Here is a 72,089-nt window from a genome sequence, read left to right as displayed (position 1 = left end):
TTCTGGAACTTGGTTCCTGGTCATGGAATCTGGCCCAATCCCCCATATGAAAAATTAAGAAGGAATGGGGAAAGACCACTCGGCTGATATGAGATCTACAAGTTTAACCTTAACACCCTGAAAGAGGCTATATTATGACTTAAACTTTATGTCTCCTGAACTTGGAAGTCTTTCAGGCTATATGTCTCTGAAAGGATAGGAATCTCTCTTGGGATGTTGGGACAAATATCATAACAACCTAAGGCTTACCTCTTAAAAAAAATAGACAAGTTTACCAAAGGGTGTCTCGTTTGCCTCTGGGCAGTAACCGCTACAATTCTTGTGGTTAACAAGACCTCCAAGCTGACTCTGGTCCAGCCCACAATGATGTACACATATGACCAGGTGCAAGCAGTCTCGGAGACTAAAGGGAATAGATGGATGGCAGGTGGAAGTATCACCCAATATCATGCCCTTCTTCTTGACACTCCAGAAATAAAATAAACAATCTGTCAGACATTTTTTTCCCTTTAGATATTTTCCCCTTAGGCCACCAGTGCATGAAAGTCATTGATGAGTTGCACTCTTGCTGTATCTAATGCACCCCCCTTTGACCCAGAGGAAGCATGGTTACATAGATAGCAGCGGTTTGTTGGGAAGGAAGAGAGGAAATTGAGACATGTTATAGTGCATCCATAAAAAAACAGCAAAGTCGGGGGTCTTTTCTCCTAGGGACTCAGCCCAAAAGGTTTAAGTTTTCACCGATAAGAGCTCTGGAATTAGGTGAGGGAAAGGTGGTTTGTATCTATTCAGTCTGTGAATATATTTTCCTCTTTCTGCATATTCATGCAGCAGTCTGGAAGGAAAAGATGACCAGCGCCCAAAGCTCTATTGTTAAACTCATAAATTTCATTCTTAGGTTCCTGGAGGTGATCAAAGATCCTGTTAAAGTATCTGTCATCCATTGTAAGGGTCACCAAAAGAAGTAAAGAAGGCCCAGGATAATAGGAAATCTGATGAGGAGGGAAAACTAGCCACTAGGGCAGCTTTTCCTGCTGCTGCTATCTGCCCCCTTTTCCCTCATGGATTCCTTGACTCCAAATTATACTCTAAAGGTATGTTTCCAGTATGCTGAGTGCAGCTGGGAGATTGGGTCATGTGGATGGTTACAGGCTGAGCAGCTTCAAATAGTATACCATGACTCTCAAGTCTGGGAAATTATTAACTCCTTACACAGAAGTATCCATTTTGGAAGAGATGATCTGGACACCTTGCTTAAGCTCATTCTCTACCATTTGTTAGCTAAGATTATTCAGCAGATAACACAGAATTGTGATAATTGTCTAAGAAACAATCTAAAAACCATACTGTTGTCATTTCCCCTAGTCAAACCTATCCAAATTTGGGGTCCTTCTTTGGAGAGAAGAAGCAAATGAATTTTAGAGATACACTGAGTAGCAACGGATTTCTTTTAGGGAAATTAAGTGGAAGTAGTTCCTTTTTATTGAACACAGCCTTGTTCTGGCAAAGGGGCTTGCAAAGCTCAATGAAATAAGGAGCAATGACTTTCTTCCACTGGAAGAGGAAATGTAAATGATTACAGTATTCTTGCCATAATAACCTCAAAAACAGTATGGAAAGGCAAAAAGATATGACACCAGAAAATGAGCCCTGAGATCAGAATTTTCCCAATATGCTACTGGGGAAGACCACAGGACAATTAACAATAGAATGTGAAAGAATGAAGCAGCTAGGTCAAATTGGGAATGGTGCTCAGCTGTGGATGCATCTAGTGGTGAAAGTAAAATTTTATGCTCTAAATAGCAGTATGACACAGGGGCCTGGAATGTTAAGCCCAGACTGGAGGCAAACTGGACATGACGAGGAGATAGAGTAATTATCGACATCATAGGAATCAGTGAAGTAAAATGGAACGTAATGGGTGGATTTAATTCAGATAACCATTATATGTACTACTGCCACAAAAATCCCTCAGAAAAAACTTGAGTAACACTCACAGTTAGCAGAAGTCTCTAAAATGCAGTTCAATTCAGTTCAGTGGCTCAGTCGTGTCCGACTCTCCGTGACCCCATGAACCACAGCACGCCAGGCCTCCCTGTCCATGACCAACTCCCGGAGTTCACTCAAACTCATGTCCACAGAGTCAGTGATGCCATCCAGCCATCTCATTCTCGTTCGTCCCCTTCTCCTCCCGCCCCCAACCTTTCCCAGCATCAGAGTCTTTTCCAGTGAGTCAACTCGTCACATGAGGTGGCCAAAGTATTGCAGTTTCAGCTTTAGCATCAGTCCTTCCAATGAACACCCAGGATCGATCTCCGTTAGAATGGACTGGTTGGATCTCTGGCAGTACAAGGGACTCTCAAGAGTCTTCTCCAACACCACAGCTCAAAAGCATCAATTCTTCGGCGATCAGCTTTCTTCACAGTCCTTGGGTGCAAATTCAAAAACAACAGAATGATCTCAGTTTGTTACCAAGGCAAACCATTCAACATCACAGTAATCCAAATCTATGCCCCAACCACTGATGCTGAAGAAGCTGAACGGTTCTGTAGTGATCTACAACATGATCTAGAACTAACACCAGAAAAAGAGACGTCCTTTTAATTACAGGGGATTAAAATGCAAAAATGGGAAGTCAAGAGGTAACTGGAGTAACAGGCATATTTGGCCATGGAGTACAAAATGTTTCAGTGCGAAGGCAACAGATTTTTGTCAAGAGAACACTCTGGTCTGAGCAAAAACTCTCTTTCCTCAACACAAGAAATGACTGTACAAATGGACATCACCAGGTGGTTAATATAAAAATCAATCTGATTTTATTATTTATAGCTGAGGGTGGAGATATTCTATGCAGTCAGCAAAAATAAGACCTTTAGCTGATTGTAGCTCAGATCGTGAGCTTCTCATTACAAGATTCAGGGATAAATTGAAGAAAATAGGGGAAAATCATTGGTGCATGCAGGTGTGACATAAATCAAATTCTTTATGGTCATAAGGAATGAAAAAAAAAAAAAAAGGAAGTGACAAATAGATTCAGGCATTAGACCTAAAAGACAGAAGGCCAGAAGAACTATGGATGGAAGATCATAACGTTTTATTGGAGGCAGGGACCAAAATCATCCCAAAGAAAAAGACATGCAAGAAGACAAAGTGATTGCTTGAGGAGGCATAATATACAGCTTAAATTTAAACATTCAAAAACACTAAGATCATAGTGTCCAGTCACTTCACTTCATGCAAAGTGGGGTAGAGGGGAGTGGAAACAGTGACGTATTTTCTTTTAGGGGCTCCAAAATAACTGGGGACAGTAACTGTGGCCATGAAATTCAAAAGCTCTTGCTTCTTGGAAGGAAGACTGTGACAAACCTAGACACCGTACTAAAAAGCAGAAAGGGTTTGTATAATCAAGTCTATGGTTTTTTAACATATCATGTCCAAATGTGAGAGTTGGATCCATAACAGTTTGGACACAGAAGATTTGATGCTTTCAAGTTTTGGTGCTGGAAGAGATTCTTGAGAATCTCTTGAGCTGCAAAGTGATCAAACCAGTCAGTCCTAAAGGAAGTCAACTCTGAATATCCATTGAAGGTCTAATGTTAAAGCTGAAGATCCAATATTTTGGTTACTTGATATGAAGAGTTGACTCGTTGAAAAAGTCCCTGATTCTGGAAAAGATTGAGAGCAGGAGGAGAAGGGGGCAACAGAAGATGAGGTGGTTGAATAGCATAACTGATTCAATAGACATGAATTTGAGCAAACTCAGGGCTTTCCTTTTGGCTCAGATTGTAAAGAATCTTCCTGCAATGCAGGAGACCTGAGTTCAATCCCTGTGTCAGGATGATCACCAGAAGAAGGGAATAGCTACCCATTTCAGTATTCTTATCTGGAGAATTCTATGGACAGAAGACCCTGGCAGGCCACAGTTTATAGGGTGACAAACAGTGGGACAACAACTGAACAAGTAGTAACACTTTCACTTTCTGAGAGAGTGAGGGACAAGTAAGCCTTGCACATTGAGATCTATGAGGTCACAAAAAGTAAGACAAGACTTAGTGATTGAATGACAACAACAAATCTTGTTCAGTCTTCAGAGACAAGAAAAATAGAACAGGCCTCTGATCTTGTTTCTGACCTATCTGGATGCTGTCCCTGACTATGATCCTTTTATGAGCTCCTGTTGTGACTTCAAGCTAAGAAGCACAATAGGTAAGACAGGATGTGGCTATCGCAATTTATGAGCCCCTGGATGGGGTCTGGCCAACCACACGCATGGCCTAGCAATGTCTTGCATGACAGAATAAACATCATTTTATAAAAAGATTAACATAAAACGAGAGCCACAATTTGCTTGGAAACTGATGATGGTATCTATTCATGCCTGGGTTTATAAGCAGGAACCCCTGTTATTGCAGTTTTGAGGTCTCACTCACAAAGTGGAAATGTTGCCTTGGAACTTCTCCCAGCTGGGACTCCAGCTTGCTGTTACATGAAACTTGACAGAGCTGTTTGAATCTGGATGCTGGTCAACCCAGTTAGGTGATGTATGTATCGTTATTTTCCTTACTGTTTGTATTTTTCTTTTAGTTTCATGATTGTATGCTGAAAGTAAGTTGGATAATTCTTCATTAAATATTGAAATTGTTTATACTGTATAACGAGTGGTTTCTTTTGTTAACGAAAGCTTCATGTGTGAAATGGAAGTTGAAACTTTTGGCAAACAATTTTTGTGTTTGTTTTTCTAATCTTTGTTGACACATTCACAGGATGGATTGAAGCATTCTCTAATTGCACAGAGAGATACAGAAATTTTAAAGATGTGTTAAAGGAGATAGTACCTAATTTGGTCTAACTTGATCACTTCAGAGTGACAGTGGGCCCTCATTTAGTCATGATATCCCAGCACCTGGCCAAATGCTTAGGAATTAAGTACCACCTCCATTCATCCTGGTGACCTCAAGCCTCAGAGAAGACAGAGTAAGCAAACCAGACTCTTAAAAGTCCCAGATTAAACTATGTCAGGAAACACTTAACAAGTGGATCCAAAATGCTAGCCATGTCCCACAAGAGGGTATAAAAGTGAAGTGAAGTCGCTCAGTCGTGTCCGACTCTTTGCGACCCCATGGACTGTAGCCTAACAGGCTCCTCCATCCATGGGATTCTCCAGGCATGAATACTGGAGTGGGTTACCATTTCCTTCTACGGGGATCTTCCCTACCCAGGTATCGAACCCAGGTCTCCCGCATTGGGGGCAGACGCTTTAACCTCTGAGCCACCAGGGAAGCCCAAAAAGCAGTTCCCAAAAGGGTAATATATTCAAGTCTGTTTGAAGTGATGTACTTAGTATCACTTATTAAGTTGTTTATTTTGGCTTCTTCTGTTTGCAAGTCTCTTCAGGGTCTAATTTCCGCCCTGACACAAGGCTCACTTGGTCAGTTGTGCTGTGGGGAAGGAGGAACACTGCAAACAAATATCACTGGCATGTATGGGGAGTGCTCACATACATTGCTTGTCCTTAATATCATTTATTTATTTATTTTTGATGAGGACACCAAAGCATTGCTAAAAAAAAGGAGCTTGGGGATGTCCTAAGCTGGTGGAGGAATAGAATGGGAAAATCACCTTCTCCCATAGAAAGTCATCGAAAGATCATTTGAACTCTGAGCAAATTTCACAAAACAACTTCTGAATGCTGGCAGAGAAGACCACGTACCCAGAAAGGCAGTCCATTGTCTTTAAAAGGAGGTAGGACAAAATATAAAAGATACAAAAGAGAGACAAAAGAGTTAGGCACAGAGACCCATCCCAGGGACGGAGTTGTGAAAGAGGAGAAGTTCCCAACACCAGGAAACCCTCTAACCAGTGGGCCTGTGTGGGCGTTTTGGAATCTCAGAGGGCAACATAACCATGAGGAAAAGTAGATAAATAAAACCCATAGACTACATGCCTAACCACAATTCCCAGCAGAGAATTAGCCAACACTCGCATCTGCCACCAGCAAGTGGGGGCCGAACTGGCAGGCGCGGGCTGCATTGCTTACGGTAAGGACCAGGCCTGAAGTGAAGTTAATGTGAGATAGCAATTCAAACTGTAGGATAGCCAGAGAGAGAGAGAGAAAAGAGAGATAACTTTCCCATGAAAATCCCCAACATAAGGCACTGCCTGCCCTCTCACAAAACAAAAGACTGAGCAAATACCAGAGGAGAGCTAGTCAGCTGTGGACCGGCCCATCCCCGACCAGAGGCATGGAGGAGGTGAGCGACAGCCAGAGCCAGAAACGGGTATCCTCTGCCAAACAACGAGCAAGCTCCCAGTTTTTAAAAAAATCTTCCTGGGATCCTGACAGTGGACATCCACCAGGGCGGTCGCAGCCAGAGATCAGATCCCCAGAAGAGACACACAACACATCTGAGACAGTGCTCCCACTGCACACTAAGGAAACCGAGCGGCTGGGACCAGGGAGGTGATAAGATGGGCCGCACACCTGGGGAGAGTGCGCACACCAAGCACCTGGTCGCCTGAGCTGCTCGGACCTGGAAAGGGCGACAAATGCAGGCCCAACCTAGTCTGTGCCTTGTGGAGTACCTGAAAACCTAATCTGGGTGGCTTAGACCTGGCAAGTGCATGCAACCCAGGGCCCACTTTAGAAGTTCCCCTGCAGAGTGACCTGGAGCCCAGGCAGTGTAGACCCGGAAAGCACACAAGCAGTGAGCAGGGACAAACCCAATGTGACCGAGACACCGTGAGAACTCCCCATACATGACAGTGATATTTGTTTGCAGTGTTCCTCCTTCCCCACAGCACAACTGACCAAGTGGGCCTTATGTCAGGGAGGAGATTAGACCCTGAAGAGACTTGCAAACAGAAGAAGCCAAAATAGAGGGATCCCCTTTGGAAGTGACAGGTGCAACAGATTAAAACCGTGTAGTTAGCACCAACTACATTGGAAGGGGCCTATAGACCTTGAGAAGTCTAAGTTGGAACAAGGAAATATCTGAGACTGCCCTGACCCCACATTGCCTGAAACAGTCCCAGAGCAGAGAAATTCCTAGATGTATTTTACTATTATCATTTTTAAATTTTTAAAATTTTAAGTTCTTTCATACTTCTTTTGTTTTAATTTTTATAAACTACTATTGCCTTGCCAAAAACAAAATACCTTACTTTTAAGCCAAATTTCATATACATTTTTAAATAATTTTTGTGATTTTGTTTGGTTTTATAACATTGTATTTTTGAGAGTCTAACCACTACCCTAGGTTTTTAATCTTTGCTTTTTGGTATTTGCTATCAATTTTGTACCTTTAAAAATCCAATCTTCACAACCCATTTTTATTTAGAAGTGTTATTACTGGCTCGATTGCCCTCTCCCACTTTTGACTCTCCTTTTACACCCACAGGTCATCTCTCTCTCCTTCCTCCTGCTTCTCATATCTAGCCAACTCTGTAAATCTCTTTGGGTATCCCAGGCTGTGAAAAAAAACTTAGGGAACTGATTACTGGCTAGATCTGTCTCTCTCCTTTTGACTCCCCCTACTCTCCTCCTGGTCACCTCTATCTCCTTCCTTCCTCTTTTCTATGTACACCTCTCTATGAGCCTCTTTGGGTGTTCCAGGCCATGGAGAGCACATAGAGATTGTATTACTGCCTAGATTGCTAGCTCCCCTTTGATTCCCCGTCTTCTCCAGGTCATCTCTATCTCTCTCTTTCCTCTTCTCTTCTCCGTGGTAACTCTGCGAACCTCTCTGGGTGTCCCTCACTGTGGAGAATCTTTTCTCCATTAACCTAGCGTTATCATTATCATCAGTGCTGTACGGATAGAAAAGTCTTGAAGTTACTGTAAGAATAAGACTGAAAGCCAGAGGCAGAAGGCTTAAGTACAAAACCTGAGAACACCAGAAAACTCCTGACTCCAGGGGACATTAATCAATAAAGGCTCATCCAAAAGCCTCCATACCTACACTGACACCAAGCTCCACCCAAAAGCCAACCTGTTCCAAAGCAAGACATACCAAGCCAATTCTCCAAAAATGCAGGAACATAGCCCTGAACTTTAATATACAGGCTGCCCAAAGTCATACCAAACCCAGCTCAAAACTCACTACTGGATTCTTCCTTGCAGTCCAGAGAGGAGATATCCAGCTCCACCCACCAGAACACTGATGCAAGCTTCCCTAGCCAGGAAACCTTGAAAAGACACTTGTCAAATCTCACGCACAGAGAAGAACCTCTACAATAAAGAGGAACCAAAAATTTCCAGCATACAGAAAGGGCACCCCAAACAACAATCTAAACAAGAGGAAAAGGCAGAGGAATACTCAGCAGATACAGGAACATGATAAATGCCCCCCAAACCGAACAAAAGAGGATGAGATAGGGAGTCTACCTGAAAAACAATTCCGAATAATGATAGTGAAAATGATCCAAACTCTTGAAAACAAAATGGAGTTACAGATAAATAGTCTGGAGGCAAGGATTGAGAAGATGCAAGAAATGTTTAACGAGGACCTAGAAGAAATAAAAAGAGTCAATATATAATGAATAATGCAATAACTGATATCAAACGTACTCTGGAGGGAAACAGCAGTAAAATAACTGAGGCAGAAGATAGGAAAAGTGAAGTGGAAGATAGAATGGTGGAAATAAATGAAGTAGAGTAGGAAAAGAAAAAAATAATGAAAAGAAATGAGGACAACCTCAGAGACTTCTGGGACAATGTGAAATACCCCAACATTCGAATCATAGGAGTCCCAGGAGAATAAGACAAAGAGAAAGGCCCACGGAAAATACTTCAGGAGATAATAGTAGAAAATTTCCATAAAATTGGGAAGGAAATAGCCACACAAATCCAAGAAACCCAAAGAATCGCAAATAGGATAAAAGCAAAGCCAAACACCACAAGACAAATACTAATCAAATTAATAAAGATCAGACACAAAGAAAAAATATTAAAAGCAACAAGGGAAAAACATCAAATAACTCACAAGGAGATCCCCATAAGGATAACAGTGGATCTTTCAATAGAAACTCTTCATGCAAGAAGGGAATGGCAGGACATACTTAAAGTGATGAAAGAGAGAAACCTCCGGTCCAGATTATCATACCCAGCAGGGACCTCACTCAAATATGAAGGAGAAATCAAAAGCTTTACAGACAAGCAGAAGCTGAGAGAATGCAGCACCACAAAACCAGCTCTTCAACAAATGCTAAAGAATCGTCTCTAGACAGGAAACACACAAAAAGAAATGTGTATAAATTTGAACTCAAGACAACAAAGTAAATGGCATTGTGATCATACTTACCAATAATTACCTTAAATGTAAATGGGTTGAGTGACAAAGACTGGCTGAATGGATACAAAACCAAGACACCTATATATGCTGCCTCCAAGAGGCCCACTTCAAGACAAGGGACAAATGCAGACTGAAAGTGAAGGGCTGGGAAAATATTTCATGCAAATGGAAACCAAAAGAAAGCAGGAGTGGCAATACTCATCAGATAAAGTAGACTTTGAAATAGAGGCTGTGAAAAGAAACAAAGAAGGACAATACATAATGATCAAAGGATCAATCCAAGAAGAAGATATAAAAATTATAAATATATATACACCCAACATAGGAACACCACAATATGTAAGGCAAATGCTAACACGTATGAATGGGGGAGCTAACAGTAACACAGTAAGAGTGGGAAACTTTATACCCAACTCACACCTATGGATAGATCAACTAAACAAACAGAAAATTAGCAAGGAAACACAAACTTTAACTGATACAATGGAACAATTAGACCTAGTTGATATCTATAGGACATTTCACCCCCAAACAAATTTCATCTTTTTCTCAAGGGCACACAGAAACTTCTTCAGGATAGATGACATCCTGGGCCATAAATTTAACCTTGGAAAGTTTTTAAAATATCAAAATCATTTCAAGCATCTTTTCTGATCAAAATGTAGCAAAATTAGATGTCAGCTACAGGGTGAAAATTATCTGTTAAAAATGCCAACATACGGAGGCTAAACAACACGCTTCTGAATAACCAGTAAATCACAGAAGAAATCGAAATATGCATATAGATGAATGAAAATTAAAACACAACAATCCAAAACCTATGGGACATAGTAAATGCAGTGCTAATGGGAAGGGTCATTGCAATGCAAACTTACGTCAAGAAACAAGAGGAAAATCAAATAAATAAACTAACTCTACACCCATAGCAACTAGGAAAGAAAGAAATGAAGAACCCCAGGGTTAGTAGAAGGCAGAATATCATAAAACTTAGGCAGAAATAAATGCAAAAGAAACAAAGGAGACCACAGCAAAAATCAACAAAGCTAAAAGCTGGTCTTTTAGAAGGTAAATAAAATAGACAAACCATTAGCCAGACTCATCCAAAAAAAAAAAAAGTTGGGGGGTGGAGAATCAAATAAACAAAATTAGAAATGAAAATGGAGAAATCACAGCAGACAACACAGAAATACAAAGAATCATAAGAGACTACTATCAGCAACTATATGCCAATAAAAATGACAGTTTGGAAGAAAGGGACAAGTTCTTAGAAAAGTATAGCTTTCCAGAACTGAACCGGGAGAAATATATAATTTAACCTACCCATCAAAAGCACGGAAATTGAATCCATAATCAGAAATCCAGCAAACAAAAGCCTAGGACCAGATGGCTACACAGCTGAATTCTGCCAAAAATTTAGAAACTAGCTAACACGTATATTACTCAAACTCTTCCAGAAAAGTGCAGAGGAAGATAAGCTTCCAAACTCATTCTATGAGGCCACCATCACCCTAATACCAAAAAAAGGCAAAGATGCCCCCGCCCCCAACACACACACACACAAAACTACAGGCCAATATCACTGATGAACATAGATGCAAAAATCATTACAAAAAATTCTAGCAAACAGAATCCAACAACCTATTGAAAAGATCATACATCACGGCCAAGTGGGCTTTATCCCAGGAATACAAGGATTCTTTAATATACATAAATCAATCAATGTAATACACCACATTAATGAACTGAAAGGTAAAACCCATATGATTATCTCAATAGATGCAGAAAAAGTCTTTGACAAAAGTCAACATCCATTTATGATATAAAAAATAGCTCTCCAGAAAGTAGTAATAGAAGGAATATACCTCAACATAATAAAAGCTATATATGACAAACCCACAGCAAACATCATCCTCAATGGTGAACACTTGAACGCGTTTCCACTAAAGTCAGGAACAAGACAAGGGTGCCCACTCTTACCACTACTATTCAACATAGTTTTGGAAGTTTTGGCCACAGCAATCAGAGCAGAACAAGACATAAAAGGAATCCAGATTTGAAAAGAAGAAGGAAATCTCTCGTTGTTTGCAGATGACATGATCCTCTACATAGAAAACCCTAAAGACTTCTCAGAAAATTAGTAGAGCTAATCAAAGAATAGAGTAAAGTTGCAAGATACAAAATTAACACAGAGAAATCCTTTGCATTCCTATATACTAACAATGAGAAAACAGAAAGAGAAATTAAGGGAAAAATTCCATTCACCATTGCAACGAAAATAATAAAATAGTTAAGAATACATCTACCTAAATAAACAGAAGACCTATATATAGAAAACTATAAAACACTGATGATAGAAATCAGAGGACACAAATAGATGGAGAAATATACCTTGTTCATGGGTTGGAAGAATCAATATAGTGAAAATGAGTATACTTCTCAAAGCCATCTATAGATTCCATGCAATACCTATCAAACTACCGACAGTATTTTTCCAAGAACTAGAACAAATAATTTCACAATTTGTATGGAAATACGAAAAACCTCGAATAGCCAAAGAAATCTTGAGAAAGAAGAATGGAACAGGAGCACACAACCTGCCTGACGTCAGGCTCTACTACAAAGCTACAGTCATCAAGACAGTATAGTACTAGCACAAAGACAGAAATATAGATCAATGCAACAAAATATAAAGTCCAGAGATAAATCCACGCACCTCTGTGTTCTGTTCTTCTTGACAAACCAGAACCTGGGGACAGGATCTGATGAGAAGACGGCAAAGAAAAGAAGACGGAGGTGACTCAAGTGTCTAGTTGAACAACGGTGTTTTAATCATGGACGAGTGTGCTTATGTATGGTTATACAAGGTATAACCTCTTCAGTTCAGTTCAGTTCAGTCACTCAGTTCAGCTCAGTTCAGTCGCTCAGTCGTGTCCGACTCTCCGCGACCCCATGAATCACAGCACGCCAGGCCTCCCTGCCCATCACCAACTCCCGGGGTTCACTCAAACTCACGTCCACAGAGTCGGTGATGCCATCCAGCCTTCTCATTCTCGGTCGTCCCCTTCTCCTCCCGCCCCCAATCCTTCCCAGCATCAGAGTCTTTTCCAGTGAGTCAACTCGTCGCATGAGGTGGCCAAAGTATTGCAGTTTCAGCTTTAGTCTTTCCAACGAACACCCAGGATTGATCTCCTTTAGAATGGACCGGTTGGATCTCCTTGCAGTCCAAGGGACTCACAAGAGTCTTCTCCAGCACCACAGTTGAAAAGCATCAATTCTTCAGCGATCAGCTTTCTTCACAGTCCAACTCTCACATCAATACATGACCACGGGAAAAACCATAGACTTGACTAGACGGACCTTGGTTGGCAAAGCGATGTCTCTGCTTTTTAATATGCTATCAAGGGTGGTCATAAGTTTCCTTCCAATTTCTTTTAATTTTAAAATAAATAATTAATTCAAAGTTCCATTGTCCATGAAATCACTCCCTTGTTGTTGCTGTTGTTTTTCGGTGCCAGTTGATTCCTTTCACCCCCTTGCTGATCACGTCAAGGCCCTCTTCCACCTTTACGTGTTATCCTGGAAGGTTCCAAAGTCTTGGGGTTCTCTTGTGTGTGGGACCGACCTGCAAAGAGGCACGCAGGTCTGGAAGTGCTTGCCACAGACAGCAGAGTGCTCTGCACTTTGTGTTCTGTATGCTCCCATTGCCTTGGAGAGGTGCACAGCTCCAGTCATTTTGGCATCACTCCACTCCCTGAGTTTTCCTTCCAGGAACCACACCCAGAGGCGGGGGCCTTGGGCTCAGCTGACTTGGAGCTTGTGCTTCGCAACCTGCACCTCTCAGGATCATTCCTGGTCAATCTCCTGCCCTCATCACGGGTCCAGCACTGCCCTGGGACCCAAACCCTCCAGAGCCAGGTGCCCCTGCTCTTCCTAACTGGATACTTCTCACTTTGCAGCCGCTTGCCTTTTCACCCAAGGGTTATGTCCCTGTAGAAGGAAAACACCAAATAGACTGGAAATGGACTATGATTTGTTCTGTTTAGTTCCTTCGTCTTCATTCTAACTTATGTTCTTTTCTCTTTGCAGACCTCTTGACACTGAGCTAGTGACCCACGTTTGCTCTCCTAAGCCACCAAATTAGCTCTCAGTTTGCAAACCTGCCAGGGAACTTGCAGAGGCGGGAACGCTTGGAACTCAGAGCAGGATTCGCAAATCATACCTTACTGGCATTTGCCAGCCTGGCAAAGGGTCAATGAGGGGAAATGATTGAAAACCACAATAGTTCACTCACCTCCTTTCTCTCTGAAAGTAGAAATAAATGCATGTGATGTTACCTTCCCTGTGACACGAGGCTAGAAAGAATCCTTGTCCAAAGAATGAGGGAGTGGACGGGTAAGAGGGCAACAAAAACAAAACGCTCACGGTTCTTTATTTCTGTAATTTTCCAAGCAAAGATTCTTTGTTGGGGTAAATCTATAAATAAACATTTGTCCAAAGTCATATGCCCTCAGCCTGCTTCAGGCACTTCAGGGATCCTATTTCTGACTAAGTTGGCTGGGGGTGTCTGGGAGAGATTTTCCTCCGTGATTAGAGAGAAGTTCCTGAGACCTGTTCCCTTTTCATTTGAATGGTGGCATGTTAGTATGTGAGGTATGGCGCTGTGGCAGCTGTTATGAAATCATGAGGCAATATAGCAGAAACAAAAAGGCCCAGGATGTGTAGAAAGTTAAGAGCAAAGTGATGCAAAGTGATACTTGGTGAATTTTAGGACGAACTCAAACAATCTAAGGTACCTCTACTTCTAATCTTGTTAGGTGAGCAGGTGTTGAAGTCTTCATTACAGCTAAAAGATACTGAGCCTTTTCACTGGCCTCAAGTATTAACTGAGTGGACAGAGGGTGCTTGATGAACATATATGAACGCCCCCAGTTCTGTGGTATATCTGCTGCCCTGAGAGGTTCTAATCCTAGAGCCGAGAAACTATACAAGTGTCCTTTTGGTTGCAGGAGCACAGAAACCCTTTCCTGCCGCTGGGGCCCCTACACTTTTGATAGCTGGGTCAGGGCAGGCCTCACTGGAGGGGTGACACTTCAGGAAGCCCCAGAGAATGGGAAGGCAGGGGCCATGCAAATGTCGGGGGAGGTAGTCAAGGCTGAAGACACAGCAAGTGCAGACGCCCTGAGGAGGGTTTGAGCTTGGGAAGTCATGTTCTCCGCTGCCTATGTGCCTCTCGGTCCTCAGTGGGCACTTAATATTTGTGGAATGAATGAAAAAAGGAAGGGAGGGAGAAAAAGAGGGGTGGTGACTTTCTCAAAGTCCTCGATGGACAGTTCCTTTCCTCTTTTGCCCAAATGAAGCAGAAAATGATCCATCATGGGCAACAGATGCCATCTCTTTCATGCCTTTCAGCTCCCCACTCTCCTCCCCTCAGCCTGGCTGAGCCTTTCATTCTGTGCACCGATGGATGTTGGTGGCAACATGGTCAAACCAGTCCCTGTTTAAACAATGTAATTAATGTTTCTGGGAGGAAATGAGCACAGGGCAAGAGACAGTTTCAGCAGCGTCCCTCCCAGGACTGGTGGCTGCAGAGTCCAGGTGGATTTATCACTGGTGGAGAGGCGGAGACAAATGACCTGCTCAAATGGAGATGCTGAGAACCCGGTCAGTGCGAACAGCCAAAGCCCCCCGGCCTGTCTCCATATTTCACAGTGCTCAGGTGTCCATGGCCGGGGCTAACGAGGCCCATCCATCAGGCCAGGAGAGCAGCTAGAGCACAGAGTTTCTCATGAACGGGCTGAGGCTGCTGCTTCAGACACTGGTGGGAATTTTCAGGGGAGCTTGTCGTAGCGGGGCAGTGTATGCTAGTTTTCTTTGGTGGACTCCACTCTCTTTGTACCGGCTCAGGCATGTGGAGCGACAGTGTTTGAAAGTGCTAAGTCCACCTCCTTCCTACCAGGTGTTTGCAGCAAAACACATAGCAGTTTACATGTACTAGCTGTGTGTCTTTCCGTTCCGTTCCGTTGCTCAGTCGTGTCCGACTCTTTGCGACCCCGTGGACTGTACCCTACCAAGTTTCTCCGTCCATGGGGTTCGCCAGGCAAGAATACTGGAGTGGGTTACCATTTCCTTCTCCAGGGGATCTTCCCGACCCGGGGATCGAACCCGGGTCTCCCGCATTGGAGGCAGACGCTTTAACCTCTGAGCCACCAGGGAAGCCCCTGTGTGTCTTTAAGTAAATTAAATAACCTCTCTGAGTCTCTCTCTAAACTGAAGGGGTATGGTACCCATTTGTTGGGGGGGGGGGCAGTGGTTGGAGGATTAAATAAAATGATGACGATCAGTAATAAAGAGTAGTGCGTAAGTCCTCGGATTAGGTAGGGTGCCAGTTACAGCCCCACCAACTGCCAGCTGTGATGCAGACAGCTGACTGTCTCCCTGCATTCGTTCTCCCATTCTCTCTCAGAACATCTCCCGTATTTGTTTCTCTCCTTGCTAGGCAGGAATGGCTGAAAATAAAGGGTACATCTTCCAGTTCCCTTGGTGGCAAGGTGTGATTTTTCTGACTCGGTGACGTGGCTGAAGGGATCTGAGCGGCAGTGATGTCGACATGTGTCAGCTGTGCTCTTAAAGGGAATAGGAGTCGATCCCTCTTCCCTCCCCCTTTACTTTCCTGATGCAGGGGGATTGCAGTCTTGAGGGGCTGAGAAGCCAGCTTGGCCTGTGTAGTTAGAGCAGTACTTGGATTGGCGGAGCAACAAGACAAAGGGGGCCTGGGTCCCTGGTGCTCTGGTAGCTCTATGGGCATCTAATGGGAGACAGAGACCGCTCTCGACTGTTGAAGCCGCTGGTCGGCATCACTGGCAACACAAACTCTGTCGCACAGAACCTGGCCCCGCTGGGGACCACCTCATCCCCTCCCTCAGCCTGGATTCAGTGATACACTGCTCCTGTGGTCTTTGCCCAAACAAGACTTTGAGGTGAGTTTCCTTACGTGCACAGATTTTTGTTTTGTCCTCCTCTCTTAAGGTATTTTATTAGCTACTTGCAAATTAGGTCAAATGAATACTTTTTCTACTTCTGACATTTTAGTATTATTTTCATCTTAAAATTCATTTGCTTGATATTTGAAATTTGGCTTTATTTTTGATATCACTTTACTTTGTATCTTCTTTTTGTCAGACTTCTCCTGTTTCTTTTATCAATTCTCTGCCCTATTAAAAAGATAAATAAAAGCTATTTATCTTTGGTTATGTTTGTCTTCATTGCCATGAGAGCTTTTCTCTTGTTGAAGGTGCCAGGGGCTACTCTTTAGTTGTGGTATTCAGGCTTCTCGTTGCAGTGGCTTCTTCTTCTTTTTAGTATAAGTATATTTATTTCAATTGAAGGCTAATTACTTAACAATACTGTATTGGTTTTGCCATACATTGACATGAATCCACCATGGGTGTACATGTGTTCCCTATCCTGAACCCCCTCCCACCTCCCTCCCCATCCCACGGAACCTGTGTCTCTTATGTCTCCTGCATCTGCACGTTGATTCTTTACCACTACCGCCACCTGTGGGATGTTGCATACAAATGATTTGTCTTATCTCTTAAAAAATCTTTTAATGTGGACCATCTATTTTTCTTACTGTTGTTATTTTATTGTCTTACTCTTATTTTTCCAACGTAGTTTTGTTTTTTTTAAAAAAAGTATTCATTTTAATTGGAGGCTAACTATAGAATATTGTAGTGGTGTAGCCATACATTGGCATGAAACCGCCACGGGTGTCTTGTGTCCCCCTTCCTGAACCCTTCTCCCACCTCCCTCCCCATCCCATCCCTCTGGGTCATCCCAGTGCACCAGCCCCGAGCCCCTTGTCTCATGCATCCAACCTGGACTGGAGTTCAGTTTTACATATGATACTGTACATGTTTCAGTGCTATTCTCTCAAGTTATCCCACCCTCCGCTGTTCCCACAAATTCCAAAAGACTGTCCTATACATCTGTGTGTCTTTTGCTGTCTCGCATACGGGGTTATCGTGCAGTGGCTCCTATTGCTGTCCAGCACGGACTCAGGTCAAGTGGACTCAGTAGTTAAGGCTCCTGTGTTCTAGAACACAGGCGCAGTAGGGGTGTTTCATGGGCTCAGCTGCTCCGTGGTCTGTGTCAGGGGTCGAACCAGTGTCTCCTGCATCGGCAGGTGGATTCCTTACGACTGAGGCACCAGGGAAATCCCCTCTTCTTTGCTTTATTGTTAATTAGAATGTCTGCTCATTCAGTCTTTCCCCTTTGTTCTGTGCAAATTCAGACTTCTGCTCCTGTCTTCCTTCTCCGCTTGCTCCCCTGGGGAGAGAGCATCCTCTGAGTTTCTGAAGATGGATTTAGCTTTCGCCCCTCTCCCCTATCCCCCCACCCCACAGGCACAGGGAGTATTAACCACACCCGCTTTGGGTTACTGAGGGCTAACTCTGCCCAGTTCCTCAGATGGGCCCCCTTGGCATCTGTTCTCTGCAGGTGTGACAGATAAAAAGGCAGCTCTGAGAGGGCTTCTGCTGGCTGAAGGCCACACAGCCAACAAAGGCAGAGCAGGGATATAGGGCAACATGCGCTCTCCTGGTCACCTGTTTCTGAGAGAGCCAGGTGGCTGTAGGGTGAGGTGAGGGAGGCACCTGGGACACAGAATTGAAAGAGGCACCTCCAGGACTTCCCTGACGGTCCAGTGGTTAAGACTCTGTGCCTCCCCTGCAGGGGGCGTGGGTTCAGTCTCTGGTTGGAGAACTAAGACCTCAAAAACGAAAAGAAAAAAGAACTCTATTATTCGTCTTTCCTCATAACTCACTTGGTAAAGAATCCACCTGCAATGCAGGAGACCCCAGTTCCCGGGTTGGGAAGATTCCTGGGTTGGGAAGTTCACCAGGAGAAGGGAAAGGCTACCCACACCAGGATTCTTGGGCTTCTCTGGTGGCTCCGCTAGTAAAAAATCTGCCTGAAATGCGGGAGACCTTGGTTTGATCCCTGGGTCGGGAAGATCCCGTGGAGAAGGGAAAGGCCACCCCCTCCAGTATTCTGGCCTGGAGAATTCCACAGCCTGTATAGTCCATGGGGCCACAAAGAGTCGGTCACAAATGAGCGACCCCATTTCACTTTAGTTTATGAAGAGGCATCTCTGTCAACTCTGCCTCCTCCTGGTTCACTAAGGGAGGGCGACCCTAGACTAGGCGACCCTAGTTCTTGAAGAAGGAGTGACTGTGACAAATTCTGGTGGTATGATTTTTGACTGTTGTCACGATATGGGCGGCACGACACATGGTGGCTGGTGCCTGCTTCATCGCATACCTTGGGCTTGAATGGTTTTCAAATGTTCTGCCAGATAGTTAAGTAAGTACAAGCCCATTCATAATAACCTGAGTGGAGACCGTTACCTGCTCTTTGTCACTTAAATTTGATAAAAAGATTTCCAGGGCTGCAACTATTGTGTAAACTGGAGAAGTCTATATTTTGTTTTATTCAGAGCCAGTTTGTGGCAATCACATGATGGCCACAATACCTCCACGGCTTTGTGAATGGCCAAGGTTGCACACTTGTGTCATCTTGCATTTGCCAGGCAGAATCTCAGTGTTGGCACATTTGGGTGCAAGGCTGTGTGCTCAAACATTTACCTACTGGAGCACGTGCTATTGTGAGTATAAATACTTGTGTGTGCTCAGTCGTGTCGAACTCTTTGTGACCCTATAGACCCCGGGCCCCTCTGTCCGTGGGATTCTCCATGCAAGAATACCAGAGCAGGTTGCCATGGCCTCCTTCAGGGGAGCTTCCTGACCCTGGGATCGAACCTGTGTCTATTATGTCTCCTCATTAGCAGGTGGATTCTTTACCACCACCGCCACCTGACGAACCCTTGTGTATAAATGACTTTGTCTTATTTCTTAAAAGAATTTTTTTTTTAATGTGGACCATTTTTTTCTTTTGTTATTTGTATTGTCTTACTCTTATTTTTGCAACATAGTTTTATTTGTTTAATAAGCATTTATTTTAATTGGAGATAACTACTTTACAATATTGTAGTGGTTTGGCCATACATTGACATGAATCCACCACGGGTGTAGATGTGTTCCCCATCCTGAACCCCCCTTCTCCCCTCCCCCATCCCTCCCTATACAAACCCTCTGGGTCACCCCAGTGCACCAGCCCCGAGCACTCTCTCTCATGCATCAAACCTGGAATGGCGATCTGTTTCACATATGCAATATACATGTTTCAACGCTATTCTCTCCTATCATCCCACCTTTGCCCCGTCCACTGAGTCCAAAAGACTGTTCAATACATCTGTGACTCTTCTGCTGTCTCACAGATAAGGTGGTCATTACTCTCTTTCTAAATCCCATATATATGCCTGAGGATAGTGTATTGATGTTTTTCTTTCTGACTTCACTCTGTGTAATTGGCTCCAGTTTCATCCACCTCATTAGAACTGACTCAGAGGGCTGAGTAATATTCCATTGTGCATATGTACCACAGCTTTCTTATCCATTCGTCTGCTGATGGACATCGAGGTTGCTTCCACTTTTGAGCTCTGTATTGCATTTGTTATCATATCGCTTCTGTTTTATGGTGTGGTCTTAAGACCTGTGGGATCTTAGCTCCCCGTGGATAGAAGCTGCACCCCCTGCATTTGAAGGTGAAATCTTAACTACTGGACCACCAGGGAGTTCACTCCCTATCTCTGTGTGTTACTAGATGTTGATCTCCAGGACGGTGTTTTTTCTTTTTTCTTTTTCTTTCTGATTTTATGTTTTCCTGGGGCAGGACAGTTTTGTTTTAAGGAGGTTTTGTTATCCATTAGTATATCATTTAAGGAGAGTAAATGATCATTTCAAACCATAAGCTACCCCAGCCTAAGAAACCCCCTTTAACGTGGGAAGGCAAGTGAATAGCAGTGACAGCTCTATGGACTTCTCTGTCATTCTCCAGGTAAGAACGAGAGGGCATGAACGAGGGTCATGGGGTGCCCATGAACGGAGGCCTAAGCAGGTTCTCCATCTAACTTTGATAGAAGCAAAGTTGATTTTGATCGCTGGCACATGCTCGGGGCAGAGGTTCTTCTCAGTTAGATCTGTACTTGGAAAAGGGGCTCTAGACTCCGCCTCCCACCCCAACAGAGGGCTTCAGGTAGGCTCAGCAGAGACCAGCTCTTGACCTGGCACGCCAATTCTGGATTCATGTGATGATTCATGAAGCTCACAAAACTGTTTTGGTCCGATCATGGTGTATCACCCCTATCAGTCAGTTCACTGACTCAGTCGTGTCTGACTCTTTGTGACTCCATGGACTGTAGCATGCCAGGCTTCCCTGTCCATCACCAACTTCCGGAGCTTGCTCAAATGCATGTCCATTGAGTCAGTGATGCTATCCATCCATCTCATCCTCTGTCGTCTCCCTTCTCCTGCCATCAATCTTTCGCAGCAGCAGAGTCTTTCTAATGTGTCACTTCTTCCCATCAGGCGTCCTGGTTATCGGGGCTTCAGCATCAGTTCTTCCAATGAGTTTCCAGGACTAATTTCCTTTAGATGGGACTAGTTGAATCTCCTTACTGTCCAAGGGACTCTCAAGAGTCTTCTCCAGGCCCACAGTTCAAAAGCACCAATTCTCTGGTGCTCAGCTTTTCCCATGGTCACCCTTATAGCGCTTATTAATATTGTCTCCTCTAAATTGAAAGTGTGCCATGCCATGAGGCATGTGGGATCTTAGGTCCCCAAGAGGGATCAAACCTGTGCCCCTGCATTGTGGCCACTGAGCCACAAGTGTTAAGGACAACCAGGTAACAAAGTCCCCCTAAATCAATTCATTTTTAAAGTTACAGGAATCTGCTTTAAAAGGAAGTGCTTGGACTAAAAGTTGAAGTCCCTCCGAAGGCCCCAGGCACCTCCATGACCGCACCGCCCCCACCCTTCCTGCCCTTTGCTTTGTGCATCCCTGAGGGCACTCTGGCTCTTCACAGGAAGCTCTAGCCTTTGGACCTTTGAACTCTTTGCTTCCTCTCCTGAAATTCCCTCCCTCTGATGCTCCCTCGGCTTACTTCCTCTCCTCCCACCTTTGTTCTGCTATCACCTTTGAAACCAGGCAGGCCTTGATCACCACCGATACTCCCAGCCTGCCCAGCCCTAGAGCCTCCTCTGTTCTCCATTCTCCACTTTACCTTTCTCCAAAGCTCTGGTGGTCAACTGACACGCTTGTTACGCTTAGGTGCTGCCTGCTTGTCCTCAGGCTGTGAGCTGAGTGAGGGGTGAGATGGCCTGTGTGTTCTGCTCCCTGGGCGTGCACAGCGATTGTGCAAGAGAGGCCAGCACACAGTAGGTGCTCAGCTAATGGAGCTTACCCTCCGTGTGGAGGGTCGGTGATGAAGCCACATGTCACAAAGGTAACTCTTTCTTGACAAGAGGGGATAACGCCTTGGAGGAGGAATATGGGGAGCTGGGGGAAGGAAGTGCAGGCAGGCTGGAGCTGGAAGGTGGAAGTGTGAGCTGGGAGGGAATGCTTCCTCCGGAGTGAGGCTGAGGCTGGGAAAGGATGAGTCCAAAGAGCTGGGCAAGGGGCAGAGCCTTCCAGGCCGCCGGGATGATGTATGCAAAGCTTTCTAAGCTTTTCCTTTCCTGAACCCCTCTCTCAGGACCCTCCTTCTTCTCGTGGGTTTCACACCTAAACATTTCTGCATTTCCTTAGGATCTGTTTCTGAGGCAGGAAGGGGAAAACCAGGTCCCCTCAATTAAACTCTCTGACATTAACATTCCACTTGCCAGGCCTCTGGGTGGGGCGGAGGTGGGGGTGGGGGTCAGGCTCTCTGGGATGGTGTACACAGGTCCAGACCTAGGATTGTACCAGCTCCTTCTTTTCCAAGAACAGAGCTGTGGCCACCATAATCCCCCCTGCAATGAGAAGCCCTTGCATCACAACCCTAAGAGTTGGCCCCTGCTCTCTGCAACTAGAGGAAAAGTCCATGCAGCAACGAAGACCCAAAAGAAATCAACAGAGAAATTATTTATAACAAATTCTGGCATTACAGAGATGTTGCAAAGAGCAAAAGAAGCTATTACTATTAGACAAAAAGCCTTCTTAACAGAGCCTAGCATAGAGGAAACGCTCAATAAACGTTCACTGTTGTCAGAACTGCAACCACAAAAGAGACAGTAAATCTCTCCTGAAGAACTGATGGTCTATCCGCAGAAAGCAGACAACACAGAAGAATCTAAAAGACTTTCAAGCAAAACTGAAAGGAACTAGTGACGAATGCTACTGAGTGCCTGCTGCACTCCGGGCACAGAATCTTGCCTTTTGTGTGCATTAACAACAAACCTTTCAGTCACCAAGGAAGCAGAATTACTGTTATCCCCATTTCACAGACTTAGAAACTTAGGCTTGGGGAGTAAGAAAGTGGCGGCGTTGGGACTCGAAGTGGGTTCCGTCCAGCTCAGTTCAGTCAGTCGCTCAGTCGTGTCCGACTCTCCGCGACCCCATGAATCACAGCACGCCAGGCCTCCCTGTCCACCACCAACTCTATTTTCCACCTAGTCAAATGCAGCAATCTTGGAGCCCAAGAAATAGTCAGCGACGGTTTCCAAAATTTCCCCACCTATTTGCCATGAAGTGATGGGACTGGATGCCATGATCTTAATTTTCTGCATGTTGAGCTTTAAGCAAACTTTTCACTCCCCTCTTTCCCTTTCATCAAGAGGCTCTTTAGTTCTTCGCTTTTTTCTATAAGGGTGGTGTCATCTGCATATCTTAGATGACTGATATTTCTTCCGGCAAACTTGATTCCAGCTTGTGCTTCATCCAGCCTGGCGTTTCTCATGATATACTCTGCATATAAATTAAATAAGCTGGGCGACAATGTACAGCCTTGACGTACTCCTTTCCCAATTTGCAAACAGTCTATTGTTCCCTGTGTGGTTCTAACTTTTGCCTCTTGATATGCATACAGCTTTCTCAATGGCAGGTCAGGTGGTCTGGTGTTGCCATATCTTTTAGAATTTTCCACAGTTTGCTGTGATCTACACAATCAAAGTCGTTGGCAGAATCAGTAATGCAAAAGTAGATGGTTTTCTGGAACGCTCTTGCTTTATCCATGATCCACCAGATTTTGGCAATTTTATCTCTGGTTCCTCTGCCTTTTCTAAATCCAGCGTGAACATCTGGAAGTTCACAGGTCACATACTGCTGAAGCCTGGCTTGGAGAATTTTGAGCATTACTTTGCTAGGGTGTGAGAGGAGTGCAATTGTGTGGTACTTTCAGCATTCTTTGCCTTTTCCTTTCTTTGGGGTTGGAATGAAAACTGACCTTTTCCAGTCCTGTGGCCACTATGGAGTTTTCCAAATTTGCTGACAAAATGAGTGCAGCACTTTTTCAGCATCATCTTTTAGAATTTGAAATAGCTCAACTGGAATTCCATCACCTCCTCCAGCTTTGTTCATATTGATGCTTCCTAAAATCCTTTTGACCTCACATTCCAGGATGTCTGGCTCTAGGAGAATGATCACACCATCTTGGTTACCTCGGTCGTCAAGATCTTTCAAAAAATTCTAATAAGAGGGACTGATATTTAAGAAAGATTATCTGACATCCACAGACTGCTCTTTGAACTAAGTAGTGTGCATATGTATTTTGTGGTTACAACAGTGCAGTCCCTTCCATTTGCGAACTTTAAAGACCCAGTCACTGTGAGGCTATGACTCTGCTATGACTCTGAGATTAATGTGAGCATCCCTGTGACACTAATTCCTTACTTCGATAGGCTCTCGAGTTTCAATCATTTCTTCTATAGCTACACACTTTCTTTCTGTGACGTATAGATTAAATTTATGTGTTGTGGCTAGACTATGAGCCAGGGCCAGAGTCAAGGCCTTTTGGAGGATTTTAAAAGTGTTTGTGGCCCTGGGGTCCAAAGCAACTGATCAGTACTTGTTTTTTGAGTCTGCCAGTGAAAGTCGCTCGGTCACGTTCAACCCTTTGTGACCTCCGGCCAAAATATTGGAGTGCGTAGCCATTCCCTTCTCCAGGGGATCTTCCCAGCCAGGGATCAAACCTCAGTGTCCTACACTGCTGGCAGATTCTTTGCCAGATGAGCCACAAGGGCAGTCCAAGAATACTGGAGTGGGTCAGTTCAGTTCAGTTCAGTTCAGTCGCTCAGTCGTGTCTAACTCTTTGCAACCCCATGAATCATAGCACCCCAGGCTTCCCTGTCCATCACCAGCTCCCAGAGTTCACTCAAAATCATGTCCATCGAGTCGGTGATGCCATCCAGCCATTTCATTCTCTGTCATCCCCGTCTCCTCCCGCCCCCAATCCCTCCCAGCATCAGTCTTTTCCAGTGAGTCAACTCGTCGCATGAGGTGGCCAAAGTATTGCAGTTTCAGCTTTAGCATCAGTCCTTTCAATGAACACCTGGGACTGATCTCCTTTAGAATGGACTGGTTGCATCTCCTTGCAGTCCAAGGGACTCTCAAGAGTCTTCTCCAGCACCACAGTTCAAAAGCATCAATACTTCGGCGATCAGCTTTCTTCACAGTCCAACTCTCACATCCATACATGACCACGGGAAAAACCATAGCCTTGACTAGACGGACCTTGGTTGGAAAAGTAACACCTCTGCTTTTTAATATGCTATCTAGTTCGGTCATAACTTTCCTTCCAAGGAGCAAGTGTCTTTTACTTTCATGGCTGCAATCAGCATCTGCAGTGATTTTGGAGCCCAAAAAATCAAAGTCTGACACTGCTTCCACTGTTTCCACATGTATTTCCCATGAAGTGATGGGACCAGATGCCATGATCTTTGTTTTCTGAATGCTGAGCTTTAAGCCAAATTTTTCACTCTTCTGTTTCAATTTCCTCAAGAGGCTTTTGAGTTCCTCTTCACTTACTGCCATAAGGGTGGTGTCATCTGCATATCTGAGGTTATTGATATTTCTCGCGGCAATCTTGATTCCAGCTTGTGCTTCTTCCAACTCAGCGTTCCTCATGATGTACTCTGCTCATAAGTTAAATAAGCAGGGTGACAATATACAAACTTGATGTACTCCTTTTCCTATTTGGAACCAGTCTGTTGTTCCATGTCCATTTCTAACTGTTGCTTCCTGACCTGCATACAGGTTTCTCAAGAGGCAGGTCAGATGGTCTGGTATTCCCATCTCTTTCAGAATTTTCCAGTTTATTGTGATCCACAAAGTCAACGGCTTTGGCATAGTCAATGAAGCAAAAATTTATGCTCTTCTGGAACTCTCTTGCTTTCTCCATGATCCAGCAGATGTTGGCAATTTGATCTCTGGTTCCTCTGCCTTTTCTAAAACCTGCTTGAACATCTGGAAGTTCACGGTTCACATATTGCTGAAGCCTGGCTTGGAGAATTTTGAGCATGAATTTACTAGCGTGTGAGATGAGTGCGATTGTGCGGTTGTTTGAGCATTTTTTGGCATTGCCTTTCTTTGGGATTGGAATGAAGACTGACCTTTTCCAGTCCTGTGGCCACTGCGGAATTTTCCAAATTTGCTGGCATATTGAGTGCAGCACTTTCACAGCATCATCTTTCAAGGTTTGAAATAGCTCAATTGGAATTCCATCACTTCCACTAGCTTTGTTCATAAGCCCACTTCACTTCACATTCCAAGATGTCTGGCTCCAGGTGAGTGATCACGCCATCGTGATTATCTTGGTCGTGAAGGTCTTTTTTGTACAGTTCTTCTGTATATTCCTGCCACCTCTTCTTAAAATCTTCTGCTTCTCTTAGGTCCATACCATTTCTGTCCTTTATCGAGCCCATATTTGCATAAAATGTTCCCCTGGACTCTCTAATTTTCTTGAAGAGATGTCTTGTTTTTTTCCTATTCTGTTGTTTTCCTCTATTTCTTTGCATTGATCGCTGAGGAAGGCTTTCTTATCTCTCCTTGCTATTCTTTGGAACTCTGCATTCAGATGCTTATATCTTTCCTTTTCTCCTTTGCTTTTCGCTTCTCTTCTTTTCACGGCTCTTTGTAAGGCCTCCTCAGACAGCCATTTTGCTTTTATGCATTTCTTTTCCATGGGGATGGTCTTGATCCCTGTCTCCTGTACAATGTCACCAACCTTCATCCATAGTTCATCAGGCACTCTATCTATCAGATCTAGTCCCTTAAATCTATTTCTTACTTCCCCTGTATAATCATAATGGATTTGATTTAGGTCATATCTGAATGGCCTAGTGGTTTTCCCTACTTTCTTCAATTTAAGTCTGAATTTGGCAATAAGGAATGCATGATCTGAGCCACAGTCAGCTCCTGGTCTTGATTTTGCTAACTGTATAGAACTTCTCCATCTTTGGCTGCAAAGAATATAATCAATCTGATTTCAGTGTTGTCCATCTGGTGATGTCCATGTGTAGAGTCTTCTCTTGTGTTGTTGCAAGAGGGTGTTTGCTATCACCAGTTTGTTCTCTTGGCAAAACTCCATTAGCCTTTGCCCTGCTTCATTCCGTGCTCCAAGGCCAGATTTGCCTGTTACTCCAGGTGTTTCTTGACTTCCTACTTTTGCATTCCAGTCCCTAGCCTATCTCTACTCCAGGGGATTTTTCCAACCCAGGAATTGAACTCCGGTCTCCTGAATTGCAGGTAAATTCTTTATCATCTTAGCTCTCAAGGAAGCCTAAGACTCATTAAGGAGATGATGTATAAAGCAATTATCCATATCCAGGAATACAAATCCTACAGTAGCCCATGATTCCTAAAAATCTTATCTCCAAATATCCAGCTTAAGAATTGATCTGACTCTCATATCCCAAGGCTTTGGTGCCCTGGAAGATTATAAGACCCAGATATTGGACCAAAAGCCTGAGGTGTTTGTGCTTTAGTCTTTGACACCTTGTAATTACAGTCTTCTAGGAAATTTAATAGTTGCTCTGTGGCTGAGGAGCCTAATTCCTCAATGGCCATACATAACAAGATATCATTAAAAACTGTAGCCTGTTGATCTGCAAATCTTTTTAAGTCCCAAGACAAAGCCAGTTTGAACAAGTGAGAGCTGTCTCAAAACCCTTTGGGACAAATGCGGTCCTTGAAAACAAACAAAAACTGACTTACCTAGGCTGATGGAATGTTGATAAAGGCATATTTTAAATCTAGAATTGTAAACTATTTGGCATTTTCAGGTACAGTGGAAGGCAAAGTATAAAGATTGGGGACCACAGGGGTGTAAAGGCACAAGTGCCTCATTGACAATTCTCAAATCTTGAACCAGGTGTTACTGACCACTAGGCTTCCTAAGCCCTAATATGGAGGAGATTATTAAAAGATACCAATAACCCTTGTAAGTTCTATGATTGGTCACAGTCTTTCCTTAGCCTTTGAACTTAGGAGATATTGCTTTGGATAAGGGAAAGAAGTAGGATCTTTAAGTCTGATAAACTTAGCTCTGCATACTTATTCCAATTTGTCCCCCTCAGCCCATACTTCTGGATCTGCCTGGGGAATGGAGGGGTTCATGTTCAGGTGCACAGAAACGTAAATTGTTACCAATATATCTCATCCCAACAAGGTATAAGAGTTCTCAGGCATTGTTAAAAAGGCATTTGAGTTTAAAAAGAACCAGAGTCTCAATTACAGCTATGAGGCTGACTAAAATAGCACTTTAAAAAATTTTTTTATTGGAGGCTATATGCAGATGACACTACCCTTATGGCAGAAAATGAAGAGGAACTCAAAAGTCTCTTGAGGAAAGTGAAAGAGGAGAGTGAAAAGGTTGGCTTGAAGCTCAACATTCAGAAAACAAAGATCATGGCATCTAGTCCCATCACTTCATGGGAAATAGACGGAGAAACAGTGGAAACAGTGTCAGACTTTATATTTTTGGGCTCCAAAATCACTGAAGATGCTGATTGCAGCCATGAAATTAAAAGACGCTAACTCCTTGAAAGGAAACTTATGACCAACCTAGATAATATATTAAAAAGCAGAGACATTACTTTGCCAACAAAGGTCCGTCTAGTCAAGGCTATGGTTTTTCCCATGGTCATGTATGGATGTGAGAGTTGGACTGTGAAGAAAGCTGATCGCCGAAGAATTGATGCTTTTGAACTGTGGGGTTGGAGAAGACTCTTGAGAGTCCCTTGTACCACAAGGAGATCCAAACAGTCCATTCTAGGAGAGATCGATCCTGGGTGTTCACTGGAAGGACTTATGCTAAAGCTGAAACTGCAATACTTTGGCCACCTCATGCGACGAGTTGACTCATTGGAAAAGACTCTGATGCTGAGAAAGGTTGGGGACGGGAGGAGAAGGGGACGACCGAGAATGAGATGGCTGGATGGCATCACCGACTCTGTGGACATGAGTTTGAGTGAACTCTGGGAGTTGGTGATGGACAGGGAGGCCTGGCGTGCTGTGACTCATGGGGTCGCGGAGAATCAGACACGACTGAGCGACTGAAATGAACTGAACTGAACTGAATTAGTTTACAATATTATATTGGTTGGTTTTGCGATACAGTGACATGAATCCTCCCCAGGTGTTATTTGGCCAGTCCTCTTATGGCTGCAGATGCAGAGAGCAGACTGGGAGGTCTCAGTGAGAATGGAGAATGTATCCCCAGTACCTAAAAACAAATCAGTAATCCAGCCACCATCAGTTGTACCCTGGACTCCTCAGATGTTATTATAAAGGGGAACTGTGTGGGTATCCCAGACCTCATCGGTCTTGGTTACTGGGCGGGTCCAATTACTGGGGCCTTTGTCTCTGAGGATTGTTCCTACTCCAGTGTGTTCCTTTACAGACCAGGCCCAGGTCCAGGGGCAGCATAGATGCCTGAAGACATTCTCACATGAAGTCTCTCCTTCCCACACAGGTAATATATTTGCCCCTTACCTGGGACTCCCTGGGCTTGAGGCATCCCTTGAGTCCCTGACTGCCTCATTAAAGCCTGTACAGTCATGACTAGGGCCTCAGTTTTTCCTTAGTCCTTGGCTGTTTACATTTCTCTTCCTAGTGTACACCCAAAAGTGGAAATCAGTGCCATTAGACTGTCTCTCCATCTTTAGACACTAGTGCAAAGTAGTGTGCCAAACTTGGTTAAAAATTACAGGTTCTCATTATCCCCATTTTCAGATTTAGTAATTTACTGTAATGGCTTATATAACCCAGAAAAACATTTAATTTATTATAAAGGAAACAAATTGAACAGCAAGAACAGAAGACACAGGTCTGGAAAAATCTCAAGCTTTCCATTGAGTCTGAGTTGTACCTTTCCGGTACATGAATGCATTTTTCCCCACCAATCTGGAATTCAATTACAAACTAGTTTGTTTGGTCTTAAAAAGTTCCAATACACATGCATAATTGATGAAGTTAGTCATTAATGATTAACTGAATTCCCAATTCCTCCGACTTCTCAGGAAATCAGGAGTTAAGGGAAACTTCTAAATCTCTAATCTCATGGTGAGTTTCACTGGTAGCTAGTCTCCATTCTAAAGCTATCAAGTGGCAACCCAAAGTCACCTCTTTAGTGTCAACTCACATATTTTTGAAAGAAGCGTATAAATAACAAAATGCAGTCCTGTTACCAAAACCACTCAGGCAATTCCACAGGTTTCAGCAATTCTGTGCCAGAAACTGGGAACAAAACCTAGTACATATCAAATACATAAATACATATTTCATATGTGATTCCTGGATAGCTCCACTGGTATCAGTCTGCAATGTAGGAGACCTTGGTTCAGTTCCTGGTTGGTGAAGTTTCCCTGGAGAAGGGATAGGCTACCCGTTCTAGTATTCCTGGGCTGCTCTGCTGCCTCAGAAGGTAAAGAATACACTTGCAAGGCAGGCGTCCTGGGTTCCATCCCTGGGTTGTAAAGATCCTGTGATGGAGGGCATGGCAACCCGCTCTAATATTCTTACCTGGAGACTCACTATGAACAGAGGAGCCTGGTGGACTATAGGCTATGGGGTCTCAGAGTTGGACACAACTAAGCACAGCACATCACATACATATTTTGTATGTGTGTGTGTGTAGACGTTTTATATATGCATATTATAGATATATAAATTCAATTATATACATACCTATATGTATGTGTGCACATACACAAACATATGTACAGAATGAATCACAAGTCCCTGTGTTGCAGGAAGGGGGACCCCATCCAGGTCCCAAGAGTGGACTCTTAACCTGACACTCAGAAATGAATTGTCTGAGAAAACACTTGTGCTAACAAATTACTTTATTGGGAAAGGGTACCCAAATGGACAGCAGTAGGATAACGGAACCTAGGACTGCTCTGCCAGGTGGCTGGAAGCCTCAGGTTTTATCGTGATGGGATTAGTTTCCAAGTTGTATTTGGCCAGGCATTTTGATGTAAGATACTTCCTGGTGGTGCAGACATTGTTCAACCAGGAAGAGTGCCAGTGAATATAATTCTGGGAAGTGTTAGAACACATGGCATCTCCTTTTGATCTTGCTGAACTCTTCTGTTGGTGGTGGTTTATTATTTCCATGTTCCTTACCAGGACCTCCTGTCATAAAATAACTCACATAAATGGTTACTATGATGCCTCGATAGGGTGTGCAGTTTCAGTGAATTTCACAGAACATTTCTATAAACACCAGCTCATCAGTGTTTATAGATTATGGCTGTATCATGGCATTTATAGGGATGCTTTCCACAGATACTTTCATAGGTTTTCCAGTGGTTGGATCATGGTACTTATAGGGACACTTTCCACAGACCAGACAGATAACAATTATATGCATTATATGAAATTGATCTTTAAGGAAATTGTACCTGTTTCCTTTCAGGGGTTTTATGGCTTATACCTAATAATGTAGGCCAACTCACAGCTTCCAAGTCAGTATATTGAAAGGACAAGTTCAGAATACAGTGAGAAATCAAGAAAATTTTATGTTAATAATTATTAATTTCTTAATCGTGACAAGAAATAAAATATATGAGTGGAGAGAAAAATACAAGATTAAATCTTGGGTGGTATCTTTAGAAAATCACATTATGTGTCAACTACAAATTGCCACTTGCCAAGAGCACTGCCAACAGCTGAACAAGAACATTTACTATCTGCCCTATGCTGCGGCGGCTGCCAACTATCAACACCCCTTGAGAGAGTCTAGTGTGCAGTGAGGCATTCTGTGCTCCAGGGAATCTAGACCGACAGGTTTTAGATAGTTGGTGATTTTCAGGAACTGATTTCATGATCCCAATTCCTGCATCTCCTCATGGTTAGAAAAGCACTAAATCCCATCAGCTCCTTGACTACCAGAAAATCTTTGTAACCTGAATCCTTAATTGTATTGCACTCTCCTTCACCAGGGGCTCCCCTGGTGGCTCAGTTGGTAAAGAACATGCTTGCAATGCAAGAGACTTGGATTTGATCCCTGGGCCAGGAAGATCCCCTGGAGGAGGAAATGGTAAGCCACTCCAGAGAATGCCATGGACAGAGAAACTGCAGGTTACAGTCGATGGAGTCACAGAGTCTGACACACCTGAACAATTAACACTTTCACTTTCCCCGTCACCAAAATATTACATATTGACCTCTCCTGATGCACCTCTTTCGAGTAGTCAGTCAGAGCTATCTGAGGTGCTGCCCCCCACACTGCAGTCCTGATTTTGCCCCAAAGACAACTTGTAACTTTCAAGTGGGCATCTTTCTTAGTTGACAGAAATTTGAATATTACTTACTCATGGACAAAATTATGTGGTTAAGTGGTATAGCTAAAATTTTGTTTTATGGCATAAATATATTTTTCAGTGACTGCCATGTAACTAAGTGACAGTAAAACTAAGGCAGTTTTAGTTGTTACAATAGGCAGATAGCTATGAGAAGAGAAATGGAGACAGTGAGCATGTGGCAGGAAATCATTCACCCTGTTAACAGCAGGGGTCCATAGGCAGACAAAAGCAGGAATGTCCAGACTGACAGGAAATCACACATTTTCTATAAGTGTCCCAAAGTCAGCAAAGAAATGTGTGGAATGGAAGGAATCTCCTGTGTTCACATGTAACCTATTGCTTATTATGCTTTCATTACAAAACAATTAGCCTTGCAAGAAAGAAATACCAGATCATGCATCAACACCATGACACTTCTGATCTAAGGTAAATAAAGACAACAGTCCCTCCTCCCCTCAGGAGACTGGAGCTGGGGTGAAAATCAGGGAAAGGACCTCCAAAATCCTTCCCCTGGGAATATTCTACCCCTTCATTTGTATGCCCCTCATAGCTGGCTTACCAAAGAAATGCAGAGTAGCACTTCCTCACCTATCTGCCTGTTCTCCCTCCAAGGACAGACCCTTGCTTAACTAAAACACTCATTTTACTTCTTATTCTTCCTTTCTTATCTTGAAATTCTCTCTGCAATGAGGCAAGAATCTTAAACTCACTGGGAACATGATGACTATTTACTCATGAAGAAGGAACAAATATAGCTTAACAACTAGTAGAAAACTTTTTTTTTTTCCTTTCTCGTTAATAGGAGAGACTGATTTACCTTAGAAGTCACCAAATTGGAGAGTATTTTTAGAGGTAAAAGCAGAAATTACAACAATTCAAGGTTCAATCTGTATGCAGGTTAAGAAAGGACTCAATTAGGAACAGACTGGTTCCAAACTGGGAAAGAAGTAGGTCAAGGCTCTATACTGTCATTCTGCTTATTTAACTCATATACTGAGTACATCATATGAAATGTCAGATAAGCTGGAATCAAAAGATTGCTGAGAGAAGTATCAATAATCTCAGATGACACCACCCTCATGGCAGAAAGCAAAGAGGAATTCAAGAGCCTCTTAATGAACATGAAAGAGGAGAGTGAAAAAGCTGGCCTAACAGTCAACATTCAAAAAGCAAAGATCATGGCATCTGGTCCCACAGCTTCATGGCAAATAGATGAGGAAAATATGGAAACAGTGACAAGCTTTACTTTCTTGGGCTCCAAAAACAACTGCAGCTGGTGACTGTATCCGTGAAATTAAAAGACAGTTGCTCTTTAGAAGGAAAGATATGATAAACCCAGACAGCATACTAAAAAGAAGGGACATTACCTTGTTGACAAAGGTCCATCCAGTCAAAGTTACTTTTCCACTAGTCATGTATGGATGTGAGAGTAAGACCATAAAGAAGGCTGGGTGCCAAAGAATTCGTCTTTGGAGCTATGGTGTTGTAGAGGACTCTAGAGAGTCCCTTGGATTGCAAGGACATCCAACCAGTCCATCCTAAAACACATCAGTCCTGGGTGTTCATTGGAAGGACTGATTTTGAAGCTGAAACTCCAATACTTTGGCCACCTGATGCGAAGAGCTGACTCATTTGAAAAGACCCTGATGCTGGGAAAGATTTAGGGAAGGAAGGAGAAGGGGATGACAGAGGATAAGATGGTAGGCTGGCATCAGTGACTTGCTGGACGTGAGTCTGAACAAGCTGTGGGAGTGGGTGATAGACAGGGAAGCCTGGTGTGCTGCAGACCATAGGGTTGCAGAGTGGAACATCACTCAGCAACTGAGCTAAACTGAAAGCTTAATTCCTTGGAGTGGTGGAAGAAAACAGGGATACAGACCAAATAACAAAATTGTGTCCTTAAATGATGGCGAGCTTATGCAGGAAACTGAGTAATTAAGAAGTTATTTTTAATAAAATATCACTTGAATAAAACAACTTTTAACAAAAAGAACATCTATTCGTTAATTACAACATAGATAAAATTTCATTCAAGACCTAAGCATTAAAAATTACTTTAAGAATGTAGCTAACAGGGCTTCCGGGTGGCTCACTCTTAAAGAATCTGCCATCAATGCAGGAGACATGGGTTTACTTCCTGGTACAGGAAGGTCCCACATGCCAAGAGTCAACTAAGCCTGTGAGCCACAACTACTGAACCAGTAATCCAGGAGTCTAAGAACCACTACTACCACATGCCCTAGAGCCTGTGCTGTACAACAAAAGAAGCCACTGCAATGAGAAGCTTGTGTACTGAAATTAGGGAGTAACCACCACCTGCAACAACTAAAGAAAACACCATGCAGCTCCAAAAATCCAGCATAACCAAAAACAAGTAAATAGGAGAATGTCATTAACAAATGAGGTGATAAGGGCCTTTACTGAGAATCTGTCAGGTTCTGAATAGAGTCTGAATATAAGGAAAGATGGGTGGGAAAAGTTTAAAACATTCAAGTCACTTTCACCCTAATTCATTGATAAATGTAAAGCAATGACAGTCAAAGCTTCAGTGTCCTATGGAACTATATAAAGCAAACAGCCAGAAAAATAAAAGATAAAATTGGACAATAACTGAGTTACTTCTGAAGTAATGTGGTACATGGCAATACATACCAGAAATTTTCATTAAGAGAAATGGAATACAGAGCTGAGTGAAGATGTATGTACAGTTTAACTTTTATGCTAGTTTTCACTGGAAAAAATGGTGTTTAACTAAGGAATGAAAATATTTATATCATATATCACAGTAAGAAAAAATAATAGATTAGGTGTAAAAAGTCAAACTAACACTTTTAGAAAGTTATGTAACTTTTTAATTTCAAGATAAAAATTCTTAGCACAAACTACTAAAAGTTTACAACACATACAGAATTAATGAAAAATCACAAGTGAAAAAAGTTTTCTCTAACAGAAAGAACATCAAATGAAAACAAGCAAGATACAAGAAGATAACCACTTTAAGTCAAGGACTTTTTTCCACTTTACTCTGGCTATATAAATGTAGACGATTTCATAGTTGCTAGACACTAAACAAATTGCACCTTTATATTCAGTATATACAGCAAAGCCTGGGATACAGAGTTCTAGGTAAATGTAGAGAAGAAGAAAACTTCATTGTGTAGGTTTTTTAACACAGTTTCTAAAGCAACTTGATATTCTTTATTACTACACACCAGTTTAATGGCTAGGGTCAACAGAAAGGTACAATATTTCTTACACGATAAGCTTTTTCAACAGGAAATTTTACATTCCTGGGTTAATTGACATTTTCAAATTAAGCCAACTACAGGAACCTGCAGGTCAAACGGATTTTAAAAACAGGAACTCCTTACAAATAAAATGTAGAGAAAACTTATAGTTGAAATTTACTTCTCATTCTCTGTACTACAGACAAATTCATTATATTCTCATGAACGTTTTAACAAGATAGGCTTTTAACTTTGGTTATAATTTTCAGCATTTACTCTTTCACAAGCTCAAAAACAGAATCCTTGTAGCAATGTTGGGGAGAAATTATATTCTAGGCTGCCATTCTCATTTTCTCACAAATGTTGTCACTATGATAACAAGATATCCTGTCAAGGATCTTTCTGTTGCTCAAAGCTTCCAGGGTAGGTAATACAGACACTATTTCCTGTGAATCCGTTATGGTAACTAGAAATTATGCTACAACATTTATACTCTTATTCAGTCCTCACAAACACTACAGCACAACTGAATGAAAATTATGCCTTCATAATGTCTAGTAAAAATGTTACCAAAATATCAAAGGAGCAGTTGCTGACTTTGGTTGGCATTTCAGCAGTTACCAATGCAACTACTCAAAACATATCCTGTTCTTTCTCAGCTTCGTACTAGGATCAGTAACTTACTGCTTATTTTGTACCTGCTTACCTGGACAGTACTGCCTGGTGAACTTCATGTAGAACATGAATGTCACTTTTATGCACTGTCCTTTGTCTTGAAAATGTATTTTAACTATGCCTTTGACGTCTAACATGTGGAACAATCCTAAGAAATTTCTTAATCTGTCTTCTGAGTTTGCCTCAAATGTTATTTTGATTTTATTGTTAATGGAACCTTTAACAAGTAAATTTCTGTTACTTTAAAAGGACACTGCAAATTTCTCCACTAATTTTGCAAATTCCAATTTGTTCTGCAGCGCTTATTCTTGCCTCTTAATAAAAAGTTGATGTATTATTACTGATACCTAGGATTGCCTACAAAACCCCTTAACTTTCCTTATAGATAAGCCTATATTTTTGGGTTATACCAAGTACTCCAAAATGAAGTGAAAATAAGTATTACTTAAAGCATTGCATTTCCAACAAATCTAGAACTGCTTCCTTTCATGAAGATACATACTCAGAATACTTAACTAGTTCAATCCCGACTTAGGTGCAGATTGTTTTCTTTTTAATCGTGGTTGGCACTTTTATCATTTGCCACTTGAATGACTAAGACAATTGATACTTAACTTCAGACTTCTTAAACATTTATTCACACATCTAAATTTTCTTCTGATTTATACTATTGTTTTAAAAAGTTAGACAAAAATTTTAGTAAAGATGCAAACATTTCCTTCAGGTTTTTAGAGCCTTGCCAAACCTTCTATACACTGCTTTCAAAAATAACATGTAATATGGTTAACCTAAATATAAAGCAGGTAAGGCTTGCAATGGAGAAATACCATACTGCTTAATTCTGAATGCATTCGTGTGCAAAGACTACAAAGGGAAACTTTAAGCAAACAGCACAATTCACCTTCTAAACAAGAAACAAGTGTTTTTATGCTCGTTTAACCCACCAGTAAAATAAACAATAACACTTTACAAAACATACTCAGAAAATTTAGACATTAAATTTAAAAATTTTAACTTCTATCTTTCAACCAGCAGTAACAAGTATGAAATTACTTTGAATAACTCTATTTTTCAACTTATCTGAATAATTCTATTTTTCAATTTATCTGAAAATTCATGGAGGTGAAAGTTTACAGCTCTTCCCTCCAAAGCCAACGGTTTTCTTCAGCAATACTCAAGTACCAGTTAAAACAGAAACTCACAAAAAATTTTCCCATGTCAAGAAAACATTTTTAGTACCTGTTTCTGCCTACTCTTTCAGATCGGCTCCCCCCATGACCTCCCCTGGAAGCCTCACAACCTGAGCTACTGTATGACTCACGAGGAGGAGGGTACACCCTATCCTTGGAGGATGGAAACCCTTGTTCTTGTCTTCCGCCACGGTCACGACCACTTAAGTAGGTATCACTTCGGCTGCTTGAGTAACTTTTCCGACTTCCTCCATATCTGTCTCTTGTACTGCTATAATCATCATAGCGACTGCTTCTGCCATAACTCAGAGGTGGACCTCTTCCTGACGGAGCACCACGGGAGCCCCCTGTGAAATCAGTAATTGATAAAATTATAAAACTTTTCCCGTTACTTCTATAACATGACTGTAAAGTACTAAATCTTTGAAAGGATAGCCTTTATCTGCCTCTCTGGTGAAGATATGAATTAGCAGCAGTGGTGAAGGGGCTTTCACATTTATTTAAAAGAGCAGTACTTTTTAGTTCCAGTAGTTGAGAAGGCAATGGCAACCCACTCCAGTACTCTTGCTTGGAAAATCCCATGGGTGGCGGAGCCTGGTAGGCTGCAGTCCATGGGGTCACTAAGAGTCGGACACATCTGAGCGACTTCACTTTCATGCACTGGAGAAGGAAATGGCAACCCACTCCAGTGTTCTTGCCTGGAGAATCCCAGGGACCAGGAAGACTGGTGGGCTGCTGTCTATGGAGTTGCACAGTCGGACACGACTGAAGTGACTTAGCAGGAGTTTAAATGTTAATTTTTTGGAAAAGACTAAAATTTTGAACTTCATAATGTTCCTATGCTTCATACTCTCAACAGCACTTTTGCTTTTAAAAATGTTACAATAATTTTTGTGATTAAAAAATGTGAGCTGCCAAATTATCCTTCATATCATTTGAAATGACAGATCAAAAATAATTCAAAGACCTTCAAACCAATCAATTAGGTAGAAATTACATTTTATTTTCTGAGAAAATAGAAGTAAACTTGAGCAAATGATGTAGATCTAGCATGTCAATTCTAATTTTGTCATTTGTAAGCTGTAACTGTACTCTTACCATAACTCTTGTATGAATCCCTGTAGGAGCCTCCACTTCGATGTTCAGAATAATCTCTATCACGGTTTCCACCATAGCCATCACGATCACTACATTTAAGAGAATTAATGTTATAATTAACCATTTCCATAAGTTATTTGATTAAAAACAGAATTGTTTATAGTACCTATGTCCTCTAGAGGAATAATCATCTCGAGAACTTGAATGGCCATAATCACAGTATGCATAGTCTCTAGACGGTGGAGCATAATCCTCGGTGTCTCGCGAACTTGAATAATCTCTGCCTGAGAAACTTAAAACAAACAAACAAAATTAAATGATAAGAATTCAGTAAGAAAGTTTTAAATGTGCAAAGGACTTCAATATACTTTTCCTCAAGGAAGATATATAATTATGAACAAGAATATAAAACACTGCTTAACATAATTGTATTTTAGGGAAATACAGTTTCTCAATCCGAATGAGATATCTACTCTGCACCTAGCAGACAGGCTATATATATAGAGAGATATTTTTTAATATAAAACATCAAGTGTTTGTGAACATGCAGAGAAACTGAAATCCTGTGTGTGCATGGTAGAAATATAAAGCTGTGTCAGACTCTTAGAGACCTTGTGGACTGTAGCCCACCAGGCCCCTCTATTGATGGGACTTTCCAAGCAAGAATTTGCAGTAAGTTGCTGTTTTCTCATCCAGGCAATCTTCCCCACTTCGGGACTGAACCTGAGTCTCTTGCATTGGCAACAGTGCAGTTATGGAGATGAACGGTTCCTTAAAATACTGAAGTTACTGTATGACCCAGGAATTCCAATTCAGAGTTTACACCAAGAATTGAAAACAGGCACTCCAATGTTTGTACACATTAACTACAAAGATGGATAAACAAACCATGTTAACTATACATACAATGGTGTTAACCCCCACTCAAAAACTGAAGCACTGACTCATGCTTCAGCAAGGATTATCTTTGAAAACCCTCACACTAATGGAAAAGCCACATATTAAAGGTCACATATTGTTAGGGCTTCCCCGGTGGCTCAGTTGGTAAAGAATCCGAGTGCAATGTGGACGACCAGGGTTCAATCCCTCAGGAAGATCCTCTGCAGAAGGGAATGGCTACCCACTACAGTATTCTGGCCTGGAGAATTCCATGGATAGCGGAGCCTGGCAGGCTACAGTGAACGTATGATATATTCAGGATTAGGTAAATTTACAGACACATGATATAGGTGGGTGTTTACTAGGGATACAGGAGGATAAAAATGGGAGCAACTGCTTATGGATTTTGTTTTGGGGTGATTAACTATTTTGGAACTGAACAGAGAGAGTGGTTGTAGAATTCTGAGTATTTTAAATGCTACTGAATTGTTCACTTTTAAAATTTTGTTAGATAAATTTTACCTCAATAAAATGAACTATGACTTAAAAATGCATGTATTTTATTTTTCTTTACCTCTCTTTAGTAGCACAACCATTATCTCTTGGTGACACACAGTTATCTCTCCGAGAAGACATTGGCTCTCTATGAGGACCTCCTCTGTAATTTTCTCTCCGCAATACTGGACCTTTAATTTTAAAATGCTTACATAAGTATCTCAGAATTGAGAGTAATAGTTCAAAGAAAAAAAAAATCAAAAGACTGGTATCTTTCCTCTCTCCAAAACAATTTAAAAAAACTACTTATAAAATCCCATTAATGCACATTTAGTTTGCTTTATACATGTAATTCCTGAACACTTTATTTTCTGACACCATCTGCTCCCTGTACATTTTGCATAATCCTTAAATTACAAGTAATAGAATCTCTCAAAACTTGAGTAAAATCTAATTAATTTTTGAAAACTATTATCACATATTCAATCACAAAGTAGCTGATTCTCTCCTAATGGTGATAAATTTAACATAAACCGCAACCTGAATTACTGACCTTTCTAAACAATAGTGCTTTTGAGTTCAACTACTTATTAGTAATAAAGGGCGCACTTGAAAAATGCTGCCTCTTCCAAAACAGGAAACTAATTCCCATAAATAATGTTCACTTCTTGTGCTAATTCTTACTAATTCCTGGTGGTCAGACTTCTCTTGTTTTGTTTGCTTACTGGGCTAATAGTCTAATGAAACTTTAGTTTTCTCAACTTCTTTACTATTTTGAAATCAATACCATATTACACTTGGCTTCAATAATAGTCTATACATAAAATGACAATTTGATAGTGATTTGATAGTGATTCAAAGTTTTTAACTGTACCAGGAGTCAAACAACAAAGTAAAAATATGTCAAGAATCCAAACTAAAGTTAATATGGCAAATTTCAGTTAATGTTTATAATTACATGAACCAGGTAGCCAATATAACAGAGCTAAAAGATTCTACATTCCAAAATGCTGACTCATAGGATATTAGTTTTCATAAAAATACTTGACCTTGAAACTACATGAAAACTCCTACTAAGCAGCAAATGTTAGCAACTTAAAAAAAAAATTCTGAGGAATTCTCTAGCAAGCTTCAGTTCAGTTCAGTCGCTCAGTCGTGTCCGACTCTCCGCGACCCCATGAATCACAGCACGCCAGGCCTCCCTGTCCATCTCCAACTCCTAGAGTTCACTCAAACTCATGTCCATCAAGTTGGTGATGCCATCCAGCCATCTCATTCTCTGTTGTCCCCATCTCCTCCCACTCCCAGTCCCTCTCAGCATCAGATTCTTTTCCAGTGAGTCAACTCGTCGCATGAGGTGGCCAAAGTATTGCAGTTTCAGCTTTAGTATCAGTCCTTCCAATGAACACCCAGGATTGATCTCCTCCAGAATGGACTGCTTGGATCTCCTTGCAGTCCAAGGGACTCTCAAGAGTCTTCTCCAGCACCACACTTCAAAAGCATCAATTCTTCGGCAATCGGCTTTCTTCACAGTCCAACTCTCACATCCATACATGACCATGGGAAAAACCATAGCCCTGACTAGACGGACCCTGGTTGGCAAAGTAATGTCTCTGCTTTTTAATATGCTATTTAGGCTGGTCATAACTTTCCTTCCTAGGAGTAAGCGTCTTTTAATTTCCTGGCTGCAATCAGAATCTGCAGTAATTTTGGAGCCCCCCAAAATAAAGTCTGACACTGTTTCCACTGTTTCCCCGTCTATTTCCCATGAAGTGATGGGACCAGATGCCATGATCTTCGTTTTCTGAACGTTGAGCTTCAAGCCAACCTTTTCACTCTCCTCTTTCCCTTTTAGATTTAAAGGAAATGTCTTCCCCACTTCTATGTTAATCACCTACTACACATCTAAAATTAGATGCTAAAGAATTATTTTCCAGCTGTGAATCAACAAATAAACTAGTGATCAGTAAACATGTGCATCTTAAAGTTAAGCATTCATTTTAAAATTGCTCACTTTTACTAAGAAACAACAGTCCCTATATTATATAGCGTTTACCTTGTCCTTTCATTCCACTACTGGTTCGCCCTTGAGCAGAAGGAGCAGATCTTTTAGGAGAAGGACCTTCACATCTTGAGGATGGTCCTCTTTTAGGTGGATAAGTTTCTCTTGAAGAGCTCATATTGCGACTATATCCATTATCACCTGTATTTCAGTGAAATCTTTTAAGTAGAATAAACATTAAGTTTCGCTTACTGTTTATAGATATTTACTAAAGAACTACCATTGCCTTCAGCATTCGTATTTGCCTAAACCAATAAAACTAATTCCTCAAATGAAACATCAGTTAGTACAATTCAGTTTGAAAAATTTACGAAATGAGTCAAGAACCACTGCTGTGATAGTAGTCTGAAGAGAATAAAGGAGGTGGAGAAAAACCAGGATAAAATAAATTTTTAAACACACTTGGAGGAAAATGATAATAATTCATACTATTCTGGTATCAAAAAAGCTTTTTAAAAAAGTAACACAATAGGGCGGCGGTCCTAAGACAGCGAAGGAACAGAAGAGGGAGACCACTTCCTCCACAAATTCATCAAAAGAGCATTTGAACGCTGAGTAAATTCCACAAAACAACTTCTGAATGCCAGCAGAGGACATCAGGCACCCAGAAAATCAGCCCATTGTCTTCGAAAGGATATACAAAAGAGGTAAGGATGGAGATCTGTCCCAGAAAGGGAGTCTAAAAAAAGAAAGAAGGTTCCAAACACCAGGAAACATTCTCACTGGCGAGTCTGTGGCAAGCCTTGGAAACTCAGAGGGCAACATAACTGGGAGGAAAAATAAATAAATAATTAAAACCCACAGATTACATGCCCAATGGTAACTCCCAGTGAAGAAGCAGCACAGACGCCCATATCCACCACTAGCAAGTGGGGGCTTGGCAGGGAGATGCGGGCTGCATTGCTTAGAGTAAGGACCGGACCTGAAGGCCCCGAGGGCAATCTGAGGGAGCTAACTTGAGATAGCAAAGCAGACTGTGGGATAGATATCCTGCAAAAAGGCAAAAAGCCCAAACCTAAGACACCGCCAGACCTGCTCACAGAACAAAGGACTGAGCAACTTAGCCAGCTGCGGATGGCCAATCCCCCACCAAGACAGGCAGGAGAGGGCAAGCAGAGTTGTTTAAGGGGGCAATCAAGGCCCCACAGAGGCATCATCTACCAAACTGCAAGCAGGCTTCGATGATAACCAAGTTTTCTTGGGATTCTGGACGGTTGACAACAGCCTGAGAGGGTACGCCAGTTGTATACCCAGAAAACCGAGAAGCAGGGCCCGGGGAGGTGATAAGTCACAGCGACTGCGCTAGCCAAACACCTGGCCACCTGAGCTGCTCGGACTGGGGAAGGGCCCAAAACGCAGGCCCAACCAAGTCTGCGCCTTTGAGGAGTACTACCTGAACCTGAGCGGCTTTGACCTGGGAAGTGCATGCTACCCAGGGCCTGCCTCAGACAGTTCCTGGCAGAGCAACCTAGAGCTTGAGGAGTATAGAGAGGGAAAGTACACACGCTGTGAGCGGGGGCAAACCCAGTGTGGCCGAGACACTGCGAGCACTCCCCACAAATGCCAGTGATATCTGTTTGCAGACTTCCTCCTTCCCCACAGCACGACTGAACGTGAGCCTAAAAACGTGTCCACCACCGCCCCCTTGTGTCAGGGCAGAAGCTAGACACTGAAGAGAAGAACAAACAGAAGAAGCTAAAACAGAGGGAACCGCTTTGGAAGTGACAGATGGAGAAGTCTTGAGGCTACTGCAAGAATAAGACTGAAAACCAGAAGTAGGAGGCTTAAGTCCAAATCCTGAGAACAGCAGAGAACTCCTGACCCCATGGAACATTAAGCGATAGGAGCTCATCAAACACCTCTATACCTAAACTGAAACCAAGCACTACCCAAGGTTCAACAAGTTCCAGAGCAAGCACACAAAGTTCCAGAGCACAGCACACAAATTCTCCAGCCACACAGGAACATAGCCCTTAGCCTCAATATAGAGGCTGCCCAAGGTCACTCCAAACGCACTGACATCTCATAACTCATTACTGGACACTTCATTGCACTCCGGAGAGAAGATATTAAGCCCCACCCACCAGAACACCGGCACAAGCTTCCCTAACCAGAAAACCTTGACAAGCCACACCGTGCAATCCCACCCACAGAGAGGAAACTTCATAATAAAGAGAACTCCACAAACAGACAGAAGACGGAAAGGCCACCCCACCCACAGCAATATAAGCAAGATGAAGCGTCAGAGAAATACCCAGAAAGTAAAGGAACAGGATAAATGCCCACCAACCCAAACAAAAGAGAAAGAGACAGGAATCTACCTGATAAAGAATTCTAAATGATAGTGAAAGTGATCCAAAATCTTGAAAACAAAATGGAGTTACAGATAATTAGCCTGGAGACAAGGATCGAGAAGATGCAAGAAAGGTTTAACAAGGACCTAGAAGAAATAAATAAGAGTCAATATATCATGAATAACACAATAAATGAGACCAAAACACTCTGGAGGGTATCAACAGTAGAATAACGGAGGCAGAAGATAGGATAAGTGAGCTAGAAGACAGAATGGCAGAAATAAATGAAACAGAGAGGAAAAAAAGTAAAACGAATTAAAACAAACGAGGACAATCTCAGAGACCTCTGGGACAATGTCAAATGCACCAAGATTCGAATCACAGGAGTACCAGAAGAAGAAGACAAAAATACAGACCTGAGAAAATACTTGAGATAATAGTTGAAAACTCCCCTAAAATGGGGAAGGAAATAATCACCCAAGTCCAAGAAACCCAAAGAGTCCCAAACAGGATAAACCCAAGGTGAAACACCCCAAGACACATATTAATCAAATTAACAAAGATCAAACACAAAGAACAAATATTAAAAGCAGCAAGGGAAAAACAACAAATAACACACAAGGGGATTCCCATAAGGATAACAGCTGATCTTTCAAGAGAAACTCTTCAGGCCAGGACGGAATGGCAGGGCATACTGAATGTGTTGAAAGAAAATAACTTACAGCCCGGATTACCGTACCCAGCAGGGATCTCATTCAAATATGAAGGAGAAATCAAAAGCCTTACAGACAAGCAAAAGCTGAGAGAATTCATCACCATCAAACCAGCTCTCCAACAAATGCTAAAGGACCTTCTCTAGAAAGAACACAGAAAGAGTGTACAAACTCGAACCCAAAACAATAAAGTAAATGGCAACGGGATCATAGGTATCAATAATTCCCCTAAATGTCAATGGGTTGAATGCCCCAACCAAAAGACAAAGACTGGCTGAATGGATACAGAAACAAGACCCCTATAACCCCTATATATGTTGTCTATAAGAGACCCACCTCGAAACGAGGGACACATACAGACGGAAAGTGAAGGGCTGGAAAAAGATACTCCTCGCAGAGACCAAAACAAAGCAGGAGTAGCAATACTCATATCAGATAAAATACACTTTAAAACAAAGGCTGTGAAAAGAGGAAAAGAAGGACACTATATAATTATCAAAGGATCAATCCAAGAAGACATAACAATTATAAATATATATGTACCCAATATAGGAGCACCGCAATGTGTAAGATAATGCTAGCAATTGAGAGGGGAAATTAACAATAACACAATAAGAGTGGGAAACTTTAATACCCCACTCATACCTATGGATAGATCAACTAAACAGAAAATTAACAAGGGAACACAAACGTTAAATGATACATCAGACCAGTTAGACCTAATTGATACCTATAGGATATTTAACCCCCAAACAATCAATTTCACCTTTTCCTCAAGTGCACACGGAACCTTCTCCAGGATAGATCATATCCTGGGTCATAAATCTAGCCTTGGTAAATTCAAAATAATTGAAATCATTCCAACCATCTTTTCTGACCACCATGCAGTAACATTAGCTCTCAGTTACAGGAGAAAATCTATTAAAAATTCCAACACATGGAGGCTGAAGAACACGCTGCTGAGTAACCAACAAATCGCAGAAGAAATCAAAATATGCACAGAAACGAATGAAAATGAAAACATGACAACCCAAAACCTCTCGGACACTGTAAAAGCAGTGCTAAAGGGAAGGTTCATAGCAATACTGGCATACCTCAAGAAACAAGAAAAAAGTCAGCTAAATAACGTAACTCTACACCTAGAGTAATGAGACAAGGAAGAAATTAACAACCTCAGGGTGAGTAGAAGGAAAGAAATCTTAAAACTCAGGGCAGAAATAAATGCAAAAGAGACCAAAGCAAAAATCAACAAAGTCAAAAGCTGTTTTTTTTTGAGAGGGTAAATAAAGTTGACAGACCATTAGCCAGACTCATCAAGAAACAAAGGGAGAAAATCCAAATCAATAAAGTTAGAAATGAAAATGGAGAGATCACAACAGAGAACCCAGGAATACAAAGGACCATACGAGACTACTATCAGCAATTACAGGCCAATAAATGGACAACTTGGAAGAAATGGACACATTCTTAGAAAAGTACAACTTTCCAAAACTGAACCAGGAAGAAATAGAAAATCTTTAACAGACCCATCACAAGCACAGAAATGGAAACTGTAATCAGAAATCTTCCAGCAAACAAAAGCCCAGGACCAGACGGCTTCACAGATGAATTCTACCAAAATTTTACAGAAGAGCTAAGGAAGGTTATGACCAACCTGGATAGTGTATTAAAAAGCAGAGACATTACTTTGCCAATTAAGGTACGCCTAGGCAAGGCTATGGTTTTTCCCGTGGTCATGTATGGATGTGAGAGTTGGACTGTGAAGAAAGCTGAGCACCAAAGAATTGATGCTTTTGAACTGTGGTGCTGGAGAAGACTCTTGAGAGTCCCTTGGACTGCAAGGAGAGCCAACCAGTCCATTCTAAAGGAGATCAATCCTGGGTGTTCATTGGAAGGACTGATGCTAAAGCTGAAACTCCAATACTCTGGCCACCTCATGCGAGACTTGACTCACTGGAAAAGAGTCTGATGCTGGGAGGGATTGGGGGTGGGAGGAGATGGGGACGACAGAGAATGAGATGGCTGGATGGCATCACCGACTCGGTGGACATGAGTTTGAGTGAACTCTGGGAGTTGGTGAAGGACAGGGAGGCCTGGCGTACTGTGATTCATGGGGTCGCAAAGAGTCGGACACGACTGAGTGACTGAACTGAACTGAACGCCTCTCCTGCTCAAATTCTTCCAGAAAACTGCAGACGAATGTAAACTTCCAAACTCCTTCTATGAGGCCACCATCACCCTAATACCAAAACCTGAAAAAGATACCTCAAAAAAAGAAAACTACAGGTCAATATCACTGAAGAACATAGATATAAAAATCCTTAACAAAATTCTAACAATCAGAATCCAACAACACATTAAAAAGATCATACATCATGACCAAGTCGGCTTTATCCCAGGGATGCAAGTATTCTTCAGTATCCGCAAATCAATCAATGTAATACACCAAATGAACAAACTGAAAAATAAAAACTGTATGATTATCTCAATAGATGCAGAGAAAACCTTTGACAAAATTCAACATCCATTTATCATACAAACCCTCCAGAAGGTGGGAATAGAAGGAACATTCCTCCACATAATAAAAGCTATATATGACAAACCCACAGCAAACATTATCCTCAATGGTGAACACTTGAAAGCATCTCCCCTAAAGTCAGGAACAAGACAAGGGTGGCCACTCTGACCGTTACTATTCAACATAGTTTTGGAAGTTTTGGCCACAGCAATCAGAGCAGAAAAAGACATCAAAACATTCCAGATTGGAAAAGAATTAAAACTCTCACTATTTGCAGATGACATGATCCTCTACACAAAAAACCCTAAAGACTCTACCAGAAAACTACTAGAGCTAATCAATGAATATAGTAAAGTTTCAGGATATAAAATCAACACACGGAAATCCCTTGCATTCCTATACACTAATAATGAGAAAATAGAAAAAGAAATTAAGAAAACAATTCCATTCACCGTTCCAACGAAAAGCATAAAATCCTTAGGAATATACCTACCAAAAAAACCAAAAGGCCTATATATACAAAACTATAAGACACTGGTGAAAGAAATCAAACAGGATACTAATAGATGGAGAAAATACCATGTTGGTGGATTGGAAGAATCAATACTGTGAAAATGACTATACTGCCCAAAGTTATCTATAGAGTCAGTGCAATCCCTATCAAGCTACCAATGTTATTTTTCACAGAGCTAGAACAAATAATTTTACAATTTGTATGGAAGTACAAAAACATCGAACAGCCAAAGCAATCTTGAGAAAGAAGAAAGGGGGGAATCAATCCACCGGACTTTAGGCTGTATTACAAAGCCACAGTCATCAAGACAGTATGGTACTGGCATAAAGACAGAAATATAGAGCCATGGAACAAAATAGAGAGCCCAGAGATAAATCCACACACCGATGGACACCTCATCTTTGACAAAGGAGGCAAAGATATTCAATGGAGAAAAGACAATCTCTGTAACAAGTGGTCCTGGGAAAACTGGTCATCTCCTTGTAAAAGAATGAAACTAGAACACTCGCTAACATCATATACAAAAATAAACTCAAAGTGGGTTAAAGACCTAAGGGGAAGACCAGAAACTATAAACTCCTAGAGGAGAACGTAGGCAAAACACTCTCTGACATAAATCACAGCAGGATCCTCCATGAACCACCTCACAGAATATTGGAAATAAAAGTAAAAATAAACTAAGAGGACCTAATTAAAATTAAAACCTTCTGCACAGCAAAGGAAACGATGAGCAAGGTGAAAATACAGCTTTCAGAATGCGAGAAAATAATAGCAAATGAAGCAACTGACAAATAATTAATCTCCAAAATATACAAGCAACACCTGTAGCTCAAATCCAGAAAAAATAAACGACCCAATCAAAAAATGGGCCAAAGAACTAAACAGACATTTCTCCAAAGAAGACAAACAGAAGGCTAACAAACACATGAAAAGATGCTCAATGTCACTTCTAATCAGAGAACTGAAAATCAAAACCACAATGAGGTGCCATTTCACCCCGGTCAGAATGGCTGCTATCCAAAATTCTACAAGCAAAAAAGCTGGAGAGGATGTGGAGAAAAGGGAACCCTCCTGCACTGTTGATGGGAATGCAAACTAGTGCAGCCACTATGGAGAAAAGTGGGGGAGATTCCTTAAAAATCTGGAAATAGACCTGCCATACGACCCACCAATCTGACTCCTGGGCATACACACCGAGGAAACAAGAATTGGAAGAAACAAATGTACTCCAATGTTCAATGCAGCACTGTTTTTAACAGCCAGGACATGGAGGCAACCTAGATGTCCATCTGCAGACAAATGGATAATAACGCTGTGTTACATATACACAATGCCATATTACTCAGCAATTAAAAGAATACACTTTAACCAGTTCTAATAAGGTGGATTAAACTGGAGCCTATTATACAGAGTGAACTGAGCCAGAAATAAAAACACCAACACGGTATACTAACACAAATATATGGAATTGAGAAAGATGGAAACAATAACATGGTATGCGACACAAAAGAGACACAGGCGTATAGAACAGTCTTATGGACTCTGTGGGAGAGGGTGAGGGAGGGATGATTTGGGAGAATGGCAATGAAACATGTATATCATCATATGTGTAATGCATCGCCAGTCCAGCTTCGATCCATGATACAGGATGCTCGGGGCTGATGCACTGGGATGACTCTGAGGAATGATATGGGGAGGGAGGTGGGAGGGGAGTTCAAGATGGGAAACACATGTACAACCGGTGGATTCATGTCAGTGTATGGCAAAACCAATATAGTATTGGAAAGTAATTAGCCTCTTAATTAAAACTGTTTATAACAGATAAAAAAAGGATACATTTGAATCAATTCCAATGAGGTGGATGAAAATGGAGCTATTATACAGAGTGAAGTAAGCCAGAAAGAAAAAAAACCAATGCAGTATACGAACACAAATATATAGAATTTAGAAACATGGTAACGATAACCCTGTATGCGAGACAGCAAAAGAAACACAGATATATAGAACAGTCTTTTGGACTCTGTGGGTGAGGGAGAGGGTGCGATGATTTGGGAGAATGGCATGTGTATATAACCATATGGGAAATGAGTCACCAGTCCAGGTTCAATGCATTATACAGGATGATCGGGGCTGCTGCTCTGAGATCACCCAGATGAATGATGTGGGGAGGGAGGTGGAAGCAGGGTTCATGATAGGGAACACATGTACACCCGGGGAAGATTCATGGCAATGTAAGGCAAAACCAATACAATATTGTAAAGCAATTCAGGTAAAGCAATTAGCGTGCAATTAAAATTAAATACATACATACATACATATATATATAAAGAATACATTTGAATCAGTTCTAATGAGGTGGATGAAACTGGAGCCTATTATACAGAGTGAAGTAAGCCAGAAAGATTAACACCAATACAGTATACAACACATATATTGGAATTCAAAATGATGGTAATGAGAACCCTGTATTCGAGACAGCAAAAGAGAAACAGAGATGTAGAACAGTCTTATGAAGTCTGTGGGAGAAGCCAAGGGTTGCATGATTTGGAGAATGGCATTGAGACATGTATGTCATGATATGGGAAAAGAATCACCAGTCCAAGTTCGATCCATGACACAGGATGCTCGGGGCTGGTGCACTGGGATGACCCTGAGGAATGATATGAGGAGGGAGGCGTGAGGGGATTTCAAGATGGGGACACATGTACAACCGGGTGGATTCGTGGCAGTGTATGGAAAAACCAATATAGAGTATTGGAAACTAATTAGCCTCTAATTGAAATTTTTTATAAACAATAAAACATGAATACATTTGAATCAGTTTTAATAAGGTGGATGAAACCTAAGCCTACTATACAGAGTGAAGTAAGCTAGAAAGAAAAACCAACACAGTATACTAACACATTTATATGGAATTTAGAAAGATGGTAACAATATCGCTTTATGTGAGACAGCAATAGAGACATAGATATAGAGAACAGTCTTATGGACTCAGAGGGAGAGACAAGCAAGGGATGATTTAGGAGAATGACACTGAAACAAGTATGCCGACATACGTGAAATGAATCATCAGTCAGGTTTGATGCATGATACAGGATGCTCGGGGCTGCTGCACTGGGATGACTCAGAGGGATGATATGGGGAGGGAGGTCGGAGGAGGGTTCAAGATGGGGAACACATGTACACCCAGGGCCGATTCATGTCAATGTATGGGAAAACGAATTCAATATTGTAAAGTATCAGCTTATAATTTAAATTTTAAAAAAGAATATATTTGAATCATTTCTAATGAGGCGGATGAAACTGGAGTCTATTATACAGATTAAAGTAAGCCTGAAATGAAAACACCAATACAATATACTAACACACACATATGGAAATTAGTAAGATGGGAACGATTACCCTGTATGTGAGACAGAAAAAGAGACACAGATATATACAACAGTCTATGGACTCTATGGGAGAGGGCGAGGGTGGGATACTTAAGAGAATGGCACTGAAACATGTATATTATCACATGGGAAATGAATCGTCAGTAGAGGTTCGATGCATCACACAGGATGCTCGGGACTGGTGCACTGGGTTGACCCAGATGGATGATATGGGGAGGGAAGTTCGGCGCGGGGCGGGGGGTTCAAGATGTGGAACACCTTTGCACTCGGGGCAGAATCATGTCAATGTACAGCAACACCAATAAAATATTGTGAAGTAATTCACCTCCAATAAAAATATTTTTTTAGAAAAAGTATACATTTGCATCAGTGGAGAAGGAAAGGGTAGCCCACTCCAGTATTCTTGCCTGGAGAATCCCATGGACGGAGAAGCCTGGTAGGCTACAGTCCACGGGTCGTAAAAGCGTTGGACACGACTGAGTGACTGAACGGAACGGACGGAATGAGGTGGTTGAAACTGGAGCTTATTATACAGTGAGAAGTAAGCCAGAAAGAAAAACACCAATACGGTATACTAACACATTTATACGGAATTTATAAAGATGGTAATGATGACCCTGTACGCGAGTCAGCAAGAGTCACAGATATATAGAACAGTCTTATGGAATCTGTGGGAGAAGTCACGGGTGGGATGATTTGGGAGAATGGCACAGAAACATGTATATTATCATATGTGAAACGAATTGCCAGTCCAGGTTCAATGAATGATACAAGATGCTCGGGACTGGTGCACTGGGAAAACCCAGAGGAATGATACTGCGAAGAGGGAGGGGGTTCAAGATGGGGAACACATGTACACTGGGGCATATTCATGTCAATGTATGGCAAAACCACTACAATATTGTAAAATAAATAGCCTCCAGTTAAAATTTAGAAAATGACTACACTGAATCAGTTCTAATGAGGTGGTTGAAACTGGAGCCAATTATAGTGTGAAGTAACCCAGAAAGAAAAACACCAATATAGTTTACTAATCATATATATGGAATTGAGAAAGATGGTAACGATACCCTATATGTAAGACAACAAAAGAGACTCAGATATATACAACAGTCTTATGGACTCCGAGGAAGAGGGCAAGGGAGGGATGATTTGGGAGAACGGCATTGAAACATGTATATTATCACAGGTGAAATGAATCTCCTCCACTCAGGTTTGATGCATGATACAGATTCCTCAGGGCTGGTGCACTGGGATGATTCAAAGGGATATTATCAGGAGGGAGATGGGTTCAAGACGGGAAATACAGGTACACCCAGGGCAGATTCATGGCAAAGTATGGCAAAACCAATACAATATTGTAAAGTAATCAGCCTCCAATTAAAATTTTTTGAAAAGATTAAAAAAAAAGAATACATTTAAATCACTTCTACTGAGGTGGATGAAACTTCAGCATATTTTACACAGTGAATTAAGCCAGAAAGAAATACACCAAAACAGTACACTAACACATATATATGGAATTTAGAAAGATGGTTACCATAACCCTGTACGCGAGACAGTAAAAGAGACACAAATGTATAGAAGAGTCTTATGGACTCTGAAGGAAGGGCAAATTTGGGATGATTTGGGAGAATGGCATTGAAACATGTACATTATCATATGTGAAATAAATCCCCAGCCCAGGTTTGATGAATGAAACAGGATGCCCGGGGCTATTGCACTGCGATGACCCCAAGGGATGATATGGGGAGGGAGGTCGGAGGGGGGTTCAAGATGGGGAACACATGTACATCCGGGGCGGATTCATGTCAATGTAAGACAAATACAACACAATATTGTAGACTAATTAGCCTCCAATTAAAATTTTTCAGAAAAGATAAAAAAAAGTAACACATTTGAATCAGTTCTAATGAGGTGGACGAAACTGGAACCTATTATACATAGTGACGTAAGCCAGAAAGAAATACACCGATACAGTGTATTAAAGCATATATATGGAATTTAGAAAGATAGTAACAATAACCCTGTCTGCGTGACATCAAAAGAGATACAGATATCTGTTACTGTTACTATACAACAGTCTTATGGACTCTGTGGGAGAGGGAAATGGTGGGGTGATTTGGAAGAATGGCATAGAAACATGTATATTATCATATGTGAAACGAACTGCCAGTCCAGGTTCGAAACATCTTATAGGAAACTCGGGGTTGGTGCTCTGGAATGACCCAGAGGAATGATATGGGGAGGGAGGCGGGAGGGGGATTCAAGATGGGGAATGCATGTTCAGCCAGGGCAGATTCATGTCAAAGTATGGCAAAACAAATACAATATTTTAATTAGCTTCTAAGTAAAGTTTGTTTTTTTCTTTTTAAGATTAAAAAAAAGAGAATACATTTGAATCAGTCTAAATGAGGTGGATGAAACTGGGGCCGATTATACAGAGGGAAGTAACCCAGAAAGAAAAACACCAATACAGTATACTAACGCATATCTATGGAATTTAGAAAGATGGTAAAAACAGCCCTGTATGCGTGACATCAAAAGAGACACAGATATATACAACAATCTTATGGACTCAGTGGGTGAGGGAGAGGGTGGGATGATTTCACAGAATGGTATTGAAACATGTATATTATCATATGAGAAACGAATAGCTAGTCCAGGTTCGATGCATGATACAGGATGCTTGGGGCTGGTCCTCTGGGATGACCCAGAGGAATGACATGTGGATGGAAGTGGGAGAGGGGTTTAAGATGGGATACACAAGTACACCCAGGGAAGATTCATGGCAATGTAAGGCAAAACCAATACAATATTTTAAATAATTAGCCTCCAATTAAAATTAAATATAAATATATATATATAAATATATATAACATTGAATCAGTTCTAATGAGGTGGATGAAACTGGAGCCTATTATACAGAGTGAAGTAAGCCAGAAGGAAAAACACCAACACAGTTTACTAACACATTTATATGGAATTTTAAAAAGATAGTAACAATATCCCTTTATGCGAGATAGCAAAAGAAACACATATATAGAACAGTCTTATGGACTCTGTGGGAGAGGGCGAAGTTGGGATGATATGGATGGATGGCACTGAAACATGTATATTATCATATGTGAAATGAATTTCCAGTCCAGGTTCGATGCATGAAACAGGATTCTCTGGGCTGGGGCACAGGGATGACCCAGAGGGATGATATAAGGATGGAGGAGGGAGGGTGTGTTCAAGATCGGGAAGACATGTATGTCTGGAGCAGATTCATATCAATGAAAGGCAAAACCAATACAATATTGTAAATTAGCCTCCAATTAAATTGTTTTAAAAAATAAAAAAAAAGAAGCAATTTGTAACTGTTCTAAAGACGTTGATGAATATGGAGCATATTATACAGAGTGAAGTAAGCCAGAATGTAAAACACCAATACAGTATACTAACACATATATATGAAATTTAGAAAGATTTTAATGAAACTCTTGTATGCGAGACAGCAAAAGAGACACAGATATATACAACAATCTTATGGACTCTGTAGGAAACGGCAAGGGGGGATGATGTAGGAGAATGGCATTGAAACATGTATATTAACATATGTGAAAATGAATCGGCCATCCAGGTTCAATGCATGGTACAGGATGCTCGGGACAGGTGCTCTGGGATAACCCAGAGGGATGATATGGGGACAGAGGTGGAAGGGGTTTCAAGATGGGGAACTTATGTACACCCGGGACAGATGCATGTCAACATATGGCAAAACATATACAATATTCAAAAGTCATTAGCCTCCAGTTAAAACAATATATATATAAGAATACATTTGAATCAGTTCTAATGAGGTGGATGAAACTGGAGCCTATTCCACAGAGTGAAGTAAGCCAGAAAGAAAAACACCAATACAGTATACTAGTCCATATATATGGAATTTAGAAAGATAGTAACAATAATCCTGTATGTGAGACAGCAAAAGAGACACAGATATACAGAACAGTTTTATGGACTCTGAGGGAGAGGGAGAGGGTGGGATGACTTGGGAGAATGGCATTAAAACATGTGTATTATCATATGTGATATGAATCTCCAGTCCAGGTTCGATGCATGATACGGGATGCTCGGAGCTTATGCACTGGGATGACCCAGAGGAATGATATAGGTTGGAGATGGGAGAGGGGTTCAAGTTGGGAAAGACATGAACACCCAGGGCAGATGCATGTCAATGTATAGCAAAACCAATACAATATAGTAAAATAATTAGCCTCCAAATAAAATTTTTTAAAAATATTAAAAAAGGGAAAAAAATTACAATTGAATCAGTTCTATGAGGCGGATGAAACTGGAGCCTATTATACAGAGTGAAGTAAGCCAGAAAGAAAAACTCCAGTACAGTATACCAACACATATATATGGAATGTAGAAAGATGGTAACAATAACCCTGTATACGAGACAGCAAAAGAGACACAGATATATACACCAGTTACGGACCCCGTGGGTGAGGGTGGGATACTTGGGAGAACGGCACTGAAACATGTATATCATCATAGGTGAAACTAATCGGCAGTCTAGGTTCCATGCATGATACAGGATATTCGGGGCTGGTGCACTGGGATGCTCCAGAGGAATGATATGCGTAGGGAAGTGGGACGGGGGTTCAAGATGGGGAACACATGTACACCCCGGTAGTTTCATGTCAATGTATGGCAAAACCAAAACAATAGTGTAATTGGCCTCCAATTAAAATTAACATAATAAAAAAAGAATGCATCTGAATCAGTTCTAATCGGTGGATGAAACTGGAGCCTATTATACAGAGTGAAGTAAGCCAGAAAGAAAAACACCAATACAGGATACTAACACATACATAGGGAATTTAGAAAGACAATAATGATAACCCTGTGTGTGAGACAGCAATAGAGACACGGGGCTGGTTGGGATGAATGGGGAGATTGGCACTGAAACATGTATATTATCATATGTAAAATGAATTGCCAGTCTAGGTTCGATGCAAGATACAGGAAGCTCGGGGTTGGTGCTCTGGGATGACCCAGAGGAATGATATGGGGAGGGATGTGGGAGGGGCATTCAAGATTGGGAACACATGTACTCCCAGGGTGGATTCATGCCAAGTATGGGACAACCAATACAATAATGTAAATTAAAAAAAAAAAAAACATGTCACAAAGCTGTTTGTACCTCACAGAGAAAGAGAGAATATTTTACATGAAATATACATTGATTTGAATCTATCCAAATATTAAGTCCCAATGTTGCACAAGTGAAACTAATCCATTCTTTTAAATAAACTATACTTCAAATAAATAAAATGTAACAATAATTAAGTCAAAACAATAAAAATATGCACCTAAAAATACAAACAACACCTTTTATAGGAAAATATGCAACTTTTCAAACAACCATGGATACATATATAATTCGATAAAAAACAAAAAATCCTGCTTATAATTGAATTCACACAGATCAATTCTGTTTTGTTCAAGCATAACCTTTAGTGTTAATTTTGAGTAAAAGGCTATGTTCTGTTCAAGTTTAACAGACGTTAAAAATGCATGGTATGCAATGAAAAATTATCTTTTTATCTAACTAGAAAAATGTTGACAGATATATTCCAATTACACTTGGCAGAGTATAAGCTAGTGAACTTTTCCCCTCATCTCTTGAGAAAACAACAGAACTGTGTGATCTTATAATGAACACACGCTGTAACTGAACTTAAGATTTTCTAAAAATGGCACATCTGGTTGTCAAAACCAGAAGTGAAATTTTTTAAAGATTTGCTACTGTAACTAGAAGAGACAAAGTTCGTTAAATATATGGAAGTTTATGAATGGAAAGTGACTCCCTTCTTCTGTCTTACCAAGTAAAAACTTCTTTGAAAATCTCATATTACCATTTTCAATAACTCACTGTTCTCTAACACACACAAACATGTAAATATATATGTTTTGTATGTAAATATACATACAAAACAGATGCTTTTACATCTGCAACAAAGACAACTTTTCCAAAATGCAAATTATACTACAACAGAACCCAGGAACAAAAGCACCATATCAAAATGACAGTGGATATTTGCATAGATTTGTCTGCACATTTATGCTCAAGACAAACACTATAAGGTCAGTCCAAAAATATGGAATTTTCACCCCTGAACTGTGGTTATCTGTTATGTAATCTTGAAAATTATCCAGTACTTTTTACAATACAGTAGGACTACTCTGAAAGTATATCAACGTAGTTTTAATTCTTTAAATAAAGTTATTTGCTGTAAGCTGGAAAATTCTAATGTATGATCAACAGAAATGAATTCTGTAGAAAAACTCTTAAAGAGGCATCAATAACAATGGTTAAAAAAAACTTAACAAAATTTAAGTGATTTCCCTGTAAGACGATAAACATTTTTTGCACATACGTAATTTTAAAACTACGACAATTCTTTACAACTTAGAAATAATTTTGATTATCAAGAATGGTAATTTCTCACCTAATATATTCTTATCGATTATTCTGCTCATTACCAATGCAATAAAAATTAAGGTTTACTAGATGTTCAAACTTAACAGGTTTTCAGTGCTATGGCATCCTTATATTTTAATACATTACCAAAGTGTCCTCCTTGAGACACACGCCCTCTTGCTCCTCCTCCTTTTTCACATCTCAGATTTCTCGGATGGCCCCTTTTTCTTGCAGGAGGTTGAGATCTCAGTTTACCACCACTTTCAAATGATGGCTTATTGGCTTGTTCTACTTTAATTGTTTTTCCATCCAAAAACTAAAAGATTAAGTACAGCATCACTAATGTTACATAAAATTTAACTTATTGTTGTAATGAGTTAAATCAGTATTTTTTCCCCAAAAGCAAACATTTTTTTCCTGAAATGACTGTGTCCTTCCACATGATGAACATGACTTAATTGGCAATTGCCTTTCGTAAGTCATCCACCACAAAGCATATGCATTTACTATCAGAATTTCCTGAAAGGTTCTCTGGTATTAAAAGATGTGTATCTCTCCATTACCATGAAAAAGCACACATTTTTATTTTCTGTAACGTGCTTCATTTTAGTAATTTTTCCATTTAAAATTTGTTTCCCAAGGGTATGTAAAAGCATGCATATTACTTACAGTATTTACTCAAAATTATTGTTCCTATCATAATTACATTTTAGCATTTGTTCTATTAGACACAAACATAAAGAAAATTTCTCAATATAAGTGCTGCTCTGTATTTACTCTAGTTCTATTAATTTTCTTCCTTTTTCTTTTTTAAAACTAGGGTCCTTATTTGGTCTTTAACATTTCTTGCCTTACACAACTGTTTTATTTTGTGTTCCCAAATAGTTACCGTAATGCTACTTCATATTTTTCAGAAATGCTTAAACTTAATTGATCTTCCAATATCTGCCTTAATCTTTTACAGAGACCAAAGGGAGTTTTGAAAACCCAGCAGGAATCATACTATATAGACTCTTGTTATTTCATATTATTTTTGGAAAATAATTTTAAATCCTAAATTCCTTCCAGGACTTCTGGCTGAAATGGGCTCTAGCTCAATATAATCAGCCTCAAAAGCCATGTTTTCCCATCTTAGGTCTTATTTTCTATTTTTTGGTTCAAAATATTTTCCACAAATTCATGCACTGCCTCCTTCCCAACGCAGGATTTAGCTTACATTCCTAGATATACCTAAAAATAGTATCCAAAACCCAATAAGCTCTACCAAAATTACTACTTCATTTTCCTTAACATTTCTGCATGTGAAATTAATGTTTCCTCTCGTACATCTTTTCCCTTCACCCTAGAATACCAGTGCTCAAGAAAATAAATACTTTGTCTCATCCATAACCATTAGTCAGCTGCTAAATACAATCAATGCCTTACAATATAACACCTATTGAATAAAGAATAATTCAAGTGTAATTTCAGATTACATGTTCCTGTGGCTAGACAACTAGAACAAATTAAAAAACAGCAATTAGTTACCATCAAGTAGTCTCAAGGAAACTTTATCTCTGTGACCCAAAGCTGGGTCAAACTTAACTTTTAGGTATTACCATATCTGAAAAATGAAAGTACAAGGGTCAGCTTGTGCCACATGCCTGAAATATACTAGAACCATAACTATAGATAATAGGGAATTAATGTAGTCACACTAAGGGAATGTAGAAGCTTTAGAGATAATTTAACAATTAACAGGATATCATGAGTACAAAAGCCCATGACCCACAATACAAAATGGGGGAAATAGACTTTTTTTATTTAATATAACAATCCACAGAGGGGGAAATCCTGGAGCAAACACAGTGCTCTGTAACTAGCTAAAGAAGTGGGATGCTTATGGCTGATTCATGCTGATAGGCTGCAAGAAACCAACACAATATTGTAAAGCAATTCTCCAATGTTTAAAAACAGTTCTGCCTCTAAGGGACAAATTTTTATTCGTAACACTGAAACAGTGAAGACTGACTTAAATAGAAAATGCCAAGACTTAAAATAAAGAATGGAATACCGGTAGAGTGCTGAAGGTTAAAACCTATTTGTGTTTACACTTGAATGCTAATAGAAGACAGATTTAATCTATTTTGTTACTGCTGGGTATTAACTTCAATCTCTTCCCAACCAGAGGATCCAGTGTTTATGTGACAAAAAGGAGAGTGAAGCCTTACAGAGCATTATACTATTGTAACAATAAAGAAATCTATAAAGAGTACTAGATGAAGAACATTCATTATTAAGACTTACCTTTCCATTCATTCCTTTGGCAGCATCCTTTGCATCTGCCGGGCTCTCAAAAGTAATGAAAGCAAAGCCTCTCGACTTGTTTGTGTTCCGATCCCTTATCAAGAGAACTGTAATATACATAAATCTTTTTAATTTAAAATGTCACATAAAACTGAACTTTATTGTTTTCAAAATAATCACTCCTTTGACGCTTTCTCATAAGACCCCTTTAACATACTTGAATGTTATCAATAGAGTACAAACTTTTGAAAGTTACTTAAAAGCAACAAAAATCTATATATTATTTTATATATGATATAAAAACACCACACAATTTGATTTTTATGTATAACTTCTAATATTTTAAAAACTAACAGTAAATAATCTCAATAATTCTACAATTACCATATCTTATTCTATTTCATGTCCCAGGACCATTAGTACATTTTAAAAGCACTCTTTTCTTCCCTTTTCAGTAAGAGGAGACCCTTTCACTGACTGCCAAGTGCTTAATCAATTAAAAAAAAATCTCAAACTACTCAAAGTATACATATGCTTTAACGACTTAATGTATATTGATTCTTCAGTTACCTTCCATAATGTGACCATATTTCCCAAAATCAGCTTCAAGAGACTTCTCCGTTGTTTCAGCACTGAGGCCTCCTATGAAGAGTTTTCCAGGCCTATCTGCTTCCATCGTTTTACTGTTAGGTGGCAAAAAATATGCCAAAAAACTAATCATGAGCCAAAATGTTCAAGTGTCATTAAAAAAAAAAAAAAAACTTAACTTTAAAAAATGTTTACTAAAAAGACAAGAAAACTTGTAACGCAAAAAGGAAAACAAGCGCTGAACTAACGAATGACGTTTTTTACAGATGACAAAAGCCTGGAAGTTTAAATTACATTAGACGGCTGCTGTAAATCTCTTTTGAGCTGCACTATTTAAAGGTTTCACTCATTAAAACCTAAATACTGTATCTAAGTTTTATAACATGTGCATAAAATATACTAAACAGATTTTCAAATTTCCTCCATTTTCTCACGTTTATATTCATTACCCTACAAATAATCTTTAAAATACACTTACATTCAAAAACTTCTGCAATACTAAGTCATAAAAGCCACAAAAGAATAAAATACTTTGTTGAGGGAAATTTAACCTGTAGGCTTTTGTGGTAGAGTAAGAATCATGGCGCCAAACTGAATAATGTTAACTTTTACGAACATTAAAATTTGACCGTTTTTGTTAAAATAATCAACAGTTCGACATTTGAAAACTTTAAAGTCATGTAAGTAAAATGGTTAGGTATATTGGTTAAGTTTTCCAACTACTGTCACTATCTCGGAGAAAAACTGTTTAAAGAAGTGCACGTGAAACCAAACGGAGCCTCGGCTGTTACATCGCGATGCACAATTTGCACACCCAAGGCAAGGGAGAAAACCTAAGTTATACACCAAAGCAATATCCCACGACTAGCAGCCGGAAGCCGAGAGAGAAAAGCTGGATTACGCACCAAAGCAACAGGCCCCACAACTAGCAGCCCCAAGCCAAGGGAGAAAAGCCGGTTTGCACACTGAAGCAACAGTCTAGCGCACTAGCCGCCCCAAGCCAACGTGGGTGGGGGGTTGCGGGGGCGGACCGAATTACACACCAGTGCAACATTCAGCCCGGAGAAGGAAATGGCAACCCACTCCATTGTTCTTGCCTGGAGAATCTCAGGGATGGCAGAGTCTGGTGGGCTGCCGTCTATGGGTCGTTCAGAGTCGGACACGACTGAAGCGACTTAGCAGCAGCAGCAGCAGCAGCCCCAAGCGGAGGGAGAAAAGTCGCGTTACCCACCAAAGCCGCATTCCACACAACGACCAGCCCCAAGCCAATGTAAAAAAGCCGAATTACACACCAGAGCAACCTTCTGCACGATTAGCAGACCCCAGCGAAGAGAAAAAACACGTATTACACACCGAAGAGGCAATTCGCCCAACAGGCCCAAGGCAACCGAAAAAAAGCCGCATTATTCACCAAAGCAACATTCTGCAAGACTAGCGGCCCCAAGTGGAGAGAAAAAAAGCCGCACCAAGGCAATATTTCGCCAGCAACCAAAGCAAACTTCCACATGACTGCTGCTGCAGCTGCTAAGTCACTTCACTCGTGTCCGACTCTGTGTGACCCCACAGACGGAAGCCCACCAGGCTCCCCCGTCCCTGGGATTCTCCAGGCAAGAACACTGGAGGGGGTTGCCATTTCCTTCTCCAATGTGTGAAAGTGAAAAGTGAAAGTGAAGTCGCTCAGTCGTGTCCGACCCTTAGCGACCCCACGGACTGCAGCCTACCAGGCTCCTCCATCCATGGGATTTTCTAGGCAAGGGTACTGGAGTGGCTTGCCATTGCCTTCTAGCGAGTTCATTTCTACTTTTCACTTTCACACATTGGAGAAGGAAATGGCAACCCACTCCAGTGTTCTTGCCTGGAGAATCCCAGGGACGGGGGACTTCCCTGGTGGGCTTCCGTCTGTGGGGTCACACAGAGTCGGACACGACCGAAGTGACTTAGCAGCAGCAGCAGCAGTCCCAAACCAACGGAAAAAAGCCGCATCACACACCAAAGAAACACTATGCGAGTAAAAACAAGAGCCGCATTACACACCAAAGGAACACTACGCGAGAAAAAACAAGAACACACCAAAGTAACACTAGGCGAGAAACGAAAGTAATATTCCACGCGCTTAGCAGCCCGAAACCAACGGAAAAAAGCCGAACTGCAAACCAAAGCAACATTGCACGAGAAACCAAAGCAACATTCCACGTGACTAGCAGCTCCAAACCAACGGAAAAAAAACGAATTACACACCAAAAGCAGCCAAGATTCCGCACTAGTAGCCATAAGCGGATGGAGAAAAGCCCAGCGTTATATACCAAATTAAAGAAAGCAAAAGCAGCTTTCTCAGTCCCAGGGAAGGAGTATATGCCCAGTGTATCTTCCCACGGCCAACATCCAGACGTTTCAAACCCCCTTCTTTGCCCACCCCCACCCTCCCGTCCATCCCCCAGCCCTCCATTCAGACAAAAGGACTCTCCACCTTCACTGGCTTTCCATGGCTACTTCAGGCACTGATTCTCCAAGGAATAAAAATTAAAGATACTTTTCAAGAATTAAACTGATAAGACTTTTCAGGAGAAGGTACACACACAAAGACACACACACACACACACACACACACACACACACACACTCTCACACATTTCACTCAGTTATTAGTTCTTACAGGAAAAGGCCTGACAGGAAAAAATCAGTCTGAGTTACCATTTTTCTCCAGTAAACACGGACGCTATAACTATAAACATGTTCTCGTAGGGTCTAAATCTGTTTTCCAATCTTAAAATGTGCAACTCCGTACCTTTTTTCGCCTCGTTCTTGCCAACACGCAACACCAACCTTCCTCAGCTGACCGCTAGCTAAACTACCGTTGAAGGCGGCCGTGCCTCTTCCGTCAAGAGCATAAGGAACCGGATGTATGGCGCCAGGAGACGAGCGTAAGAAACCCGGATGTATAGCGAGCTGAGCCTCAGGGAAAGTAGGACAGGAAGAGAATACAGAGGCGGGGGAGGGGTAAATGGAGACCTTTGAGGGAAAGTCTAAAAAATAATAATAAAAGAAGAAGAGCCAAGTGTTCTACGTTTCTTTTTTAATGAATAGATTTACCACTCGCCTTAACTTAATTACTATAAAATACAGAAGAGAACTTTCACCGTCACATGTTTTTCGTAATTTATTGCCGTCTCAAATGTCGCCAATATGATCACGCTTGCCTGGCATATTCTTTAGTTGCGTGTGATTTTCTTTTTTCTTCATACAAAACAAAAGTAATAATAAAATTAAGAAAACATAAGGAAAATACTCAAAACATTTAGGAGTCAAAATCTTAGTGTCTCTGAAGTAAACACATTTGGAATTTTCTCAGTAAGCAAATACAGGTAATGCTTTTCACTGAAAATTCAAAAATTAACAAAATGAAGAGATCCACTAAGGAAAATTTCTGCAATTCTGTCACCTCAGCTTCTGTGTAATAAATACGCTTTCAGCTAATGCATGTCTATACCCGAAAAAACTGGAAAAATTGTAACCTTTTAAAATTGATAAATTATTTTATAAATTATAAAATTTATAAATTGTAAATTATTTTCCCTAATATAAAATTCTTCTTTCTAGGAATTAACATGCAAAATCATATGTAATAGAAGAAAATACACTTAATGCAAGACAGAACTAAAACTTATTTTCCAAGGCTTTCCCTAGAATTTATCCACATAGTTTATATACCCATATATAATATACATACATACACGCTCATAGATACATAAATATTTACATATGTATATATTCATACATATATAAATTGTAATATACTTGTATATTTATATTTGGAAGTATACTAGATTTTACTACTTTTAGAAAAGCAATACTGTAGCTCCATTTTCAGTGTTTATGTCTTATTTTAATACTGATGTCTACTAATCTTTATAATACTTCCCCATTTACAAAAATACTTAGAATTTCTTAGTAAGCTGTTATAAGTAAGTAATATAGTGTTGGCTGGTTCTCCCCTTTGAGGGCTCTAGCCATGTTCCATTCTCTCTGAGAAATGTGAGGAATCCAGATTTCTGTGTTAGGTGCATGTAAGGCAGAATCTTCCTGACACCAGCATTGACCTTAAACACTTGAGGGTCTGGAAGGACCACTGATTTTTCTCAACTCTTTTCTAGCATTTGCCAGCCCTGGGCAGGCACTGATCTGAATCCTCTTTCTCCCTGTGTCATTCCCCTCTCCCTCGTCCCCTTCCTTCCTTCTACCACTCTTGGATGAATGGATATTTGTGATGCTAGCTGTTTCATTTTGTTATTGCTGTTTTCCTGTGAATCACACATATTGCAGCAAATTTTGAAAACTCAGCATTGGCCACAGGATTGAAAGAGGTCCGGTTTTCATTCCAATCCAAAGAAAGGTACACTAGTAAAGTAATGCTCAAAATCCTTCAAGCCAGGCTTCAACAGTACATGAACCATGCATTTCCAGATGTCCAAGCTGGATTTAGAAAAGGCAGTAGAACAGGAGGTCAAATTACCAAAATCATAGAAAAAACAAGAGAGTTCCAGAAAAACATCTAGTTCTGCTTTATTGACTATGCCAAAGCCTTCAACAATATGGACCACAACAAACTCTGGAAAATTCTAAAAGGGATGGGAATGCCCTAAATTTTGACCTGTTCTCAACTTGTAGCAAGCAGTAACATACTAAGGTAGAACATACTTCCTAACAGCTTATACTGAGAATAAGTTGGCAGAAAGAGAAATTTTCTCTTAGAAAGATGATATTTTACTTCCTGCTCACCCATTTGCTTGTGCCCCCATAAGCTTCTGCCTAGTTTCTCCTAGGCTAGGAAAATCATTCCATAATCATTATGGAATGATTATGCTCATTCCATAGTCTTAAAAAAAAAAAAAACAACTTACTTTAAGAATTCTTTTTTATTTTAAAATATTTGCAGATTCTGAGATGGAAATGTTCTTCTATTTAATTCTCTTTTTAAATAAACTTCTTACCAATGTCTCAGTTTGTTTTTCCACTTTTGAGTGCTATGACACAAATGAGTTTTGACATCCTTTGTCCTCTTCCAGTGGACAATGGACAAGAAAGTGTAGGCCGTCACATTACTAGAAAACAGACATACGAGTATATTAATAATAATTTCTAAATATCATTAAACATCAAGTGTGTTCAAATTTTCATTCATCAACAGCAAATACAAATCTTTATCCTCCTAGAAATGCTGAGAAAAGCTAAGGGTTCTAACCCAGGATTTGCATCTCTCAATTGAAAGGGTATACATACTACTCTTGAATACAACTCCTTCACCCTACTTGGGGAGTTAAACTGAGGTACTCTCTTCAGTGCCCAAGGGCAGACAGGACTATGAGATCGATAGTTCTTTATAGGCTGTTCCTATTTCCCAGGAACTTGGGCCTGAGCAGACGACATCAGGAGAGATGGTCAGCTTCTACCTAAGATGTCAGAACAAGACCCCCAGTCTGAGAAATTCCTTGTCTTTCTGTCCTTGCCATTTATTTGGTCTTTCTTTGCTGAATTTTCATCTCTATCCACTCCACCATCACTTCTGCTGTCCTTAAAACTTTCACCATTACAACAGTAGCTCTCTACTGCAAGCCTTACGTTATATTAGCTGTTTAAAAACTTATTTTTATCGAAGTGTATTTGATAACAATGTTATGTTAACTTCAGGTGTACAGCAATGTGAATCACTTACACATATACACCTATCTGCTCTTCATTAGATCATTTTCCCATATAAGCCATGACAGAGTACTGAACAGAGTTCCTTGTAACAGATACTAGTAAGTCCTTATGAGTTTTATATATATATATGTATGTATGTGTGTGTGTGTGTGTATATATATATATATATATATATATATATATATATAGAGAGAGAGAGAGAGAGAGAGAGAGAGAGTAGTGTTTATATGTCAGTCCCAGTCTCTAAATTTATCCCTCTTCCTTTCTTTCATTCCCTCTTGGTATGTTACCTCTTTGTCTTCCTCTACACATGAACCATTTCCCCTGTAAGAATTCCTCTGTCCCTCCAAGGACAGAGGAATTGTCCAAATGTACCTGACTCCTTCATTTAATTTTTCTATTCACTTTCCTTTGGAAAACTGCAGTTTCTTGAAATTCCTATACTGAATAAAGGGCATCATTTGTCTTGAAACTTAGTATGGGCTAGCTTTAAATTCCTCTCTGGATATCAAAAGGAACCTCCATGAACCTCAGTGATTTTCAGAATGAGTAATGTATACTTCCATTGTAACATAACCAAAAGGTTTTTCAGGCATCTTACTGTTTTCAGTTATACTCAGTTGAGTTCAGTTCAGTCGCTCAGTCGTGTCCGACTCTTTGTGACCCCATGAATCACAGCACGGCAGGCCTCCCTGTCCATCACCAACTCCCGGAGCTCACTCTGCCACAAAACCACATGTTCCTTGTCTTGTTGTGTGAATATAGTATACTGAGATGGTCCTAACTATAATGCAAACTTTACTTGGAACTTCTGATTGTCATGCAGTCAAAAACCTGGGAACTTTCATCTTCCAAAATGGATGGTATACTATTTCCATCTCAACAGGTCATATGAACTCTAAAATATGAATCCTTTGGACAACCATTTTAATGAACCCTAGGTAATTCCTAATGAGTCATATTTATGACAACCATGTATAAGTTTCACTTTAAGCTCAGTTGTTGGTTATATATTACTTTTTGACCTTAAGTAATTGTCCTTTTAATTTCATTCCTAAGAAGACTTTTCATCAACAGTTATTAGTCCAAAACATGCTCAACCGATGATACAGCTACTATTTTGAGGACGATAATATGATGATGATTCACATTTTCCTAAAGTGAGTCTAGGAATCTCAGGTTGAATCTGGGTTCATTGCAGTGGGCTCATGGTCTCTTAAATAGGGTTGCCCTAGTAGCTCAGCCGGTAAAGAATTCACTTGCAATGCTGGAAGCCCTGGCTCAATTCCTGGGTTGGGAAAATCCCTTGGAGAAGAGATAGGATACCCACTCTGGCATTCTTTGGCTTTCCTGGAGGCTCAGATTGTAAAGAATCCACCTGCAATGTGGGAGACCGAGTTTGATTCCTGTGTTGGTAAGATCCCCTGGAAGAGGGCATGGCAACACACTGCAGTATTCTTGCCTGGAGAATCTCTATGGACAGAGAAGTCTGGTGGACTACAGTCCATGGGGTCGTGAAGAGTCAGACACAACTGAGCAACTAAGCATGTAGGGCTGAACTGAAGTGGGTTTCAACGAAAGTCAGTTCAGAGTTAAAGGGCTCCACCCATGGCTTCACAGGTAAAGACTGCTTGCAATAAAGGAGACATGGGATACAGGTTTGATTCTTGGGTTGGGAAGATTCCCTTGAAGCAGGAAGTGAAAACCCACCCAAATATTCTTCTCTGGGAAATTCCAAGGACAGAGAAGCCTGATGGGCTACAGTTCATGGTATCAAAAAGAGTCAAACACAACTGAGAAACAGAGCACAAAGCACAGGGTTCCTAAATCGGGATGATATCGTCAGAAGTTATATAGGATTCTAGAACCAGTAGACTGTCCAGTGTACCACGAGGTAACTTGGAGGTTACTGGAGAGGTGTTTGATTCCCCTGAAGTGGGTTTATGCTTCTCTGAAGTGGATCTGGAAAATCGTAAATTGCCTCTGGAATCTTCTCACCTGGCCACTGAGGGTATGAGATCCCTGACGTGTTCCTTGAGATGTCTGGAAATAAACTGGTTCCCTAACACAAGTTCTTGTTCTTAACAGTAGCCCTGTAGACCGCGGATGTGGGCCTAGAATCCCCAGAAGCAGAACATGGGTGTCCTATATGAGGCTCAGTCTTCTACATTTAGTCACAGATCTTCTGAACCGAGTCTGGATCCCATAATGTTGTTTCGGAGTTTAGGGAGGTGGTCTTGAATGCTAAGAGGTGAACAGCGATTCCTAGGAGTGATTTGAGGCACCATGAAAAGAAATGGTTATTCCTTTACCAGCCAGTAGCTGTTAAGAGACATAGTGATAATCAGAAACATCCCCACGTGCCTCGTGGGGTAGAAGCAGCCTCACCTGAAAAGAGGCAAAGGCCTAGAGAATTCCAGAAATAGTGATCAAGGGCCTGGCCATTGGTGAATCAACCCAACCTCCAGCACCTTCCAGGTTTCTTGCTCAGTGTGATAAACCAATGCTGTCCTGACAATGAAGCTGGTGGCTTTCATGATTTGGCTGCACAGTAGAATCACCCAGGGAACTCAGTAAGTCCCAATGCCAAGCAGCAGCTAAGCCACAAAGAGCAGATCCTCAGGGGACTCCAATACGAGCCAAGCTTGTGAACCAGTGTTTTCAGAAATCACCTGGGAATCTTGTTAAAGACACAGACCTGACTCCATTGCCTTGGCAGAGGCCTGGAGTCCCATTTCTAACAAGCTCCCAGGTGATGCTCATGTGGCTGTACCAGGGAACACAGTCGGAGTAGTCAGGGCTGAAGCCTGTGGTCCTCAAATGTTCAACAAGCATCAGAATCACCTGGAGGGCCAGTTAAGATGCAGAGGGCCAGGCCCACCCCAGAGCTGTGGATCTGACAGGTCTGAGGTGGGGACCAGAGACTCTGCATTTCCAACGAGCCTGCAGGTGACCCTGATGCTGGTGGCCCGAGAACCACATGTGGAACACCTCGGTGGGGTTGGAGGCATAAATCGTGGATGGGCAAGACAAGTCATCTGTCCCTCAGCTTCCCCAGAACCAAAGTGGAGATGATGAGATCCTCTTCCAGAGTGTCAATGAGGGCGGCACTGAGTGAGCTAGGATTTGTAAGCCTCTTGGAACCTGGCACCGAGCCGCTGGGGTATGAGTGACAGCATCCATTCTTGATGACTTTCCCTCGGTCCAGGGTGCGCGTGGAGTCCAGGCAGGCAGACCCTTCAACCACCATGGGTGGCCCTCTCCCCGGCCCACTCACTGCCAACATTGTTCTTGTAGGTGTTGTGATCCCATTCACCCAGTGGTAGCGGAGGGCCAGCTTGCTCATCCAGTCCACAGCCGCTGTGCACACCGAAATCATGGCACAGGCTGCCTCCTGGGGCGGAACTGTGGAAGCCATAGGGGAGAAGTTGTAGGCGCTGGGGAGGAGGAAGATGGCTGTGGGATGGAGAAGAGACTTTCTTACTGTGGGGAGGAGGGCACTTTTCACCAGGAGACCATGGGTGGGCTTAGGGCTGTGTTTCACTATGTCTCTGAATGCGTGATGGTGCTGAATCTGCATTCTGGGGGTAGCAGGATCAGGGCTTTCATTCACTTCCTGATCAACGGTGGCTTCCTGTGCTCGTGCCCAGTCAGGCTCCATCCTCTTGCTTCTGGTATCAAAGAACATGTCTAGATTTTTGAGGGGCAGTCATCCTGTTCCCTGCATGCAGTGAGTGGCCAAGCCAAGGGAAGCCTCTCTGCTTCCCACTTTGGACTTTGAAGCTGGAAGGCAATTCCAAAAAGTGGTTGCCTTTGGTTCATCCCAAGAGAAGATTCTGGAAGAAAATACCGTGGGCTTTTGGTACTTTGTTCCCTAGATTTGCCTGCGTCATATGCCTGAAACGGCCTGGCTGCTAAGCCTTTCTTCCTATGCTGTGAGCACCTCTGTGTCTTTCCATAGGCATTCCCCATGTTAATTTTGTCGTTTAAATTAGGCAGTCAGACTTCTCTGGGGGTCCAGTGGTTGAGAATCCACTTGGCAATGCAGGGGGAACACGGGTTCAATCCCTGGCCCAAGAGGATTTCACATGCTATAGAGTAGCTAAGGCCCCAGGACACAACTACCGGACCATACTTTAGAGCCCTTGCACTGCAACAGGAGAAGCTGTCTCAATGAGAAGGCTACACTCGGCAATGAGGAGTAGCCCCTGCTTGCCCCAACGAGAGAAAGTCTGTTCACAGTACTGAAGCAAAAGAATAAATACTACTACTACTACTAATCAGGCCGAGTCGATTGCATATGTACAGAGTATTTTGCATATATCACCCTCTATCAGCGTGAAGCATGGCCTGGGAACACGTCAGTGTCATGGGAAGTTAATGACATGAGCGGCAGCTGGGAGCCTGAAGGGGGAATAGTGGGGAATTTGTCATTGATCGCAGCTGGAGCATGAGAATGAAAACCCCAGCTTTCCTGGAACACCATTTTCTCTCCCTCCACCAGAAGCCTGGTATCCGTTCCATTCCGTCGCTCTGTCGTGTCCGACTCTATGCAACCCCGTGGACTGTAGCCTACCAGGCTTCTCTGTCCATGGGATTCTCCAGGCAAGAATACTGGAGTGGGTTACCATTTCCTTCGCCAGGGGATCTTCCCGACCCAGGGATTGAACCCGGGTCTCCCGCAATGGAGGCAGACGCTTTATCCTCTGAGCCACTGGGGAAGCCCCGGGGAAGCCCCTGGTATAGCTCTGCAAAATCACTCGACATCACAAGGAAATGTGGAGACCCAAAACTTCAAAAGTGAAGGTCTTTTCAGAGAGGAAAAGCCTGGGTGGGGAGCAGCTCAGCATGGTACCAGGGCCTCTCAATGGGTGGGTTTGGCTGACATTTCTTCTTTTTCTATTATTTTGTTGTTTCTGGATTTTCTGCGATGAGTTTAAGGGTAGAGATATGATGCACTAGGAATGAAACAACACTTGGAACTGTACCTTCGGTATCCCCAGTTTAACACCAGGGCTGCGACAGAGAAGAGAGAATTTGGAAATGGGAAGCACTGGGTCATTCTCTCCTGTGCTTCAGGCTCAGCTTGAATATCAAACTGGGGACAACAAAATCCCTGCAGGATCCACACAGATGCCTTGAGTGATGCCTCACATCCGAAAGCAAATGTCACCACTGGGGCAGGCAGCCCAGAAGGAAACTGACTGGGGTGACTTAATCTGAAAGGGCTCAGCTGCAAATTCTGGCATTCCCTCCAGAGGAGGTTGGATGGACAATCACAGAGACACCAACCAGCTGACAGAAGCTCTTCATCAGATATCTTCAAGCTCTTGTCAATGTGCCCATAAACACACACAACCCCACACACCCACACCCACACACACAGACACACACCTTCACCTGGGTCATTTGTCAGAGACATTTGTGAGTGTGTACAAGATTGGAAGCAAGTAAGTCGTAATATCAGAAAGTGGTGAGTTGGAGGTGGTGGGAATAGGGGTGATCACAGTCTCTGCTCTGTTCTTTACCAAATGACTCAGATTTAAGAAGATGAGGAATTCCCTGTTAGTCCAGTGGTAGCTAGGAGTCCGTGCTTCCGCTGCTGAGGGTGTGGGTTCAGTCTCTTGGCTGGGAAATTAAGATCCCCTAAGGTGTGCAGCATGACCAAGAAAATGAATAAACACAATAAACATACAGATTGTGTGTAATTAACTTGTTCGCCCACTAGCTTGATATCATGGTATTTAATATCCTAACTTCTGAGATCTTGAGAAGGTTACTAAAAAAATGTTTTCTGGGTTCAGAATAAGATGTGGCTCTTCTAATAACCTGCTTGCATGACTCTGTTCCCAGAGCTGACCACCTGTGTCTCCCAGAGGCACTTAGGTTAACCTGCCCACTGCTGTTCTGTGTGCACAGACTCTCCTCCCCACCACCCCTGCACCACAAGGGAGCCTCCCAGGGGATCTGATGCAGTGGATGCTGGCCAGGAAGACCTGCATATGCTG

At 41.4% G+C, this 72,089-nt stretch overlaps 1 protein-coding gene across 2 annotated transcripts; it reads right to left on the bottom strand.

Annotated features, from left to right (window-relative positions):
- Positions 1-37,106: 37,106 nt before the first annotated feature.
- LOC148773164 (RNA-binding motif protein, X chromosome-like) lies at positions 37,107-60,469 on the bottom strand. 2 transcript variants are annotated; one of them, XM_088834453.1, is made up of 8 exons: positions 60,364-60,469; positions 59,794-59,900; positions 57,655-57,823; positions 41,587-41,739; positions 39,616-39,727; positions 38,329-38,454; positions 38,163-38,251; positions 37,107-37,411 (listed from the first exon to the last, which is right to left on the bottom strand). In XM_088834453.1, the coding sequence occupies exons 1-8, from the start codon at positions 60,467-60,469 to the stop codon at positions 37,107-37,109; spliced, it is 1,167 nt and encodes a 388-aa protein (XP_088690579.1). The 2 variants fall into 2 exon arrangements, with proteins under 2 accessions (XP_088690579.1, XP_088690578.1); XM_088834452.1 differs by having other exon boundaries at positions 41,593-41,739.
- Between the last annotated feature and the right edge of the window lie 11,620 nt (positions 60,470-72,089).

Source organism: Moschus berezovskii, chromosome Y (genome assembly GCF_049115385.1).
Source record: "Moschus berezovskii isolate FMDL1 chromosome Y, NW_MosBer_1.0, whole genome shotgun sequence".
In the NCBI taxonomy this organism is placed as follows: Eukaryota; Metazoa; Chordata; class Mammalia; order Artiodactyla; family Moschidae; genus Moschus; species Moschus berezovskii.
The sequence above is the reverse complement of the archived record's forward strand: the minus strand, read 5'-3'. Positions and strand labels throughout refer to the sequence as shown.

What these genes read in the sequence shown, in the direction of transcription:
- LOC148773164 (XM_088834453.1), bottom strand. Translation starts at nt 60,469, where the DNA reads ATGGAAGCAGATAGGCCTGGAAAACTCTTCATAGGAGGCCTCAGTGCT. An exon ending in ATATGGTCACATTATGGAAG is followed by an intron (nt 59,901 to 60,363) that starts GTAACTGAAGAA and finishes TGTATATTACAG; the next exon opens with TTCTCTTGATAAGGGATCGG. An exon ending in AATGAAAGGACAAGGTAAAC is followed by an intron (nt 39,728 to 41,586) that starts GCTATATAATAT and finishes TTAAAATTAAAG; the next exon opens with GTCCAGTATTGCGGAGAGAA.